The 72,089-nt window shown below is 31.2% G+C and overlaps 4 protein-coding genes across 5 annotated transcripts; 3 read left to right on the plus strand and 1 right to left on the minus strand.

The window, feature by feature from the left end:
• Nucleotides 1-13,138: 13,138 nt before the first annotated feature.
• Nucleotides 13,139-21,274, plus strand: LOC118039166 (protein transport protein SEC16A homolog). 2 transcript variants are annotated; one of them, XM_035045778.2, is made up of 13 exons: nt 13,139-15,297; nt 15,539-15,862; nt 16,711-16,839; nt 16,921-17,043; nt 17,175-17,345; nt 17,811-17,936; nt 18,020-18,154; nt 18,464-18,591; nt 18,670-18,778; nt 18,865-19,176; nt 19,267-19,422; nt 19,525-19,823; nt 20,232-21,274. In XM_035045778.2, the coding sequence occupies exons 1-13, from the start codon at nt 13,600-13,602 to the stop codon at nt 20,785-20,787; spliced, it is 4,266 nt and encodes a 1,421-aa protein (XP_034901669.1). In that variant the 5' UTR covers nt 13,139-13,599; the 3' UTR covers nt 20,788-21,274. The 2 variants fall into 2 exon arrangements, with proteins under 2 accessions (XP_034901669.1, XP_034901670.1); XM_035045779.2 differs by having other exon boundaries at nt 19,273-19,422.
• A 1,124-nt stretch (nt 21,275-22,398) lies between these two features.
• Nucleotides 22,399-25,978, plus strand: LOC118039168 (peroxisome biogenesis protein 19-2). Its single transcript, XM_035045780.2, has 5 exons — nt 22,399-22,657; nt 22,749-22,797; nt 22,881-23,190; nt 25,023-25,339; nt 25,586-25,978. The coding sequence occupies exons 1-5, from the start codon at nt 22,618-22,620 to the stop codon at nt 25,629-25,631; spliced, it is 762 nt and encodes a 253-aa protein (XP_034901671.1). The 5' UTR covers nt 22,399-22,617; the 3' UTR covers nt 25,632-25,978.
• A 10,959-nt stretch (nt 25,979-36,937) lies between these two features.
• Nucleotides 36,938-41,200, minus strand: LOC118039169 (putative glucuronosyltransferase PGSIP8). The gene is made up of 5 exons (XM_035045781.2): nt 40,608-41,200; nt 38,546-38,804; nt 38,241-38,442; nt 37,936-38,083; nt 36,938-37,850 (listed from the first exon to the last, which is right to left on the minus strand). Exons 1-5 carry the CDS (start codon nt 40,919-40,921, stop codon nt 37,310-37,312), a joined length of 1,464 nt encoding a protein of 487 aa, XP_034901672.1. The 5' UTR covers nt 40,922-41,200; the 3' UTR covers nt 36,938-37,309.
• Nucleotides 41,201-61,086: 19,886 nt separating this feature from the next.
• LOC118039044 (chaperone protein dnaJ 13) lies at nt 61,087-68,640 on the plus strand. The gene is made up of 13 exons (XM_035045611.2): nt 61,087-61,419; nt 61,684-61,970; nt 62,431-62,628; nt 62,717-62,831; nt 63,199-63,285; nt 63,770-63,858; nt 64,614-64,698; nt 65,310-65,363; nt 66,057-66,137; nt 66,609-66,686; nt 67,216-67,455; nt 68,209-68,316; nt 68,402-68,640. The coding sequence occupies exons 1-13, from the start codon at nt 61,276-61,278 to the stop codon at nt 68,456-68,458; spliced, it is 1,623 nt and encodes a 540-aa protein (XP_034901502.1). The 5' UTR covers nt 61,087-61,275; the 3' UTR covers nt 68,459-68,640.
• Nucleotides 68,641-72,089: the final 3,449 nt, after the last annotated feature.

Consider the following 72,089-nt stretch of genomic DNA (forward strand, 5'->3'; position numbering starts at 1 on the left):
ACCCACGACCCAAGACCAGAATTATCCTATAAAAGGTAAATAAAAAGAATCAAAGTTTAATTTTTTAAAAAATAAATATTATAGGATAAGATTTTAAAAAATAAATAGTCAGTAAAAATAACAATAAAAAAAGAAGAAGAAGATATGAAACCAAAAAAAAGTTAGGCAACCCACTTTGGTATTTTGGAGAGTGTTAAGGGTGGAAATTAAGGCAACGAGAATGAAAAGAAAGAGAAGAAGAATGGTTCGCCAAGCTAAACTAAAAGACCCCTGTCGACACGTTCCGCACGTGGAAATTGAACATGGCGAGGCAAGTAGGATGACACCAAGGAAGGAGGCCATTGGACGTTGAAGATTGTTGCACACGCCGCTCATGTGCGGCGGCCTCTCTAACACACAACATGCACCAACAATTTTTCCCAATTCTTCCCTTTTTTCTTTTTTGTTAAAATGAGTATGAAGCTCAAATTATTTTAAATAAATAAAATTGATGTTGTTTTTTCCCAAACCAAGCACTTTTTTTCTCTGACATCCCAAGAATCCAATGTGAAAACAATAAAGACAAATTATAAAGTCCGGTCTCAAATCAACTAAAAATAAAAAGGGTAATTTAAATTAAAAAAAAAAACACAAGCAACCAAAAAAACAGTAGATTTATTATTGTCATCCATGGTGCTTTTGAGTTCTCTTCCACGACATTTTTTGTTACAGTATTTATAGTTTATAGATAGGAAAAGTAAAGGCAATTTTTCCTTGACCCGTTCTTTCAAAGGAGTGGAAGAAAAGGCTTGACATCGTTCTCATTGAGTGATTCGTCCTCAAGGTTTCCTTGACTCTCTTTGTTTTCTAAGTTAACTGTTTGGGTGTACAGTTGTAGGTATTTTTTAAAATATTTTTTGTATTAAAATGTATCAAAATATTATTATTTTTTTATTTTTAAAAATTATTTTTGATATTAATGTATCAAAACGATCCAAAATATATATATAAAAAATTAAATTGTAAGAAAAATTTAAAATTAAAATTTTTATAAAATACAGATGGCACCACGTTTCATATCTAAGACTGATCACCATTTCTTCAAATAATCTTCCAGTGCCAATTAGTTTAATAAAAAAATCAAAAAAGAAAACCAAAACAAACGGGAATAATATAATAGAGTGGGTGTGGCGCCAGAATACCACGGCCGTTAAAAAAGAAGAAGAAATGAGTAGTTTTTTTTTTTTTTTGTAGAAAAAAATGAGGTGCCCTGCAACAAAGGGTATAAAAGGAAATTGACAATACAGATTTGGTCAGCGTGAGTTGTGCCACGCATTATGTAAACTGGGAGGAGCAAGGGATGAAAGACCTGAACTGGGTACGAAGAAGACGAGGCGGCAGACTTTTAGGTCAACTTCTCACTACATCCTTTTCTCCAGTGGGGCCCTCCATTCCACCGATTAAGAGGGCGCTTGTAATTACATGTAAAATATGTTTTAAAGAATTTAAATTTATTTTTTAAAAAAATAATTTTAATATGATAATATTAAAAATAATTTTTTAAAAATAAAAAATATTATTTTAATATATTTTTAAATAAAAAAATATTTTAAAATATAATTACTATCACAATCTCAATCACGTAATTTTCACATGTTACTATTTCACAAAACCAATTCCATAATAAGTTCTTGTATTTCTAGTTTTTTTTTTTTTTTTATCAAAATATAGATGGATTAATAGGGAAAATGTCTTTTATTTTTTCTAAGAGGATCTTCAACTTTTTTTTTTAAATCAATCATAGAATATTATTTAGGTCGAAAATCAAAGATATTTTCAAATTAATGTACACTTTAATATATTAAAAAAAAACTATTTAAATGATAGTCTTAGAGTTAAAAATTCTAAAAAAAAATGATTTTTTTTGTAACGTCTACCCCGTCGGGGTTTTATTTAAAACATGTCAACGAAGGCTTTTTATATAAAAACAAATCATATCGACCGGGCATCCAATTGCTGTGTGGACAAATGGTGCTGAAGGCCCGCTAGCTCTTCTTTTTCACAGCTGGATTGACAACCAGAGAAAGGAATCCTCTCTCACGTGCCCGTCTTGGCCTTTCCGTCAGAATTCTTAATTCGCTTCATGCAATGACAGAACAATACTAGAATTTAACTTATCTCGTATCTTATTTTAATTTTATAAATTTTAAAATTAATAATTATATAAATTTTTAATAATTTTAAAATTTATAAAAACTCAAACTAATAATTTTTAAAAAATTAAATTTAAAATATAATCAGTTGAGTTTCATCTTTCCCGATGAAAAGACTAAGGATTCTTTAGAAAGGAAGCAGTGAAAGGGTTTCTGGTGTTTGTGGCCATATAACGGCGATGATCAAGGATGCAGGCGGCAGGCATACTTTAGCATCAATGGCAGATCTAAGTGGCAGTGGCAAAAGTCAATGTTGATTTGTTAACAATAACGTTGACAAAATATTGACGTAACAATTAATAAATTAAAATATCCTTATTTTATCAATTTAGAACCTCATACGAAGTTATCGATACATCCCACTTCGATACTGCAAAATCATATTACTCGAACACAAGAAACGCAATGCTGTCAGCTTGCAGGAGCTGTTGCCTGCAAGCCTGCAGTAGGAGATTCCCAAACTATAAATGCTTCCTCCTGCATTTAGCGAAAATGACTTTGCAGCGATTTTAGGCATTAATCACGCGTTAAAAGACACTGCCCTATCAAAAGATTGTCTGATACTTGTGGAATTGCCAACGCAAAATTCTTCATCGGTAATTTTCCGATTATTATAGCGATGAAATATTTTAATTTGAGTTTTCTAATTATAATTATAATATCAACAGAATTATCAATATAATTAAATAATTAAAAAAAATTGTCAATAAATCCGTCACCAAATAACACTTCAGCAATAGTAAGTGAAATTACTAGTAGTATATTCCCTTCCATCGACAAAGCCTTTTGGTAAAACTAAAAGTTTTAAAAGGTATTTGAAAATGTATAATTATTTTTTAAAATGTTTTTTATTTTAAAATATATTAAAATAATATTTTTTTATTTTTTAAAAAATTATTTTTAACATCATCATATCAAAATAATTTAAAAATATAAAACACATATTAAAAAAAATAAAATTTAGGATCAAAACTTCAAATTCTAAAACAATAGGGATCATATATATGAAAATTTAAACTTCACGAACCAAACTGAAGTTTGCAAGATATTTGTAAAAAAAAAAAGGTTTATTTTTTTTTTTTTACTAATTTTAGTTATTTTTCTTTTTATTTTTTTAACTCTAACCTAAGATTATATTAATACTGATCTCTAATTTAGCAGCATCATATTTTTAAATACTTCATCTATGAAAGTATGCAAAACAAAAATCAAAACGTATAACCATGTTAATATGCCTTGTAAAGATAATAATTGAAATAATGAAGGGGTTTAAGTAGTAATAATAATTCCGGGGAAAGTGATAAAGCAAAAGTATCATAATGGAAAATGAACTGGATCTACTTGTGTTTGGTTTATTATAATAATCCTTTTAATGAATTAATTTTTTTTTCTTGTATATAAATATAATTGAGGTGGAGAACGTTGCAACCATAGTTTTTTTTAATTTTATTTTTAAAGTTAATTATTTTTTTTATATTTTTATTATTTTAAAGTGTTAATATTAAAAATAAAAAATCATTTATAATTCATCTATATTTTAAATATTAAAAAATAGCTGTAAAAAAAAAAAATCCACATTAAACAGTGCACTGACCAAAACAGTATACGTCACTGTTCATTTAATACTAATGCAGTAGAACAGTTGCTTTTCACCTCTGGCACTTGTTTTTCCTTTCTAACAGGAAATATCAATGACGCTATTTAACCCAATTGACACTTTCCTGCTAATCTAGGTAAAGGACCGAACTATGAACCTTACTCATTTGGATTTTGGGGCGAGTTCGACAGGTGGCTAACTCTCGTTAACTCGTTAACAACCACACTAGGATATTCCAAATAATATAGCCACCCGATTAGCATAATTTTTTTCTCCGTCGACCACTGGTCCCCTTCCATGGTTTTCTGTAGACGGGCCATGGCACGCACCGTGCTTATCTATCTTGTCTAGTGTAATTATAATTATTTTTTAAAATATGTTTTATGTTAAAATATATTAAAATAATATTATTTTATTAACATACCAAAACAATTTAAAATATATATAAAAAATTATTTTTCTAAAAAAAATAATTTTATATAAAAATACGAGTTAACCTATATTTTCAAATGCTCCCTTACTCACCTCCTAGACATGCCTAACATAAATAGATCCTACTAGATAGCATTTAAAAAGTGTTTTTAAAAAAAAATTATTTTTTTAAATTTAATTGTATTATTATTATTATACATTGTTTTGATATATTTAAGTTAAAAATAATTTTTTTAAAAAAATAAAAATATATTATTTTAATATATTTTAAAAAAGTAAGAAGCTGCCGCAATTAAAAAAAAAAACCTCTCAAATTATATTGACATTTGAGGACCAACATATGATCGGAAGTGAGCTACATATTTTAATTGAAAGATATAATCAACTACTTATCATCTTCACGATCTAATAAAAGTGAAAAAAACATGTCGTTGGGAGAATAAATCTTGTGTTTTTAGTCTACGAGCAAGCATGGGAAACAGTAATAATTACTGTCCCATTAATTTTTGTGTTAAGCACAAAACAGTCAATGGTTAGATATGAAGAGAGAAATGGATGATTTTGCCATTGACCAACCAATCATGGATTTTTTTTATCATGAGGTTGTCGACGGTCTCTCTGTGGCTGAGAAACCACTTCTACAGTAAGGGAACAAAGCAGGCGTGATCAATTTGTAAATGATGATGAATTCATGCTCAGCCATTCCGAGCAAGGAAATTTTTTATTTAAAATGTTTTTTTTTGTTTTAAAATGTATTAATTTTTTTAAAAAAAAAATTATTTCTAACAACAATGTGTTAAAAAGTCTAAAAAAAAAAATAATTTAAAATAATAAATAATAATTTTGGACAAACAGTAAACGACACTACAATGAGTGGAGAATACGTTGAGAGTCCAACTCCAAAGATGCTTTGAACTTGATAAATGATTGTCGTGGGGAACATTGTGCTATCTTTACGACTACAGCGATTCGTTGCCACGTTAAAGTTTCCAAAATCCTTCGTGTGTTTTCTATCAATTTTATAGATTAATTCTTCTAAAATTATTTTTGTCAAGTTTTATCTTGTGTTTGCAAATTTTGTTAATTTAATCCAATCAGATTAAAATTTAATAAATTATAAAATTTATTATTAGTTTTTGAAGATGTTTAAGAAATATATATTCAGGTCGAGATTTTCTGAGATATTTAAGAAACAAAAACTTTAATGGCTACGCATTTCTTTGAAGTTATTTAAAATTAAAAATTATTCCTAATTTTTTTTATATTGTGTTTTATGTTTTTATATTGTATTTTTTTATATATAATGGTTGAGCACTTCAGAATTTTTTTTTATTTCTCATAAATATTTTGAGGATTTTACTTTAACAATTAAAAATCTTGTTTGACCATCTCAAACTTTTTTTCTTAAACATTTTCAAAAGTTTAAGTTAAAAAAACATAATGGCCAATTATTGTTAGATATTTTTTATTTATTAAGATTTTTTATATTTTTGAGATAATTACAAGAATTCTCGTAATTTTACTTTTTCTTCGTACTTTTATGAATTATATTTTTTATTATATAGTTTACATATTTGATAACAGTTTGCATATTTAATAATGTATTTTAAAAAAAAATTATTTGATCCGGGATATAAAATTTAATTCATGAACGTGTATAAAAAATGAAATTCAGATAAAAGTTGGTTTTGCAATTATTTTTTTTCAAAAAAAGAAAATTAAGTTTTTTGTATTCCTCTTCTTTTATTTTTTGAAAAAAAATAATGTTAGTACAGTCAAATTGAATTGATTAATTATAGCAAACTTGTGGGTAAAATCTGATCAAGGATGGCTTTAGAGGTTTTTTCCAACTGGTGCGTAAGTTTTATTTTTCTTTACCGAGACGATACAAACACAGGGATGATGACATTAGGAATTTTGTCGAAAGCGGCAGCGTTTTCTGTATTTGTGGTGGCGGGAATATGGCTCACGTGTCCCTGTCTCGTTCCTCTGCAAAATCTCAGGATGCTGGTGCGGCAAGACTTGTGCGTTGCAAGGAAGGGGAAGGGCGTCATTAAAAGCGTATTTGGCAGTGTGTTAGCGGTTGTTTTTTAAATAGTTTTTCGTGTCGAAATATATGTCAATGATGTTTTTTCATTTTTTAAAAATCATTTTTGACATCAGCACATCAAAACGATCTAAAAAATACAAACCAAACTTAATTTTAACAAAAAAAAAAAATTTCAAATTTGCACCAAACGCAGAGACAAACGGTTTATAAGATTACAGTAGATGTTATTTTTTAATATATTTTTATTTTTAAAAATATATTTTTAATATTTAAATAATTTTAAAAACACTATAAAAAATTAATTTAAAATAAAAAAAATATTTTTTTAAAAAAAAACGATTAAACCACAAAAACAAAAAACAATATAAATTTATACCAGCTGCCTTCTAACCAAGGCTCCATGGCCTGTGCTACTGTTTTGGGCCTATCACTATTTCTGGTTACTATGGGTTTTCAAAGGGGAGCAGTTTAAGGTTTTGGCTATGTAATTAATATCAAAAATAAATTTTTAAAAATAAAAAAATATTATTTTAATATACTTTATACAAACCATGCCAAACTCTCAATTACACAGTTAGAACCACCGCAAAGTTTAGTAACGATCCAGTTTGATTCCAAATGAACGGTGAAGCAAGTAAATTCGTGTGCAACAGGGCTGCCTTCGTTAAACTTGAATGGCTACTGTTTTTTGGGCCTGTCGTTGGGTTTTCTTAGGTAGGTAGCCCTGGTTTTCAAAGAGAAAAAAATTATATCATTAATGCTTATATTTAATTTTGGTGTTATTTTTTATATCTTGCAAAAGTAAACCTTTGGTATAGTATATAAAATTAGCTTATCCGTGACGCTTCGTATCCAGAAAATATATCCTAAATTTATAATTATATTGGAGTATCCATGTCCATTCATGACGATTTAATGGCACTTTTTTACCCTTTTGATATTATAATCGTGGCACATTAAGACCTATACTATTAATTTGATCAGTTTTGTCCTTGAATTATCATGTTTTAGACAACTATTATCCCTTTGTTTGATTCGAATGTTATTATTAATCGAAGACCCCTTTAAAATTATTATTTTTTGATATTTTTAACTAAAGATTTTTACATGCGGTGATAAAAATTCAAAATAGTTTTAATTTTTTTGAGATCAAGATGTATTTTTTTTATTTTTTTATTGAATTAAATGTTTATAAAATTATAGAAAATTGAAGATAATTTGGAATGATCCCAAATTTTTTTGAAGTCCCTAAAAAATCATATACCTTTATTTGCTCTGGTTTAATACGATTCTCAAGATATTTGAATGGTCGAATGCGTAACATCTAACTAAACTAAAGCATAAAATATGTTAATTTTGAGAGAAACATATATAAACATTTCGAGAACCACACTAATTTTATACATAGAAATTCATTCAAAAACTTCGGAAAAGTTTCATCTTATTTTATATTTTTTATGATTTGTCGAGTTTTTATTGTTTAGAAAATTAAAAAATAATCTCTGAATTTATTTATTTATTGTTTATAAAAATATCTTGGTCCCAATATCAGGATTGTGGGTTTTGGTATCTCAACTCCAATTAAATCAAGTTATTTTATTTATTTTATTTCTAAAAGGTTATCTCGGTCTCTTTTCCTTCAACATTGATTTCTTTTATTAGACTGTTCCCATATCATAATTTAGATTGCAGGTTTTAAAAGTTAATCTAGTTGATTCTTTTTTTTTAATTGATTTTTTTTAAAAAATTTTATTATTTAATATTGTGTTTGATTGAGAATTAGGCTTCATGATTTATTTTGATTTGATTTTTATGAGGCTATTCTGACTTTGTGACTCGAAAATAGAGCTTTATTTTTTTAATTAGTTTTTTTTTTTACAAATTTCATCGTTTAACATCGGGTTTGGTAAAATTGACTGAGAATTAAGCTTTATAATTTTTTTAATTTGCTCTTTATGTGGTTCTCTTAATCTCATGACCAGAGTCAGCAAATTTAACAAGTAATTTGGGTTAAATTAGGTCGATTTTTTCAACGAGGTTATCTTAATATCATAAATTGAGTCATGGACTTTATAGGTTGACTTTGGTCTTCTTCTTTTTTTATGTTTTTTTTATTGATTTTTCTAGTTTCATCCTTTAATATTAGGCTGATTAAGAATTGAAAATTTTAATTTATTTCAATTTTTTTTATATGGGGTTATCTCGGTCTTGTGACTTGATTTGCGAGCTTGACAAGTTAACTCAGGTTAAATTTTTAAATTTTTTTTAATTAAATTTTTTTTATTTCATTATTTAACATTTAATATATTGGAAATTAGACTTTACTAGTTACATGCCCGCGCGATGCTGAGGGTCAATTATTTTTTGCATTTAAAAAATAATCAACATCTAAAAGTGTTAGGTTTCTTTGCAAAGTTATACTCAAAAGTCTTAGGATTGGTTGCAACCTGACCTAAGAATAATATTTATAATATTAATAATAGTATTAAACTTGGGTTAACCCTTAGCATAAAAGTGTTTGGACTGCAATACCAGACCCAATAGCATTGGACGTGGATTTGGCTGCAAGGTCGTGTCATAACAGTGTGATAATTAAATAGATTAGTTAAAAAAAAAAAAAACCAACAGGAAAAAAAAAACTAATGAAGAAAAAAAATAAAATTAATTGGGTTAACCCTTCAAATCAGGTTAACCCGTCATACTTTAAATTCGCATTGTGAAAGTTTAATAATAAAAAAAGAAAAAACAAATTAATGGGTTAACCCAGAATTAACTGGGCTAACTCGTTAAACCAGGGTAATCTGTCAAACTCTAAATCCGTGTCATGAAAGTTTGATAACTAAATAGAAAAAAAAAATTTAACATCAACAATTTAAATTAAACGAAAAAAATTAATTTAAAAAGAAAAAAAAGCAAAAAAAAAAAAAATTACAGGTTAACTCATCAAACCAAGTTAACCCGTTAAACCCCAGATCCGTGTCATGAATGTTTGGTAACGAAAAAAAAAAGTGAACATTAACAAACTGAACTAAACAAAAAAAAAATTAATTAAAAATAAAAAAAAATCCGGGTTAACTCGTCAAATGATGTTAACCCGTTAAATCCAGGATCTGTGCCATGAAAATCTGATAACTAAATAAAAAAAATTAACATTAACAAACTAAATTAAACAAAAAAATTTATGAAAATAAAAATAAATAAAAAAATTGACAGGTCAACCCAGAATTAACTGGATTCACTCGTGAAAACAGTTTAACCCGTGAAACTTGGGATATGTGTCTTAAAAGTCTAATAACTAAATAGAAAGAAATTTAACATTAACAAACTAAACTAAATGAAAAAAAATTAATTAAAAAGAATAAAAAGCAAAAAAAAAATATTCTAGGTTAACTTGTCAAACCAGGTTAACTCGTTAAATATGAAAAACGTGTGTCATGAAAGTCTAATAACTAAATAGAAAGAAATTTAACATTAACAAACTAAACTAAATAAAAAAAATTAATTATAAAGAATAAAAAGAAAAAAAAATTTAGGTTAACCTGTTAAATCCAGAAAACATGTCATGAAAATCTAATAACTAAATAAAAAAATTTAACATTAATAAACTAAATTAAACAAAAAATTTTGTTAAAAGAAAAAAAACAAAGAAAGAAGCAAAAAAAATATTTCTCAAAAAGGCATAAAAAAACAGCTAAAAAAAAGACAACTTAAAAAAAAATGTTAAGCAACATGGATAGTGTTTTAGTGAAGAAAAAGAAAAAATAATTTGAATTAATTGGGTTAGCCCTCAAACCAAGCTAATCCGTTAAACCCGGGATTCGCGTCATGAAAGTTTGATAACTGCATAAAAAAAAAATTAACGGGTTAACCCATGAAACCAAATTAACCCATAATTAATTTAACAAAATAAATTAAACAAAAAAAAATTAATTAAAAAGAAAGAAAAAAAAATAATATGGGTTAACCCATTAAACCCAGAATGCGTGTTATAAAAGTTTGAGATAGAAAAAAATATAACATTAACAAAATTTTTTTTTTAAAAAAATATACATTAAAAAAAATGAAGAAAAAAACAACCTAAAAAAAAAATAACGAACAAAAAAAAATGACAACTCAATTTTTACTGTGGACTGCACTGTGCAGTCCACAATAAAAAACTGAGCTCTTTTAGCTATTTATAATAATTTGTTTTTTATGAATTATTATAGTCTTATAACCCGTGTTGATTAAAATCAATCTAATATATTGTTATTTTAATATTAAAAAAATATATAATTGAAAAATTTTTTTCAAGTCAAATTATAATTTTATAGATTATTCACATTGCTTTTGAACTTGCAAAGTTAATCAGATTATATCAAGTAAACTTTATATAATTTAATTTTTTTTTTACTAAAACTAATATTAACAATACTTAAATATTTATTTTATATTTTAAAAAAATTAACCGATACATAATATTGTGCGAGGCAATCACCTGTTGATAGCTAAGCGTGGTCTAGCTTACACCACTCCTTTTCTCTCATAACACAGTGTCCGTGTAATCTTACTCAGTACTGTTTAGTTTAACTGTGGGAACATAATTCTTGGCCGCACGTTGGGTAGTTAGCGTAGGCATATTTGAACATGGAATCACAACCTTAACGATTAAGTTACAAGGCTTGTACATTTTAATTCTGTATGCTTTTATATTTTAAAAGTAATTTTTTTAAGAGAATATTTTTTTTATTTTTAAATTATTTTTATTTTTTGATATTAAAAATAAAATTTTTTAAAAAACAACAATTACCATATTTTCGAACACTCCTAAAACTTAGTTTATTATCATGATTTAAGCAGTTTTTTTTAAAGTATGTTTTTATTTAAAAATATTAGATTAATATTTTTAGATTTTTTATGGTTTTTAAAGTATTAAAGAAAAAAATAAAAAAAGTATCATTTAAATTCATTTTCAATTTTTTTTTTTTTTTTTATAAAATCATAATGCAATGTATTACTAAACAAACTATATCATTTGACATCACCATTAAAACTATACTTACTTATACTTACTTGTGTTTAGCTTAAAAAAATATTAAATTAATAATTTTAGTGCTTTTAAATTTTAATATATCTATATCAAAAATAAAAAAAATAAAAAAGTATTTTAATATATTTTAAAATAAAATATACTTTTTAAAAAATATAAAAAAGCAAAACCTCTCGCAATTCCAAATAAAACCTTTCATCCAGCTAAGCATCGCTTTTGCTTCCTTGCATAAATTACATGGCTGAAGCTTGAAAAACAAAGCCGTTTATTGTTTTAAAAAATGATTTTTGAGTTCAGTATATTAAAACAATTTAAAATTAAAAAATAAAATAAAATTTTTTAAAAACACAAGTTTACCTTCGTTTCCAACACTCCCTTTGTATAAAAACTAACATTGCTGTAAAAATAACTTGATGCCATGGAGCAAGCAGCTTTCAACACAAGTGCTTTCACCTAACGTCCTTTTGGATCTTTTTCTGGTCGTAGGTGCTTTACATGGAATTTGGAGGGTTGTCGAAATTGAGCTGTTTCTCGGCTCTAAATTCATGTCAACATGCTCTTAACTTCCAGGAGGGTTTTGTTTTCGCGATAAAAACCTTATTTTACAAAATTTTAGATTTTTTATTTGAATTTTTATTTGTGTTTTTAGTTATTTTAATATATTAATATTAAAAATAAATTTTTTAAAATAAAAAATATTATTTTTATGTATTTATAAGTAACAAATATTTTAAAAAAACAATTACAATTACATTTCTAAACCCTCTAAACATATATGATAAGAGAAAAAAGAATGCTAACTTTAAATTTTTTTCTCTAATTTTATATATTCAAAATAATACTTGAGATTCTCTCATTTCTATATACCTATTAAGAGCACATTTGATATTATAATAATAATTATTTTTTAATTAGAAATTTATTAAAATAATATATATTTTTATTTTTTTAAAATTTATTTTTAATAATATAGTATATCAAAATAATATGAAAGTACAATAAAATTGAAGCAAAGAAAAATTATATATATATATATTTTTTAAAATATTTTTTAAAATACAAAAACAAACTGGCTTTAAAAGAATTAAAAATTAAAATAAATTATTTATTTTTTTGTTAATTTAAATTTTTTTAAATAAAATATTAAATATATTAAATTACAAATAAATTATTAATTTAATAAAGATATATAAAAAAATAACAAAGATAATACGCACATATATTAGTGTAAATATGTTGCTAAATAATTTTAGCTATATTTAAGATCACCTAAAAAGAAAAAAATGTCAGTTTTCATATCAATAGACCAAAATCTTTATTTATAAATATCTAATAATGAGACTTAATAAAGTTTATAAATAATTAAATTAGATGAGATGTAATTAATATTATGAGTAAAATAATAACAAAATCACTTTATAATCAATGGAATGACATGGTTTGTGGAATGCATCAAACATGAATGGAATTAGAATTTTATAAATGAAGGAGCCAATAACAAATATACCATGATTCATTTATGAATAAAATAAATAAATAATAGTTATAAAAACATAGAATAATATGAAATGTTTTTTTAGATGGAAAAGATGCATATTGTTTTGTTTTTTCTTTCAAACATCTTAAACAAAACAAGAGTATTATTAACAATTATATAAAAATATTTATTTCGGATATTTAAAAATATAAAATATAATCTTAAACGATAAAAGAAACTCCTAAATATTTGTTGATACCAGATAATTTGCAATATCGGACGGGAACTTAACAAGTATGCACAGCCCCACCTGCCATGACAATTTTCTTTTTCTGGAAATAAAATAAAACAAGAAATTAATTAGAAAAAAAAGAAAGAAAGAAAGAAAGAAAGGAAAAACGGAACCTGCTCTTGTTGGGTAGGTGGTGCCAAGTCGAACGCTCTCCCTCTCCCTCCCTCTCTCCCTCTCTCTCTCTCGCTCCATTCCTTTCTCTCTCGCTCTAGATTCACTCATCCAATCCCTGATCCGATCTGTAAGTTAGTACATCTCATTCTCCTTCCTTTTATTTCCAATGCGTTCGATTCAATCCCCAGATTCCTAATTTTTTTTTATTGTATTTTATGTTTTGATCTTAAGTTATACTTCTCTAATTACAGAGAGATCTCTCTGATTTTGGCCTTTTAGATATTTTTAGTTTTTGGATCTCGGTGTTTTGATTAAATCACAGCTCGAATTTTGGGTGTGAAATAGGGAAAATTTTAGGGCTAAATTGGTCTTGAAAATTTTTGTAGATCGTTAGGGTTAGATCAGTGGTATTTTAGATGGCTACGAATCCTCCATTTAACGTGATGGAGGATCAGACGGATGAGGATTTCTTTGATAAGTTAGTTGATGATGATTTTGGGCCCCCTGATTTGGATTCGGGCCCTAAGTTCACAGAGGGAAGTGATTCTGATGAGGCGAAAGCCTTTGCCAATCTCAGTATTGAGGATACAAAAGGTGGGTTCGAAGGGAAGGTTGAAAATGATGGTGCAGGATTGGATGGTGTGAAGGCGGAGGAGAGCAATGCGTTGGAGTCAGGGAATTCGTTGGGCTCGTCTGATGGGGTGATTGAGTCAAATAATGATGGGATTGGATCGGAGGTTGTGCCTGAGACTACTGTTTGTCAAAGCAGTGGATCATTGAAATCAGGGGTTAAGGAAGTGGGGTGGGGTTCGTTTTACGCAGATTCTGCGGACAATGGGAATCATGGGTTTGGTTCGTCCTCTGATTTTTTTAATGATTTTGGAGGTGGTTCAGAAGATTTTCCTGCAAATATAGTTCAAAGTGCTAGTAATGTAGAGAATAGGGGTGGTGGAGGTTTGGATAATTCGGTCAGTTATGAGCAATATCAAGATGGTTCACAAGTTTATGGAGGGTCGGTGATGGAGAGTGTGAATGGACAGGACTTGAGTAGCAGTCAGTATTGGGAAAACATGTATCCTGGATGGAAGCATGATGCAAACACTGGGCAGTGGTATCAAGTGGATGCTTTTGATGCAACAGCAAGCATGCAAGGGAGTGTTGATGGTGCTTTGGGGGTTGAATGTGTGGCTGCTTCGGCCTCATTCTCTGATGGGAAAGCAGAAGTTAATTATTTGCAGCAGACTTCACAGTCTGTGGTGGGAACCGTGGCTGAGACAAGTACAACCGAGAGTGTGTCTAGCTGGAATCAGGTTTCCGTAGGGAATAATAATGGTTACCCTGAACATATGGTTTTTGACCCACAATATCCTGGTTGGTATTACGATACAATGGTGGGAGAATGGCGCTCATTGGACAGTTACACACCATCTGCACAATCAACAACTGTTCAAACTAATGATCAGCAGAATCAAAATGGATTCGCATTTAGCAATCCTTATTCCCCAAATAGTAGTAGCATGAATGCTGAGTACGGACAAGCTGAGAAGTATGGCTATCAGGGCTATAATAGCCAAGGCCTACATGGCAGCGGGGGTGAGTCTTATGGTAGCTACAATCAACAGGGTTTGAATATGTGGCAACCTCAGACTGCTGCCAAGACAGATACTATTTCGAATTTTGGTGGAAACCAGCAATTAGAGAATTTATATGGTTCAAATGTGTCCATGAACAACCATGTGGATCAGCAGAATGCTTTTAATTATTCGGGGACAGTTCCATCATATGACAAAGCAAGTCAAGGTTATGCTGAGGCTAACGGATTTGTTGGGTCACAAAGTTTTGTACATGGCGGGAACTTCAGTCAGAAGAGTAATCAGGAAACTGTAAAACAGAATGAACAAGCAATCTGTTCAAATGATTACTTTAGCAGTCAGAAACAAGCAAGTGTTCCCCATCAATCATTTCAGAGCAACCAGCAGTTTTCTTATGCTCCCAACACTGGGAGATCATCTGCTGGGCGTCCTCCACATGCACTGGTTACTTTTGGATTTGGTGGGAAGCTCATAGTAATGAAAGATAGCAGTTCTCTTAGGAAAACATCCTTCAGCAGCCAGGTGAGGCTCTGAAATGCTCTCTTTCATAGTTCTTTTTCTCATTTTTTTGCTTCACATTATGGGCGTTTCTCTTAACTGATAATTTGGTAGCCAGAAGTCTTGGTGAGAACGAGAATTAAAAAGTGCTTGGGATTTTGTGTCAGTTCTCTCATAAATTAAAAGAAACTAATTTTTTTTTTTTAAATTTCTTGAATGCTGGTTATATTCATGGGCTAAAAATGTGTACTTATTTCATGTGAAGGATCATGTAGGAGGCTCAATCTCAGTTATGAATTTGATGGAGATTATTTTAGGAAGTAGTGATAATGCTTCAAGTGTTGGAGGGGGCACTTGCAGTTATTTTCATGCTCTCTGCCAACAGTCCTTTCCAGGTCCTTTGGTGGGTGGAAATGTTGGAAATAAAGAATTGAATAAGTGGATTGATGAGAGAATTGCACACTCTGAATCACTTGGTGTAAATCATAGAAAAGGCGAAGTATTGAGGTTGCTTCTTGCTTTACTGAAAATAGCTTGTCAGCATTATGGAAAACTTCGATCTCCATTTGGAACTGACAATTTATTGAAGGTAAATTACAAATTTCTTTTTTCAATGTTTATCTATACATATACATACATACATATATATATATATATATATATATGTATAAATCACTCTGTATCTGTTACTTTTCTTTTAATTTGACCCTTGCAGATTTATGCTCTTTGTCACCCATTTGGATTTGTATGAGCTAATTCGATTCCTTTAACAAAGCAAGTACTTGTATGCATTTGTTGTTTGTTCTGTGACGAGTTAGTAAGAAAAAAACACTTTTGCAATGTATCTTTAGTTTGATAGGTTAGTCTTTGTAAACATAAGGCTATGAAATGCCTCTCCCTCTCTCCAACCAAAAAGCCAGAAATAAAATTATCTCCTCTTGGATTCCCTGCTTTTCATGCTCTTGTTTGATGTTTCTCTAAAAGATGTTTGAAATGTCTCAAAATGGAAGACTGTTTCAAGCCCATTGGGAGTTGATTTACCTTGCTTATTTCAGAGAGACTTGGCCGGACATAATTGAAAGGGCATGCTGCATGGGGTATCTAATTTTCTAAACTAGAAAAGAGTAGGTGGTCTGGCCCACGTATGACAGCACATGGGCTACCGGAAGCATTTAAGCAACCTGCATTTGGTGTCACTATAATCCAATTAATGATGCAACAAGTTTGTTGTGGGTTTATTTTCCTTCTCTTGATGAAGTTCCTAATATTTACTTTCTTGATATTTGATGTTACATCATTGAGTTTCACATCATCTCCTTACACTGTTATTTATATGATAAAATGGGTCCTTAATATTGTTGCCTTGCAATCATATCTGAATAGCCACATATAGAAATGACTAACCTGGCATTTTGAATATCATTTGTATTTTTGTAGGAGAGCGATGCTCCGGAATCAGCAGTTGCAAAACTCTTTGCATCTGCCAAGAAGAATAGCACACACTTCAGTGAGTATGGTGCCCTTGACCACTGCTTACAGAATATGCCCTCTCAAGGACAAATTAGGGTATCTCATATACTACTTTGCTATTTCTCACTATTGTATTGACATTTTATGTCTTGTAAAAGATTCTGATGTATGTTCTAGGCAACTGCTTCTGAGGTACAACATCTTCTGGTTTCTGGTAGAAAAAAAGAGGCTTTACAATGTGCACAAGAAGGCCAGTTGTGGGGACCAGCACTTGTTCTTGCGTCACAGCTTGGTGATCAGGTTTTTCGTCTATGTTACTCTGATGCCTTTGATTTTATTCAGATAATTTTGTGTACAAGGAAGATTTTCAGATATTTACTCGCTTCTCTCTCTCTCTCTGTTTGCATGTTTTTGGGGTTGGGTTGATACAGTACTATGTTGATACTGTCAAGCTAATGGCACTTCACCAGCTGGTAGCTGGTTCTCCTTTGCGAACATTATGTTTGCTAATAGCAGGGCAACCAGCTGAGGTATTTTCCACAGATTCTAATGTACATGGTGGCTTTCCTGGTGATTTGAGTATCCCTCAACAACCTGTCCAGGTGAGATAGTGATGCATGAATTGTCCTACTATATTAAGGGCTGAATGCCTGTGCTATGTTGTGGATTCTTTCGGTTAAAATCACATATTTTGCTATAAAAAACTTGAGAGGATATTTTGTAGTGATGGAGAACCTTTGAGAATGAAGCCAAAGAGAAGAGAATTGTGTTTTGGATTTTGTTGATAACACTACTGACCGGCTATATCAACTCTGTTGTTTCCACATAATGGGTATATTGTTAGCTCTCAAGACATAGAATAACTAAGCTTTCTCCTCAGTCCTGCTCACAAGGATACTGAATGCTTATAGGCTTTGATGTAGCTGTCATGTCGCTGCCATCTTTTCAATTTGTAAAAAAATTGCTTGTAATTTACTTTTGCCATTTTTATTTCCTATCAAAAGCTGAAATTTCTAACCAATTTTTATTGGTGTATAATTTTATATATGCTTTGCTATCAATTGCAGTTTGGGGCAAACAGAATGCTTGATGACTGGGAAGAGAATTTGGCTGTAATAACTGCAAACAGAACAAAAGATGATGAGCTCGTGCTCATGCATCTTGGAGATTGCCTATGGAAGGATAGAAGTGAGGTATCTATTTTCTTTGGTCCTTTGTTTGGTGCCTTCTATTGAAAATCCTGTATCCTGAACCTGACATGAGAGTGATTACTCAGATTACTGCTGCACACATCTGCTATTTAATAGCGGATGCAAACTTTGAGTCATATTCAGACACTGCAAGGCTATGCCTAATTGGAGCAGATCACTGGAAGCATCCCCGAACATATGCTAATCCAGAGGCTATTCAGGTGCTCTGTTCTTTTGTTCAACCCTTACCCGCGATTACTTATGATTTATTTACGGTAGCTTATTATGGGATGGTTGCTTCCAATGCAAACGAACAACTTGTTCTGCACTTCTAGGCTGGATAGATAGGTTTTGGTTAATTATACAAATCATTGATCAGAATCCAATCTTTATGAGCAAAATTGAGAATGGTGACATTTTGGAATGTTTCTTGCGGTTTCAAACTCAACTTTTCTCTCTCGTATGATTTCACACACCGACTCTCCTTCAATGGAATCTGACTTGATTAATTTAATGGGATGTATTGACAGAGAACTGAGTTGTATGAATACTCAAAGGTGCTTGGTAACTCCCAGTTTATCCTGCTACCGTTTCAGCCATATAAGCTCATCTATGCATACATGCTGGCTGAAGTGGGCAAAGTCTCTGATTCACTTAAGTAAGGGGATGACAATTTTGAAGTAGGTGCGTTATATAATTTGTCCTTCAGTTATCTGAATCTGGTGAATTTATTTAGGTATTGTCAGGCTGTTTTAAAATCCCTAAAAACTGGTCGAGCTCCTGAAGTAGAAACATGGAAGGTTTTAGTATTATCCCTTGAGGAAAGGATTAGAGCCCATCAGCAGGTAATAATTTATCATGAACTCTACTTTTTTTTTTTTTTTTTTTGCTTTTCTGTATTCTGACCATGATCAAATATTCTATTTTTCAGGGTGGATTCACCACAAATTTGGCTCCAGGAAAGATAGTTGGCAAGTTGCTCAACTTTTTTGATAGCACTGCACATCGTGTTGTTGGGGGCCTGCCACCACCCGCACCATCAGCATCACAAGGAAGTGTGCCAGATAGCCATCACCAACTGGTGGCTCCCAGAGTATCAGGTAGTCAGTCAACAATGACCATGTCATCGCTAATATCTTCTGCTTCAACAGAGCCCATAAGTGAATGGGCAGCTGATGGCAATAAAATGACAATGCATAATAGAAGTGTTTCAGAGCCAGACTTTGGTAGAAGTCCAAGACAGGTGTGTTATTTTCTGCAAGTTGAAATACTAGACTTAAATTGCTTGATGTTCATGTTAATTATATCACGTCTTCTTACTGGCTTGTGGTAGGATCAGGCTGATTCATCTACACAAGGAACTACTTCCAGCACACAAAGTAAGGCATCAGCTTCAGTGGGGTCATCTCGGTTTGGTCGTTTTGGTTTTGGATCACAGCTTTTGCAGAAAACTGTAGGGCTAGTCTTAAGGCCTCGCTCGGATAAACAGGTAGATTGATTTTCATATGTGATTTCTGTTGACTTTGTCAGGGAGAAACTATGGACAATCTCCTGGTACTCTTGTTAACCATCATTTGTATTGTGACTGAAGGCTAAATTGGGTGATAAGAACAAATTTTATTATGATGAAAAGCTCAAGAGATGGGTGGAGGAAGGTGTTGAACCCGCAGCTGAAGCAGCAGCCTTGGCACCCCCTCCAACAACTCTAGGCTTCCAGAATGGAGGCTCTGACTACAACTTGAAATCCGCTTTGAAGAATGAAGTGTATCTGACTGATGGGAACTCAACGTTTAAGAGTCCCACTTCAACAGACCATCCTTCAGGGATTCCGCCTATTCCAGCCAGTTCAAATCAATTCTCGGCTCGTGGGCGCATCGGTGTACGGGCAAGGTAATTTTGAAGCCTTCTTTTTTTCTTCTCTAAATAATGAATATCGTGAAAGTTAGGATGCTTGTCAATAGAATTTTTGATGAATAGATGAAGTTAAGGTAAATTTTTGTTTTATTTTACCAAGAATCTGTTGGTACGGGGGAAGAGTGGATTAGGGAAAAAACACACGAAGGTTCTATCATATTGTTGTGGAATGCCCAGCAATATGGCTAATTCTTGTTATCCAGTTGGAACTCCAATGTACATTGAGTTCCTAAATCCTAATCTTGTCATCCAATTGAAATGGGTGGCTAAATTGATATAATAAGCTTTGAAGAAGATTTACTTGTCCAGGTTAAGGACTTTTGTTCCATTTTTTTGAAGTGATTTAATTAATACAAACTAATATCAATCATGGGTGTTTAATAGGTATGTTGACACCTTTAACCAAGGTGGTGGAAAACCAGCAAATCTGTTCCAGTCCCCGTCTGTTCCATCTGTCAAACCTGCTGTTGCTTCAAATGCGAAGTTTTTTGTTCCCGCACCCGCACCCGCACCCTCACCCTCACCCTCACCCTCACCCGCACCATCATTAGAATATTCTATGGAAGCTATAGCAGAAAACATACAAGAAGACAGTGCAACCAATGAAAAACCTTCTACATTCAATAAGGAGAATGATTATCCACAGCCTTCCACGTCTTCATCAGCAATGGCTATGCAAAGATTTCCAAGCATGGATAACATTACGAGAAAGGGGGATATGATAAATGGGAAAGACATGGTTTCATCCAACTCACGACGAACAGCTTCATGGAGTGGGAGCTTCAGTGATTCATTTAGTCCTCCTACGGCGATGGAATCCAAATCTCCAGGGGAGGCTTTGGGCATGACCCCTTCATCATTTATGCCTAGCAACCAATCCATGATGCGAATGCCAAGTAGTAGCAGTTTTGGAGATGAACTTCATGAGGTGGAACTTTAATTTGAGCAATGGAGATGTACATACCAAGTTTTGTTCCTTGTGGTCGATGCAATACCTGGACGGGCTCCATCCAGCACATCCTGGAAGATGCTCAGCGGTGCTGCATCAGAATCGGGTCATGGAGAAGCAAAACATGTTTTCTATCAAAATTTCCACAATCCCCCCCCCCCTTCCTCTAAATGTATGTTCAAATGCAGATGGCGAATGTATTACTGTAATCTTAAGCCTAGATTTTGTTTGAATGTCACAGGAGTTGCCACCATCAGAGGTTTGAGGAGCTGGTTTTTTAACCATAAATCAAAGAAACCCTGCGTTGGCACCATTGTACAGTTAGTTCATTTGTTCATTTATTGGGAAGAGGAAATGTCCGTTGGAAGTAGCTAGTAGAAATCCCCTCGGGCTCAGAGGTCCTTTCCAGGGGAAACATAGTGTACTCATTTTCCAAAAAAAGAAAACAAGAGAAAAATAAAACGTCTTTTATGTTCAATTGTATGCCAATGTATGCTTTCAGAAGTTGAATTATTGGTTGAGGGCTGCTTTTGGCCAAAATGGGCTAAGAATTCAAGTTGCATGTGCGAATGAACTGTTTTTTTTTTTTAATCTTGTAACATTTTATGTCAAAAGGTAAGACATCCATTCAACAATCAGGTTGAGATGAGCAGGAACAGAACGAAAACAAAGAAGAAAGCGAAGGTTGTTCTAGTCTCGGACTGGGATAAGGAAGGAAATTAACACCGTACTAAAAAAAATGAAGAAGTAGAAAGAATCAGGGTCAATTGAGTTGGATTCCTCTCTAGATTTGATGAATTTAGGCGGGCATGGATTCTCTCACCTCACCTTCCAAAAATCCGTTGTTATTTCCGCGCATTTTTGACGCTTCGTTTGTTCTTTCTTCAGCAGCAACATTTCCCTCATCAGCCTGTAATGTGCCCCCATGGACAGAATCACCCATCAGTTGATTCAATTCCACTGAGGCTTTGAGTTTGTTATGGAGCTTGAAATTGTCTCCATCTCCGTTGTTGAGCCCTAATTTTGAGAGCTTTCCTAAGATAGTTTGATGGATGCTTAGAATTTGTTTGACGAAATGCCTCAAACAATCTGTGTTCATGAAATATCTTGATTTTTGAGTATTATGGATGGAATTATTATTGTAATTATGAATTATGTACAATAATTTTGTTATTTTGAGGCTTTAGCGCACATATAAAATTCAGAAAAGTAAAAACACTGTCAAATCTTTTTTTTTTTTATTATCCCAAAGATATAAGAACAAAATCACTTAAGTAAATATTTTACAATCTTTCCAAATGTGTTTTGAATTAAATTAATATTTACTTACCAATAGCTATTTATTATTTAGTCTTGTAATTAAAAAGATTATTTACTTTTTTTCTTTGAGTTTTTAGATTTAAATGACAAAAAACTATTAAGACTTCAAAATTTATCAAATCAATATAAAAAATACGTTCTTAAAATATTATTTTTTTATTGATCCATAATTCAAAAGCACACTTATAATTAAATGAAATTATACCGAAATTCATTTTTACCACAAATTTAGAATGGAGATATTTTGGGAGAAGAAAATTGAAATGGAAAACATAAATTAAGAAAAGATAAAAGCAAAAAAAAAAAAAATCCACGGCGAAGGAGTAGTGCTGTCACAAACTCACAAGAGAGACATTGAATCGCTGTCGCTCTCTCACTCTCTCAAGCTCAAGCACAAGCACAAGCACAAGCACAACTCCCTCAAAGACTAAGAAAGAAGAAGAAGAAAAGCTTGGTGTATCAGCTGAGAGAGAGGTGGGGGCAGAGATTATTAGTTGAATCATGGCGGACCTACACGACGACTTAGAACAACTCCTTGACAGTAATCTCTCTCTTTCTCTAAAACCCATGTCTTCATTTTCTCTATAAAAAATCTGACAATTCTTTTTATATATATTTCAATCTCTTTACAGGTGCTGTTGATGATTTCCAGACTCTCAACCTTGCTCCTGCTTCTCAAAGGTCTGTCCCAACATTTTTTAATTTTTTTTTAATCTTTGGTAATAGATATTGGTGATCTGTGAAAATTATGGCTTAATTTATAGAAGTGGAGATGGTAATGAAGAGAACAGAAAGCAGAAAGAGGAAGAGAAAGGGACCTGTCTTCCTTCATTGCCAGCTGGTGTTCAAGGGTTGGGAATGGGATTGCCTGACTTAAAAAGCAAGAAAAAAGGAAAAAAAAAGGTTTCTAAAGAATCCCATGTTGAGGAGGCTCTTGATAAGCTTAGAGAACAGACTAGGGAGGCTGTTAAAGGATTGGAGTCTGTCACAGCTGCTTCTAAGCCTGATGATTCTACCAAGGATGCATTTACGGATGATTGGGTTAAGCAGTTTGAGGAGCTTGCTGGTTCTCAGGTATATCATTTTGCCTTTTTGACATCATTTTGCCTTTTCTCTTTGTTTCCTTTCAATTGTGTTTTTCTATGGTTTATGACTTATTGTTGAGATTTAGGGTGGTTAGAACCGAGGAAGGCTTTTTTTGTTGATTTACATGACATAACTTATTCCTCGTTCCTGTCAGGAGGATAACTTTTAGTTCACTTTCTAGTTTTAGGTTCGATAATTGTGGTTATGAATATTGGTGAGATTTTGTTTGGTAATTGGGGATTGATTTAGTGCATTCTGTCTTAAGTTTTGGGTCACGGGGTTTACAAATTCGATCACTTGCTTAAAAATAGCTATATTGCCTGACTCGTTCATAATGGTAAAGAGCTTGTAGGAAATTTAGATGCCAATTTTTTCTGCTATCCTTCCTATTAAAATAGTTTAGTTTGGTTGTGTTGTGGTTTCATATATTTGAAAATAGTTGATCATCACTCAGGTAGGGCTCCCTTGCTTGATTCTGTACTTGTAAAGCTGTTTCTGTATGCGGATAGGAAAACCTTGCTCTACTGAAGGAATTAAAGGACGTTTCTGTCAAAAGCTTGTGGTAATTTACTTGCAGTAAGTTTGATGTTACTAGGCTTAGTCATTGCATGTTGGGTGATGCTCTTTTGGCGTAGCCTATAGATGTTATTATTGACCTTCGCGAAAAGTGACAAACACAGGGTGCACAAGTTCTGTAGAATGCAGAATCTGTCAAGGAACACTAGGCATTCTTGTGACACAATTAGTAGTTAGACTGACTTGCATCTTTACCCTTAATCGCTTCTCTGGATGCTTCCCAAATTATACACCACATTGGCTCATTTTGGTGAAAGGCACTAAACATGTAGATATTTCTATTGTTGCTTGATTTCTCATGACAAGCATCTTAGATAGGCCTAGAAATGGATGGAAAGCTCTGATTTGCTATTCAAGTTTGGACCAGGTTATGTGTATCTTGTAAATTACTTATTGCAGTATTATTTTGCTATACTTATCGATCTAGGATCTTCTCTCAAAATATTGACTTATATTTTATACATATCAATAAACAAGTGAAATTCATATGCCTTATGCGCCTTTCTGTGTTTCATATTGAATGTGGTGTAGTTAAGCACAATGCTGGTTGAGCTCTGCATTATAATAGGCTAATTGCCTCAATCCATGATTTGGAATTGTTTGAGATGTAAAAAGATTAGTTACTGAAGGTATTTTTCTTTCTTAAAGGTAATGTTGACCTCTTAAACACTATTAGGTATGAGGCAAATATTATTCAACTATGGAGCAATGTCTTGGGGGCCTTTTCATTTCACATGACAAGGTTCATGGCAGAACTGGAATTCAGTGTAATGTTTGCGGCAATACCAACATTGAGCTTTATGCCTCAGTAGCATGAGCATCCGTCAATGGCCTGCTTCACTTGCTAAGAATACTTTGAGATGCCTTTTTTTGAAAACCAAAGTAGGTTTACTTTTTGGAGTCATATCAGTTTGACATGTTACTCTGAGGAAGAGATTAGGCAAGGTCTGTTGGTTTTACATGTTTGAAATGTAAGTGGAAACTAATTTGGCACCCCAAGCTTTAGGTGGCTCTTCTGCATGGTTACCTTTTCTCTCTCTGGATATCCACTGCCCATCAGTCTTTTTACTGTTCCTTTTCTTCCCCGTGATGAAAATTGTGGATTTGGGCCATAGAGCATTTGAAACTGTAACGTTGTTCATTTGTCTTATGCAAACATGCTTCCTCTCCTATAGATGGCGTGTGCGCTTCATTTTGTAGGTTATAACTTGTTATATTTTTTTTCCTTTTAATTTCTTCTCCAGGACATGGAATCTATTGTGGAGACCATGATGCAACAGCTTTTATCTAAGGAGATTCTTTATGAACCCATGAAAGAAATTGGAGAAAGATATCCAAAGTGGTTGGAAGAACACAAAGCCAGTCTGAACAAAGAAGACCATGAGCGTTACTCACATCAATATGAACTCATAAAAGATCTTAATGATGTCTACGACAGTGATCCTAGTAACTATAACAAGATATTTGATCTCATGCAGAAAATGCAAGAATGTGGCCAACCACCCAATGATATTGTCCAAGAGCTTGCTCCTGATATCGACTTTGCTAATCTCGGCCAAATGTAAGTTAACTATCATATGTAATTTTTGGCATTCTTGGATGACTATCTCTGCTTTTCATCTTTTAAACCTCTTCGAACCTTGGATCAAGTGCCAAAGGGTGGGGTTGGAATGGGATTTTAGGTCTAGTCCTGTCTCGCTAAGGAAAAAATAGGAAGCAAGAGTCCTTGATTTTTCACTGGAAAATTATCTGGCTCAAAGTTTAAAGAAAAAAAATCTGATAGCTGACCAACATCCTTGTGTTGCAGATCTCCAGAGATGCTCGAGGCCCAGGGGAATTGTTGCATAATGTGAAGCCATTCCTTTCCTCTTGTTTCCCATTTTCACTTGCTGTTTCCCTCTATCAGACAGGTAGTTCTCTTGATATGTTTCTGCAAAATAAAAATAGCTTGGTGAAATTTTAAGGATTTTCAATTTTTGTAACAATTAGAAGTGTTCAATTACCAGGGCTTTTGATCCATTTTGAACTTGTAAGTTGTATCTGATTTGAGGGTTTCTTGGAAATTGGAACCTAGATTTATGGAAAGGGGGCTTTTGAAGCAAATTCAACAACAAATTGCTTGGTGCTTCTTTGAAACAACCCTGTGTATAAACAACATTGATATTATTGGTGAACTAATTGAAAATGATCTTTAGTATCACTTGCGCTTTTCAGACTCCAATTCTAAGATTATGCCGGGGAAGGTACTGTCTTTGAAACCTTGTTTCTCATTTCTTTTTCTGTGTGTTTACAAAACCTCGTTATCAGAATGCTTTGTTACTTGGGGGGACTAAATTTACTCACAGTTTGGTCACTTCAGATTCTTTGAATATGTGAGCTGAGTTGACTCGCATATAGGTCAATCGAATTTAATCGATCCAAGTCAAACCAAAATCGTAAGGGTGCAGCTTACTGTTTGAGATGAACACAAAAAACAGGCATTACCTCAAAGTTGGTTAACCATATTTGAAGAGCCTTTGAACGGAGTAAAATCTCTTTCCTATGTCAAAGCAAATGGAAAGTGGCGTTGGAAGGTTTTGGATTTTATTCCAGGGTGATTAATAGAAGATGGCTCCTACAGAGGACCTTTTAGGTGTTTTAAAGTTCGTTCATGGAGGTTTAGTGTTATGTAAGCGTAAACATAATCATGTTATCTCCTCCAGGGAGGAGGGGACGGGGGCTTTCTTACCACATCCTCTGCCTGTTTGAAGGGGGAGATGCTTCTCATTAACCAAAAAAAAAAAAAAAAAAACTAAAGGGTTTTTTACTCTATTCAGATAGTGTTAGTTTTTTTTTTTCCTTCCAGTTTTTCAACATTGATGTTATTAAAAATTAAGTTTTATATTTTATTTTAATTTATTTTTATATGTAGATATCATAATCATGATTTGGTATGCAAATTTACATGTTAAAAAAAATTAATCTTGTCCTTTAAATTTTTATTAAAAAATCTTTTCTTAAATATTTATTTTGATTCAAACTGTAATTTTACCGGTCATTCAAGTTGTTTTTGAACTAATCAAGATAATTAAAATCACGTTACAACAAATCAATTCTTACATTAATTTAATTTTTTTAGTAGAAAAAACATTAACAACATCTAAATATTTTTTTATATTTTTTTATATTAAAAAAAAAAAAACAATTTAACTCATAACGGTAGCATAGACCAATAATTAACCACTAACCAATTGGTAGCGAAAACACCTCCATTTATATTATTATAACAATTACACAACAAACTAAAGCGTAAGGGTTTGTTTAAATAATGAAATACTGTTCACACACTCACGATATATTATGGACTGGAGTTGTGTTCTTTTAATTTTTTTTCACTTTGGTCTCTTAACTTTATTTTTTGATTGTGTCCTTTAATTGTGAAATTAGCATCCAATTACTTCAAATTTATTGGCTAGGGATAAAATTAAAGATAGAGGACCAACTTAGAAAAGGCATAAAAAAATGGAAGGTGTATTTAAAGTTGTCGTAAAAAACACACTTTGATCCCTCAATTTATAAAATTAGATCTTTTATGTTCATTATGTTTTTCTAAATTCAATTTTGATACTCCACTTCATTTTTATTATTTTTAAATTTTTGGTTTTTAAAAGATAGAAATTTTCATCGAATTCCAGTATAGAAAGAGAGTCATTATTTTCACACATTTCGGCCACCAAATTAATTGATATCAGTGTCTATGGGTTTCATTTGTTAAAAGAAGTTGGATGATGATTGTTTTAAACCTCAATATTACCTAAAAAACTAGATCAAGTCAAGGAAAAAAAATTTAACCGGATTTGATTTCATGTTTTGGGGTTGTTTTTGGAGTTTCATGGTTAGTTTTCTATGTGATGTGAGGGTGTTTATGAGATTTTTATCTTGTTAAAATATATTAAAAAAGAGGATGTTTTGGGAAAAAATATATCTGTTTTTTTATTTTCCAACCACCACAATGTGGCTGAATTCTGGATAGATAAGCAACATATCATCTGATTTATTTATTTTAAAAATAAAAAAATGGACGACACTTCTTAAAAATATTAAAAATAATATAAAGCTTAGGAGTGTGGACCTAAGCTCTTTTATGAGACTTTTGTTTTTGCAATTTTTTATTTAGGTGTAATATAAGTTTAATAAAAAAAAATTATTAGACTTGGTTAAGTTCTTGATGCGGACAGGGGATTAGACGAGCTATAACACAACATTTGAAATTTTTTTTTAATGCATTCTCTCATATTTTTTTTTTTATATAAATATAATTTAACCCTTTGTTATAATTTAACCTTTTTTATTTAACTTAAAATATAAAACAATACAATTTCATCATTTTTTCTCACTAACCTTAAAAAACCTATGACTAATTATGATCATGTTTTGACCTAAATTCTAAATTATGCTTGTTAATTAAAGTTCAACAATCAACCAACCACCGCGAGATTGAAGACTTCCTCTTCACCAACAACCCTCTCCTTTTTTCCCCATCATCAAGGTCTTCCTCTTCACCGTAAGTTTTTCTGTTTATTATGTCTATTGAGTCTAAATGTTAATGATGCTTTAGCACAACAAGTCATGGTGTTTCATGACATTTGACTCTGTATGCTACCAAATTCATGGACCTGGTTCGGTCATCATACCATTTATACATGGAAAATACCAAATTAATTAGGTTCCATTTATTTGGAATGGATCATATGGCTGCGTTGACTGAGAACTCGATCCTTCGCTCTTATTCCCACGACATGAACAACGTAGAAACGCATAACGGATTGAAAGTCACATGCCTTTTCCAACTATTAAGGAAAATTAACTTTAAAAAGAAGCATAAACAAGATTAGATCCCATATTTTATTGGATAAAAGGTCCAAGAAAGAACATGCTGAAAAATTAGAATAAAAAAGAATCACATGTATTCAATGTCATCTTCAAGTAGTAGTGGTAGAGGGCACCCACCTCTTACCATATATATTCCAGGCATGGAGTATCTCTACCTCATCTGTATATTCATGCTCTGATCCCAATTAATAGAACAGTGTCAAGGACCCCACTTGCTTGGAAACCCATTTTGTTCGAACGTTGGGGGTAAACCAGAAAGAAAGCATCTTCAATTAGGGCATGGGACAAGAAAAATATCCAAATTCTTCTTTTTTTGATAAAAACTGGTTCTAAGCAGCCAGAAAGTCGCTGGTGATGATCGATTTTGATTGTTGGCTTGGATCCCAGCTAAAACCAAAAGATGCTTTCTTTCTCTTTTGGGTTTTTGTTAAGTGGGGCAACGTTGGATGGCAGACAACTCGGGTCTGACACGATGTGACTGCTGAAATTGGAATTACCGTTCAGGGTGGGACGACGACGACGTTGTTGTTGTTGTAATGGAGGCTCTGTTGGGTTCCGGTGATAAACCTCTGTCACCGGTTAGGTTACGTGAATCGGATTTGTACGAGGGGAGGGGATCTCACTGATCCTATTGAGTAGACAAGAGTGAATCACAGCCGTCGACCAAAAAAAATCTTTCGCAATAGCCAAGCCTTAAAAGTAGAAGATTAATTTGGATAGGATCAAGATACAGATAAAAGCCCTGAGGGATAGCTGTCAAAGATTTGTGGGGCCTCTTATGAATTAAAACAAAAAAAATACCTCAATGTATTCATGAAGGGGCTGTTTAGTATATTTCGGGTTTTTCTTTTCTTTTTTTCTTTTCTGACATTTGAAATTTTTTTTTGGTTGCATATATGATTTTTTGCTTTTTTTTTTTTTTTTTTCCATAAACTTGGGTTGCTAGGTTAGTGTTTGGTTAATGTTTTATGATAAAAGTGAATGAGATAAAAATATTGTTTGGTTAAAAAAATAATAATATAAAAATAAATTTTTTTCTATTATACTTTTGGAATTAATTCTAATACTTTTAAAACATGATATACAAAGGAGACAAGCCTTAAAAAAAATATTTTTTATTCCTAAAAATATTATTATAAAAAACCTTTAATTCTAAAATTATTTAATTAAGACTTGTAATGATAAAAATAGTTATTATCATAATTTTTAAAACTCAACTCGAGGGTTGATCAAAGACAAAAGCCTCAGGTCACCGGTCCAGGCTGGAGTCATGGGTCGGGTTGATTCAAGTTAATGTAAAAATAAAAATGCTTATTATCATAATTTTAAACCTGATTCGAGAGTCAACCCTTGGCAAGGCTTGAGTTATAAGTGGGGTTGATTTTGACCCGAGTTAATGTAAGAAAAAAAATGATTATTATTATAATTTTAAAACCTGATCTAGAAGTCGACTTGAGTAAGGCTTGAGTCATGTTCCAAGAGGGTCAATCCAGGTTAATTTAGATCAACATATAATTATTATTAAAGTTTAAAAACTTGATTTGGGGGTCAACTTAGGATAAGACGTGAGTATAGATCAAGCAGATCAATTCGAGTTGACCTGAATCATTGTAATGATAAAAATTATTATTATAATTTTAAAAATCTAATTTGGAGACCGACCATGAAAAAATCTAAATTACAGATTGAAAGGGTCTATACGAGTTAACTAAAAGCTGCCTAGGAGACACTCATGTTACCAAACATAATTTTGTCTCATCTCTCTCTCTTTTTTTTTTTTTAACTTTATCTTTACTGAAACCCTCGGAAGCTCCAAACTAGGTCCCTCTCGTGTGAAACCCCAAACTCAACATTCGGTCATTGCCTAACTTCTAGGGGTGTTCAAAAAAATCAAAAAATCGAGTAAATTGATAAAAAAATTAACCGAAAAAACTGAACCGAAAAATAAAACCGATTAAACTAATTAGATTATGTAGGAAAAACCCCAGTTCGGTTCGGTTTTCGGTTTTGCAGCGCAAAAACCGGATGAACCGGACCGATTAAAAAAAAGGGGTCCCTGCGCCCTAGTATAAAAGAAAATGTTGCTGCCCACGCCGCGCCCCTCTTTTCTCTTCTCTTCAGTCTTCACTTTACTCTCTGCTAACCCTAAACAGTAAAGTAAACACTTTCAAATTTCAATTTCAATTGTCAAACTCCTCTCACTCTCAGGCTCTTGGTGAATCACAAATCAATGTTTTCTTAGTCTCCACTGGTCCAAAACACGCTGTGTTTCCATCAGACCGGTGTTTCCTCTCAACCTCTCAAAACCAGTGAAGCAGTGACGATGAGTTTTTTTTTTTTTTGGTTTTCTAATTAAACCAGGCGGATCCTCTTTTATTATTCTAAATAGTGTATATATTCTAAGTTTTGTTTTCTTTTCTCCAGTTTAATCAACAAATTGGCCACTGCTAGTGCTAGGATCAGCCCTTAATCTCAGTCTCCACTGGATCAACCGATCAACACAGTCGACGCTTCCTCAGCCTCTCAAACCAGTGAGTTTTTTTTATTTCACAGCTACCCTCTTCTTGCTTCTTAGCTGGTAATCTATTTCTTTTCTAAAAAATATCCTAACTTTGTTGAATTGAAACATGGGTTATTGTTTCTTAAACTGATTTGCTTTTGATTTTGGGACTTCTGTTTAGAGTACGCATAAGACCATTGTTTTGTATTTTTTTGTATATGATTCCTTCAGAATGATTATATATGAAATACCCATCAAGATCTTGCCTAAACTCAGCAGACATCTTGGCAAAATCCGATTCGTAAGTGGCTATTCCATTTCAATTTGCAAACGAAGTTATTTGTCCCTGGCAGCGACCAATTAATTAACTGAATTTATTGGATGGTGGAAAAAAGGAAGCTAGCTGGGATTGTTATACTACTATATTATAATATTTTATTTTAGGTTTGGGATTAAAAATAAGCATAGATTAAATTTCTCTTGTTAATGCATGGAATAAATTGTATTTACTATTTTTTTTTAGTTTGTTTTTGTATAAATAAACATATTTACTATGATCTTCACCTTGATAAATATCCATCCCTTAAAAAAAAAAAAAGAAGTAAAATAACCATAACTTGGAACTTCATATGGGACATTAAATTCAAGCAATGCTTAAACTTATTTGTGGTAACAAGTTTTATCAATATTTTTGCTGCATTCTGAAAAATTGGAATTGATATTGTGAAAAATATTGCATGTTGTTGATGTAGCTTGTTGCTGTGTTTTTTTGTTGCTTTGTTGGTTGATTGCTAAAAATAAAAATAAACCAAACTATTGTTGCTGTTTTGGTTATGTTGTTGTTGTTGTGTTAATTTTGCAATTTAGTTTGCTGTTTTGTAAATGTAATTTCAATATTTGCTACTATAAACTTGTGTTGATTTTGTTGTTGTTGCTATGTTGATTCTGTTGCTGCTGTTGTGTTGATTCTGTTGAATCGTTGATGTTGTTGCTGACTTGCTGTGTTGATTTTGTTGTTGTTGTAATATATGTTTTATTTTAATTTTTAAACATGATTTTAATCTTTATGTTTATTAAGTGCTGAAAATGAAATGTGCAAGTGATTTGTTTCATTTGATAATTACAGGTGGAAAACCTTCAAAATCAAAATGCTTTATTCACCAGCACTACCCTAACATCAACCAATGCCCCAGCTTCAAACACTCTCCCAACATCAGCTACTGTAGGATCCACCACGGATAATACAGGTAAACAACTTCAAGTCCTTGCAACTAAGAAAAGAAATGTTAATGATAAGAAAAAAATCACAAATTTAGGATCATTTTAGAAAACTTGATGGTGATCCTAAAATCCCTAGAGCTGAATGTAATTATTGTGGAAAGGATTATGCATGTCATACTATTATTAATGGGACAAGTAATATGTGGGATCATTTGAAAGTATGCAAAAAGTTTCCTTTTGTGGTTGATAAGAAGCAAAAAATTTTGGTATTAGAACCTAATAAAGTAGGGGGTGAATTAGGAGATCAAAGTGTGGGAACTCTTAAGGCAATAGGTTATGATTATGATGAAAACAGAAAGGCACTAGTGAAATTAGTTATAATTGATGAGTTGCCTTTTAATTTTGTGGAGGGTAAGGGATTTAGATTATATTCTAAAACCTTACAGCCTAGATTTGACATTCCTTCTCGTTTCACTGTTATGAGAGATTGTTTGAAACTTTATGTTGAAGAGAAGGAAAGATTAAAAAGAGCTCTTAAGGGTCAACGATTATGCTTAACAACAAATACATGGACATCAATCCAAAACATTAACTATATGTCCTTAACGGCTCATTGGATTGATAATGAATGGAATTTGCATAAAAGAATTTTGAATTTTTGTCAAGTTTCCAATCATATGGGTGAGACAATTGGTCAAGTTATTGAGAATTGTTTATTAGATTGGGGGATTGATAAACTTTTAACTGTTACAATAGACAATGCAAGCTTTAATAGTGTTACTATTTCATATTTGAAGAATGTGATGAAAGATTGGCCAACTAATATATTGTTAAATGAACATTTGGCATGTTAGATGTTGTGCAACACATTACCTCATTTATGTGATGGTTTGAAAGAGATGAATGTTTTAGTTGTTAAGATTCGAAATGCAATTAGGTTTGTGAGATCTTCACCCTCTAGGCTATTTGCATTTAAAAAGTGTGCAGAAAAGTTGCATATAGAGTGTAAGAAATCATTGTGTTTGGATGTTGCAACTCGATGGAATTCAACTTATCTTATATTAGAAGCTGCTGAAAAGTTTGAAAAGGTGTTTGCGAGGTTAAGTCAAAGTGAACCTAGATATATGAGTTACTTTTTGGAGGTTGATTCAAAGGGGAATAAAAAAAACATGGGGCCACCTAGTTTGGAGGATTGGGAAAATGCTAGAACTTTGATGAAGTTTTTAAAGATCTTTTACATGGTTACATTGAAATTTTCTGGCTCATTGCATGTTACATCAAATTCTTTCTTCAATGAATTGATTTACATGCATACAAACTTGTTGCAATTGTGTAAAAGTAGAGATAATCTTTTGAATGGAATGACGATGAACATGATGAGTAAGTTTGAGAAGTATTGGGGTTATGGAGCAAATCAGAATTTTTTATTGTATGTGGCTAATGTTTTGGATCCACGTCTTAAGTTGAAATATATGAAATTTTGTTTTGGTGATTTGTATGATTATGACAAAGCACAATTGCTAACAAAAAAAGTGAGAGATAATTTGGTGAGCTTGTATGAGTTTTATTTGAAAGTCAATAAAGTGGTGGATGACAATAGGCATAAACAAGATGATAATGATGCTATTGATGACATGGAGGTAGATGTTAACACTTTAGCTCGGTTCAAAAGGCACTTACAAGAGGAAGATAGTGTGGAAAATAGAAATGATGTTGAGAGGTATTTGGGTGATGGTTATGAGGATCCTAATGATGATAAATTAGATATTTTGGGTTGGTGGAAGATTAATGCTTCAAAATATAAGATACTTTCGAAAGTTGCACAACATGTTCTTGCTATTCCTATATCCACAGTGGCTTCTGAATCAACTTTCAGCACAGGTGGTCGTATACTTGACCAATTTTGAAGTTCTCTATCTCCAGCAACAGTTCAAGCACTTATTTCTTGTCAAAATTGGTTGCATCATGGTCCAATTTCAACTGATAATGCAACCTTGATGAATGGTTTTGAGACCTACGAAAACCTTGAATCGGGTAATGTTTCTTAAAAACTTACACCTTTTATTTTATTATTTATTAATTAACACATTTTTATTCTAACATGTTTAATATTTTATTTTGCAGAATTTGATGGAAAGTTGCATTTAGCAACGGATGATAATTAGTTCACAAATTGTGATGCATTAATTGAAAACATATGGTATAAATTTTTTTTATTTTTATTTTTATATCTTCTAATTTAATTTACCATGTTATAATTCTAGATTATGAATTTCAGGAATCAAAGTGCAATGCTCTTGAAGTGCTTTTTTATTAAGACGATGTGCACATGAAGATTTATTTTTTGTGGCTTGGAGTGTTTTATGATAATGTTATTTGTTGTTTTTTTGTTAAGCCCTTTGAAGGCAATAGTTTGTATTTTATAATTTGAATTTTAACTTATTGGTGTGTGATTGTGAGTGTGTGTTGGTGTGTGATTGTTAGTGTGTGTTTATTTATTTAAACTTTTCGGAAGTAGAAAAATATTAGTAAGTTAAAAAATATATTGAACACAAGATTGTCACTAATAATTTCATATAAATGAATATTCAATGGCCAAAAAAATTAATAAACATAAGATTGACAATAATAATTTAATACATTTGAATATTTAGGGGTAAAAAAATTAAATATATTTGGAATCTTCAAAGAAAATGAGACAATAGCAACAATAATAGTAAGCCCAGCGGAAAGCCATTAGAAAGCCCATTAAAAAGCTTAAAAAAAGCCTAGAAAATGTATATAGGTTTGTCCAGTTTTTTGGATAAAAAACCGGACCGGAACCGGCCGGTTCCGGTTCGGTTTCGGGTCTTTTTTTTCCCGGTTTGGTTGTTTTTTTGGAGTAAAAACTGAATCGAATCGAAAATAATCACTCCTTTGTGCCCCAACTAACTCCTTGTGCCCCATCCCGACTCTTAGGTGACCTGACAATGTACATCTCAAGCTATGTTTAGTGATCCATGCAAATTCGATTTAGCTTCTAAATTATAAGCTAATAATGTAACAATCAATTTTGAGTACTCCTTTTCTTTCTACAAAAGTTTTTAAAATTTGTTACTAAGTTTGTATTGTTTTGAATATAAGAATGTAAAATAAACGAGTTTTTATATTTTGCTTTTTTTAAAATAAAAAAAAAAAGGAAAAGAAAAATGACACTAAAAAGCTCCATGGGTTATTTTGATTGTGTCTTTAGTTGTGTAGTGTAATGGGTGGCTAGTTCAGAAAATAAAAACTAAATTGTCAATTTGTACATTTTTACTTTAAATTAATGTCTTTTTAGTGCATCAGCGTGTGCAAATAGACCAAAAATGTTAATATTCATCAATTTTTATGTCAAAATCTCTTTAACTTAGCTTCATTTTAGTGCATAAAATATAAAAATTAGAAATAATCCATTAAAATGAATGGAAAAATGTAGGAATTTTTTTTTATATCTAATTGATAAAATTTATAAGTTTGTAACTAAAATTAGATTTCATAAAAAAAAAAAAAAAAAGGTCTAATAGTCACAGGTCGCATAACTTAGACCGCGTCATGGGCCAGGCGTGAAAAATGTTATAAAACATGGATCTATCACGCCGATAACCAGCTTGTTTTCTTAAACCGAGCGGACTTGACCAGAGCTTGGCGCTTGCCCAACGTGTTCTTCATTTGTTCATAGTATATTTGGTTTTCTTTTTATTAATTAAAAATTATTACTATTTATTACCTTTCAGTCCTCTTTATTATCTTGGTATTTTAAAACACCTTAAAGTTTTTCTTAACTGTTTACACTGTTTTAAAATATTTTCTTAACCCGAGCCTTTTTGCCATTCCTTTCCGAAAACAAATAATTCTGATGAAACACCCTGATCCGAGGATGTGTTTCTTTAGCCTTAGTTTTTATGTTTATGGTGCAAAAAATACAGTTAGGTATTTCATAATACAATAAATTATATTTTATGATGTGAAGTCCATTAAAAAATTGAGTTTGAAACATAATTTTTGTAAAACAGTTTCTATATGTTTTTTTAACTAAGTTTCGTAAAATTCTGTTTATTTTTTATATTTTAAAAGCATTTTTTTCAAAATTTATTATTTTTTTTCATATTATTTTAATGCACTAATATCAAAAATAATTTTTTAAAAAAATTATTTAATATATTTCCAAGTAAAAAATATTTTTAAAAATCAACCACAACCAAACATTTTATACATATTTTTTGCAACACATAAACCTCAACCATAATTTTTACCAAACATTATTGAAATCCAACTAACCACACCTAACCATATTTTTTTAAAACTTATTTTTTTAAAATCATAACCATAAAAACTACCTCAAAACAAACACACTCTTAGCCCACATCAGTAGATGTTTTTTTTCTCTTTTCTTTTCTATTTGTTTTTTTTCATTCAAGAATCATATAAAAATTTTAATTTTTTTTTAAAATAAAATCATATCACATAAACAACCACCTTCTCAATAGAGAGCCATTCATAACATGCATCAATAATAATGACATTGAAGATAGTTACACAAAGAAATGGGAAGAAGGAATGGGATCTTAATTGAGAATAAGAAGCATCTGTACAAAAATGGAGTATAAATTAATGAAATGCACTAGAGATACAACTTCCATGATTCTCGTGACCAAGCTATGAACCCAAATCAAACAATCTTTATACGTTTAAAGCGGCCATTTTTTCATCCAACATTAATCCGGGGTCTCCCGGTCAGAACTGGGGCAAATATTACAATGAAATAGTGCACGAGCCAAGGAAGCTTGAAGCAAAATCAAACCTCCCCATTTATGCTTTCTTCGCACGTGGACAAACCACCTTCAAATCAGTCTAGAATCAGATGATCCCTCCAAGTCCCCAAGACAAAATAACACAACGATTGTAGCCGTTAATCCACTAATATAACTTGTTGAATCCAGACGGCGGCGAAGATTCACCCAATCTAGGGAAGAAGTTTTCCCTTTCAAGTGATGCTTGAAGGCTTGCCATGATCTTAACCAGTGATGCCCAGAGAAAAGGTGCAGCACAGAATGCGTAACCAAAAATGGATAAACATCTTATAATACCATTCGGGTAGAGAGGAAATGCCATGACCAAGAGGACCCCGAAGATCCCTAGGCATGGAGTCAAAACTGGTAGCATCGGCAGCATAAACGCATTGATAGCTATGGAGCAAAGTGCAAAAGAACCGAGCAAGTACAATCCCCAGCCTAATAATGGATGGATTGTGCAAGGAATGATGATGGAGGGGAGTAAATAGGATGCAAGAATTGACCATATTGCTACCAATTTAAGACCGGCTTGTATGACGGAGACGTTCTTTTCTGTTCGCCGATAGCAAATCTTGGAGATATTTGGCCGTGCTAGACGCGTTACTGCTATGATACCTAGGTAAACTATGCACTGAATGAGTGCCATGGGCGTTTCTGCTCCGTATCTGCAAGAGAAATGTTTGTTACCACCATTGCTACAACAGCTTTCAGGATTTCTTGAAATGTTTGGCTGTTGAACAGAGAACTTACCCGAGACTCTGGCGACGTTGTTCATGCCATTGAATGCCCAATGGCAAGACAGGCCATGCCCACCAGTACCATGGTTTCAACCATGATGCACCAGGGAAAGTAATCACGCTGTTAGGTCCACAGGGTACGTTCCAGCGGAGTCTAAGATCTGAAACCAACAAGAACAGAGCACGATTTAGATACGTTCACATCACATTCTTCTTGTGATTTTAATCATGCTGCAAATGCATTATACGATGACATCTAGATTTAGTGACAGAAGCAGTTCGAATATGATTAACTGGGCGCATCCTCGTTTGACTCACAATAATAAGTGGCATCCATTTGGTAGCCCAAAGGAAGTCTATAGGACCCGTTGACTGTGGTTCCATTTAGAGGTGGATGGAACATTGGCATATCAAGCAAGTCTGGGAAGTAGCCACTTATGAAACCCTGGTCTGCACCATCTGGGTTTTCTTTCCCAATTTCCAGCTGATGAAGCATGTCCTTGAACACTTCCATGGATGGCTGCAACACCAAATACAGAGTAAGAAAATAAATTTACTTTATCGATTGATGGGACTTTAAAATAAATAAATAAATAGAGGGGGGGCGAGGTGAATCAACATACCTGCAGCACAAACAGGCCAGTATGGAAGATGCAGGGGTTGATGAAGACTGCACAGAATTGTCCACATTGGAAGAGCTCATCAGATCTTCTGAGGAAAAGATTGTCAGCATCAAGCATGACCACCCTCTCATATTCAATCATTTTCCATACATAGAGTTTGTTCAATGTCAACTTAAATCTCCTATCAAAATTGGGTTGGTTCTTGTAAGGATTGTCCACATTTTCCACTCTCATTACCCTTGCGCCATCTTCCTGTTCCCTGCATCACAAAACAACTACTTTTTACTTACACTTTCTTATTTTTTTTATCAATAATTAGATCAAAACCACCGTACGTTTAATTTCACTAATTCCCTCACTAAACAAAGCAGCTGTCTTCCCAGATGGAAAATTGATAACTTTGCGCGGAATTCTGGCTAGAGACCAAGCCAGTCTCACATGCAAGGACGTGGGCTGCACACCCAGTCAGCCACCGGGGCATTTAATTAATCCGCCGGTGCCCATTTTGCGCGGCAAGTGGATCTTCGGTCAGACATGGGAGGGAGCTACCCTGATTACAAATAAGCAACTTGCTTGAAAATCGAATCAGACACCTAATTCTTTATTCAACGAACAGGCACAGGACCAGCAGAGACAACTACCATTCAACCCTAGATATTTTTAACGAGTGCTAAGAGCATGTACTAAATATGTCGTCGTCATTATCCACCGACGGTCCACTAGACCTCTTTCCCTTTCAAGGAATGAGTAAAATCACGGCAGTTGATTGGGTGGACGATCTGAATTATTTCAAACTTCCCGTCTGGATCTTGACGCGTTTTAGACCCGTGCAATTATTTCCAATTATCGTAAAAGCTATCATTACTATATAGATTAGCACCCTCTCTTCTGAATTTCCGGATTACATACTAATGATTTTTGCTATTTTATTCATTACATCCATCATTACTTTAAGGAATTAATAAGCGGGACCGCTTCTTACTTCCTTCACCTTCTTAAAGACACATATATCTATATATTTCTAGAATTTAAGTAAAAAAAAAGAGAATTCTAGTTTCAATAATGGGTTTTGGACAAAGGAACTTGGTTGGAAGTCGACTTTAGGGGAAAATAAAATAAAATATAGCCATCCACCAAATAACACTCAATCTCTCCTTCCTATCATGTCATCTTGGTACCATCCAAATAACAACTACAGTAGTAGTAATCTTTCCCTCCCCAGGTGATATTAGTCCTCTCCATCTGGAAGTCCGGATAGTTTTTATTTTTGAATTTTTTTTAATAAAAATCTCATATTAATATTTTTTTAATGTTTTTTTTATTATATATTTGAAATATAAAAAAATATTATCTATAAACATTTTAAAAAAACAATCTTTGTTCCACACAAAGGAGAGCCCCCCCAGTAAAAATCTCCCCAAGGAGAAGCATTGAACGAGAAATCCCTCCCCGCAATGCGAGGCAACATCTCTCAATGACGGTCAGCAACCTTAACTCAATCAAGACTTGATTACCAATCGAAACAAGCCACGTTAACGGAAACTTGCTTAAAAGGATCAATGCCAGCAAAAGAGGTGCATGTTCTCTCTGGCCCTTGCCTAGAACAACTCATGTCACGTGCTCCTTCTTAGCAGTGAATTGCTGCTATATGTCCCATCTATGTCAGTATCCACCCCCATTTGACTCTAAACTAAAACTCAAACGTCTCATGACTGTGGAATAGGTACATTTATGAATAATGATATAATGCTACCCTTCAAACAGTTTTTTTTTTTTTTTTTCGGCCGAGAAAAGTAGGTGTTGAATTATTGATCCCAAACCCCATGCTCTTCCGACAACTGATCTCGACTCAGTTTTCACCTAACACCGAGATTTTAAATTTGACAAAAACATTTTTAAGAGTAAAAATTAGAGAAAGTATAGGGCTGACAAGAGGAAATATGGGAGCGGCCCAAACGGTAGCAATTTATGTTAAAACGACTTCATAAGAGTAACGGAGAGGGACAAAAACCGGCGACCTTAGAACAACGATATAGAGAGAGAGAGAGATTTGGACTCTTACATGGTATGAACCCAACGGAGAGGAACATCGTGGGAGGCAATGACGACGAGATCAGCGTCCACGTGTAATCTAGCAAGAGATCTGAGCATGACACGTATAGCCACGTAGAAATCATAGTCTCTTGGCGTCCCCATATACATCATCGTCGCATATGCGTTTTTGTGCCGCTGGCGTTGCCCCTCTTGCTGCTGCTGCTGCTGCTGCTCTATCTGGGGTGCCCTCATGACCTCTCCAAACGCTGTCGTTTTATACACAGAGAAAACTAAAACCAGCAAAAACCTCAACATTAACCAAGGCTCTCGAGAAGAAGCCATGGTGGGTGGGTTTTAAAATTAGATGAAATCAAGAGAAATTAAAGAGCCCTTTAGATTGAAAGATTAGAAACAAGAAGGGCAAGGGGAGGGGGTGCTGTTTATGTTAGTTAACGTGATGAGCTTGAAAAATATATATGATATAGTGAATGCAGGTACTGTTTTTCTTGCTTTCTCAATGAGTGTTGTTGACATGTCTTGGTTCTGTCTTTCCTTGCGTTTTTATAGATAAAAAGTAGCTATGGCCTATGAGAGATAAGGGCCAACTCCGGAACGGGGAAAGAAACGGAAGCATACAAGGAAAGCTCTTCGAAACTAATAAAATATTTATTTTGCATAAAAGAGTCGTTTTATTTTTAATTTTAATCCCGTGACCAGCATTATATACCATATTTGTGAGTGCGGATATTTTTTATTCAGAAATATAATAAAATAATATATTTTTTTTATTTTTAAAATTTATTTTTGATAATAATACATAAAGAATTAATTTAAAATTCAAAAAATCTTAAAATATAATTAGACCGTGATACAGAAAAGCGGTGGCCGTTGGTTATGTACAAAAGTGGGTCTCGGTTCCGCTGTACGGTCAATATTTACTTTTTCTACTTCTCCGTAGAAAGCACTGTCGTCCTTTTTATTTTTTCTTGGTTGTGGGAATTGGATATATTTTTATATTTTGAGAATGAAACCAAGACTTCTTTATAAATTACAAAAGCTCAAGGTTTTTCGGTTTTTAGCGATTGACGAGCCTAAGCTCAAACTAAAAATACAAGGAGTTAATACTTGTAAAATGCAAACATATGTATATAATTTGAGGACAAGAGATTTTTTTATATTTTATTAAGATACAATATTTCTTTATCCAAAAACTAAAAAAACTTGTTTTCTTAATTTCTCAAATTTGTTATGAGTTTGGAAAACACATTTTGGAAATTCTTCACAATTTCTCAATATAAATTTTCCACTTTTTTTTATATAAAAACATAAACAATACAATGATCGAGAAGGACTGCATCTTTAATAAGTGTCATAACTTAATTTTTCTTATTACTTTGTTTTGATGTATTAAAATATGATTATGAAATAAAAAATATTAATATAAAATGCTTTTTTTTTGGCATGCTATGCTATGGTGTTAGGCTAATTTTGTTTGAAGTTGTTATAATACGTTTTAGGTTATAATTTTTGTTATGGTTTAGTTTGTTTTGGTATGCTGGTTTTGCTGAAGAAATATGCATGATGTTTAAGTTTTAAGACTTTGTTTATAATCAATGGAACAATACTTATGCACATGGAGAGGCTTTTCCTTATTATTATCTTTGGTTCTTGCATACTTTTTTTGCCTTAGATTTGTTGTTTCTTATTGTTTTGATGGTTCCAATAACTCATAATAAGCATGCTTAAGCTTAGGTTGCTTTTTTAAGTTTATTTCCTTTTATGGGTTTAGACCTTATGTTAGGTTTCTGGGTTTGCTGACTTTTATCGCGAGGTGACATTGAATGGTGTGTTAGAAAATAAAAGAGTTTTGGGTACAATTAACAAGTTATGATTATAAAGTTCAAGAGTCGCAATCTAATATTTTGGCTACTAGAAATCTATGATCAGTGAGAGTCCAGGTCAGGAATTAGTTGTGTAAGGGGAAGACGCATCACCCTACATAAGGTAAGATGCATTGTTGTTTAATTGTTTTTCTAGGTCAAGTTTCTATTCATTGGTCTAAGGCAAATCTTCCTTAGTGAGAGAGTCTCTACCTTATTAAGTTAAATCATAACCGCTTTAAAGTCTGAATTTTAGCATCACATTTATTTATTTATATTTTTTGTTTTTGTATCTTTAATATCTAAGGGTATACTCTATTGTGTAGTTTTACACCATCAAGTATTAAAGTCTATAGCTAAACCCAAAAACTTTTAAATATAAAGTGAACAAAATGATTAGTGACGAGTTTTTGATACTTTGGTCAAACTTTAATGGATAACCATAAATTGGTTACATTATCCATTTTTGCATTTTAAAACATGAGAAAGATACAATTTTTTTTTTTTTTTTAATGAAAATATGCTTAAAAAACTTTTAGGATTTGGTCGTATGCATTAAAAACAAATATTTTTTTTTTTGTTTTTTGAAAGAGGAAATTAATTTAATTTTTTTTTTAATGCCCAAAATTTTTTAGAAACGTTTCAGAGAAATCGAGTATTTTAATGCCAGATCTGTATCTTACAATGTAAATATACAACCTGATATTATGTAAAATTTATAGAAAAACACGTGATAAATCACAATTTTTTAAAGGACTTTTGAAAAAAATTTGGAAATTTTTTGTTTTTTTTAATATTATTTATTAATATATTATTATTAAATATATTGGGCTGGATCGGACCCAAGCTAGTCAGGTTGGGCTGACGGCCCAACAGACCTGACTCTTTTTTTTTTAGGTTAGGTTGGACATGGCCCATTTACATGGGTTGGATCCAATCTAGGCCCATATGGTCATTAGCCCAGCCCAATAACTATGGGGTTAATTATTATGGCAACTGCATATAAAATGCAGTGGTCATAAGGGTTTGGTGAAGGAAAAACAAGGGGAAAACTTGTCTGGTCGGAGGAGAAAAGTTGTTGGTGGGATTCCTAGTATTACAAGGAAGATTGATGAATAGTTGGTGGCCACAATGACGACTAAGGCGCAATGAAGGAAGTGGCCAAAGTGGTGGCCGAGATGGGGGGAAATATGAAACTGGGCAGAAAGATGGTTTTTTTTTTCAACTTTGGCTTCTGATTTCTCTACTGAATTCAATTAATTGAATGTTCATAGTTTGGTGTTTTTTGCAAAATGATCATTGACTGCGAATTTCTTTAATTTAACCCCTAATTGACACTAAATTTTTGATTTTCTTATGATTTTACTCCTGTTTTGTTAAATTTGATCTCATAAAATTCCAATATATTTATGAATTACATGCATATTATTGTGAATGATTATGATAATTTAAATGTTGGGGTTCACACTATTTTATGGCAATTCTAAAGGTACGAGGCTGCCAAGAATTTATTTTTAAGGTTAAATAAGGTTGGGATCAATACCCTGTAATAAATTTGAAAGATTGGGTTGCAACAAGTTTATTCGATGCATAATATTGTGATCTCAACATGGAAATTGTATATGTGTTGATGCTGTTTTTGAATTGTTATATTGTTTTTTTATTTGTTATGTTGTGATGTTTTTTATTTGATTTGTTAATGTTGTTCTTAATTCGATATGTTGATGTTATTTTTAATTTGTTGTGTTGTTTGTTTAGAGTTTTAATATGCAATTTTATTATGTATTAAATGTTTTATTATCCATGAATCAACCTAGGATAAACAAAATGTCATTAAGCATTATCCTTTAATGATGACAAAAAAAATAATGAAATCTCTTAGTGGATGACTTTGTTATTTGTAAAATATTTGTAAAATTGTTTTTCTTACAACATAAATACATTTATAGTTAAGTTTTTTCTTGATTTTATCATTGTGCAATGAGGGTTTTATTATTCATGAATCAACCCATGATAAATAAATTGTTGTGGGGAGTTGCCCTTGGATGTTGATCAAAAAAATATTGGAATTTCTTAATTCATGACTTTATTGTGTATAAATATTTTTTTAAAACCCTTACTTTATTGTGTTTTCCTAGCAATTTTGGTAGCATATTAATCATTTTTATTATCCCAAAATCAACTTACAATAAATGATTTGTCATTAAATGTTATCCTTAGATTTCTTGAATTGACAATATGTTCATTTAATATGTAATTCTATTTCTTTTATGGGCTAGATATTTTTTAAGATATAAATGCAATTGTATTGCGTATTAATTGTATTTATCTTTGAAAATAATAAAAGATATATTGATCATCATTGGGTATTATCCTAAAGGCTGCCTAACATGTCTATATATATAAAGATTGATGAAGGTTTTTTTTTTTTTTTTTTTGAGTTTGGATTTGTGAGTTTTAGGCGCCTCTAATAATTAACAACTTAAGAATCTTTATATTAAATATTACAATTTTACCATTAACTTAGAAAAAAACAAAAAAAGCCGACAATACTCTTTAATTGTTTGTTTTTTCTCATCCGTCTAGTGCTCAAAAGACTACTAATTTATTTTTTTACATGACATAAATTGCTGCCTTTTTTTAATCATATGTTGTCATGTGGTATTTAATACTCTACTGCACCGTGTACTATTATAAGTCGGATTATTTTTTTTAAAATATAAAAAAATAATGATAAGAACGTAAAGAGTTTTTTAACCATATCATTAAATTTGATCAAACAAGTTAATCTTAAAACCTCATAATCCAACTCTTTATCTAACTCAAATTTTTAATTAAATCACATAAGAGTTGATTTAATTTAAATAGATCTATTTCATAGACTTAAAAGTAACATGAATGATCGGTAAAAATATAATTTTGTTATTAAAAAAACTTCAAAATATCAATTTTAAAAAAAATAATATTACGACAATGACAAATTGAATTGATCCATGTCTCTTTACGACCTTGGTAATGAACTCTATAGGGTTAACAATTTTTTTTTAATTTAATTATATGATAAAAATAGATATTCGTAAAATTAAGCACCAACTCTAAAATAATAAAAAGCAAACAAAAATAAAACATTGATTCTATTTCTCAACCAATTAAATATTAAATGATAAAATAAAAAAATAATTAAAAAAAAAGAAAAAAAAAACAGAAAAAATAGAGTTGTACTAGGGTTTTTAGTTTTTTTTTTTTAAAATAATTTTAATTTAATATCTCCCCCACGAATGGGCTTGTATGAAAATCGCTGTTCATGAATTGAAAACACACTACTCTACTGGTAATAAATCTTTCTTTCACTTTCAAATATGCGTGCTGAGAAATCCTTCCGTGCCTTATCAACCAAAAAAAAATATACTGATGACGACGGTTTTCAAATTGGCTTTGTACAGTAATGCCGACAGCCATTACCTTTCCACTTCTTCTTTTTATTTTTTCAGTGGTCATCATCGAGTTCTTATAAATATTTTTTTAATATCATACGAAAAATATAAAATAAACTTAAATAATAAATTTAAATTATAAAATTATAAGTAAAATATTTTAATTAATTATATATTACCAATTTCAATCAATTTGTATAATACAATAAAAATAAAAATAAATAATAAAAAAGTTGAAACACTTTTATTTTATTCATATTGATTCCTCAATTTCTTGGATAAATCAACCCGTTTAATTCGTTATTTATAAAAAATGAGTCCCTATAAATTTTAATAGACCATTTAACATTAATTACTTCAATATTTAAGCATGCTAATTTACAATTTTTATTTTATATATTTGCCAGCTAAAACAGAGTAATGTATCAATTGATATGTTAATAGTTTACATAAGAAATTATGCAGAATGAATATGTATTCTAATTTTACAGAAATAAAATCCACAAATAACTTGTATCGTTAAAAAATTTATAATAATTATAGTAAAAATCAAGCTATTGATTATCAAATTGCACAAGTTTTGCAAGATATAAATTTAAAATAATGAGAATGTTAAGGTGCAGATTACCAAAATGCACAATTTATATTTTTTTCAAACTCGTAAAATCGATTCAATTTTACCGAGTTTGAACAAATTTACTAATTTTCGAGTTTTAATATAACTTAACACATTAAATATATATTAACTTGTAAAATTATAAAATTTTAAGAATTAACTTGTTTTTTTAACGACATTTATCATCATGCTAAATAATGGAGGTACATGATGCAATGTCCTATGAGGATATACCTTGTAATTATCTACACTCTTTAATTTATACCAGCATCAATTAATCTTGAATTAAAAACTACAGTAGACATTATAATATTCGTGTCAGCCTGAGGACCAGGTTGCCAAGCAACCGGCCCGTGTCGTTCTGGAGATTAGGACTTTTTGTGCAGAGGAGGAATTATCCTTATATTGAAGACTTGGTCGATTGATCCTTTCAAGAATAGTCGTCGATCTCTTTAATTATATTGCTAGCTATTGTCCCAACTTATCCTGATGCTGGCTATGTTCTTGACCGTGGAGTGTGGGGAGGTTGCTTGCTTACTATAATTCTAATTCTTCCCCCGGTAACGATGCTTCTGGATTGATGCGTTTATCTTTCATTTTTGGTTTTTGCTGTCCACTTGCACCCAAGCTCAGCCGCGTTTTATGACCGGAAAATCCTACTCCCGTTGACTCGTAACAGAAGGGATTCTCGTTCACCGGTATAAAACGCTCCTTACGCTACAGGCTTCTTGGAAGCGAGGATCGAGTCCAAGACCACCGGGTCTCCAATGGCATCGTAGACGTCAAGAATAAATTTAAAAAAAGGAGGAAAATATGGTCAAGCGACCTTGGATATATTAATATGGATATCAAAATCCGAGACTTTTCAAACCACTCGGCTCCAGCTGGCCTTGAAAATATCTTGGATACCACCTTTTGTACCCCCATGTTGCGAATGTATTCTTTATGGTTGACAACTAGCTAATAATATTATTTACTATCATCAATCTTTAATTTAATCAGATTTAGACTTGATTGTATCTAATATATTTTTTAAAAAATAATATTTTATTTAATAAAAGTAAAAAGAAAAGAAAAGAAATAACACCTCGTAATATCATGCTACATATTAATTAAAAATTAGATATCACAATAATTAATTGTGTTAACATTACTATAATTGCTCGCCCATTTAATAGCCAAAAAAGTTATATTTAAATTTTTTAAAAACAAAGCATCGTTTTTTAAAAGGAAATATCATTATTTTATTTCTCTTCTCAAACCAAATGTTTGAGAATATTCATGCTTATGAAGGGAGGGAATAAAGAAAATATTAATTAACGAAAACCTAAAACTCCTCATTAAATTACTATACAGATGCTATACACAAATTACTATTTATTATAATACTATAATTACAAATTTAATTTTTAATCATAAAACTTTTGAACTATTTATTAATAGCAACACGGTTTTTTAACCATAATTCAATTGTTATATTCAAATTATACGAGGATATACCAATCATTTTACTTTTTTTAACACACAAAATGATTTGGTTACCCCTAAAATTAAAAAAAAAAACATTAAAATTTATTTCTAGGGGCTTTTTAGTTTTTTTTTTTTATTTTTTAACATAGAAAAATGACTTAATTACTAGTAGAGACAAAAGCTATTAAACTTTTTACAAGGATTTTTTCACCATTTTATATAATTTTATTTTGTTAATATCAAATTAACTTAGGGCATTTTTTATATTTGAATAAAAATAAAAATTATTAAAAAACACTTATTGACATGTGCAACCAGATGCCAACAAATAGGTAATTTATGCATCCTACTAGTAACATGTGCAGTGTTGTCCGATCACCAAACATTGTTTTCCATAATAATTTTTTGAATTACCTTAGTATCCCTCAGTGATAAAACAACACTTGTGGCAACTTGCTCTCTTGTTTAGTGTAGATGATTTTTTTTTTTCTTTACTTCTCTCTCCTTTTTAATTTATATGTTGCCCCTTTAAAAATTCAAAACAACCCTCCAACTTGTTATTCCTTTGTATTTATTCCATTTTTTTATTATTATTTATTTTATCTAGAATAATTTATAAAAATTAAAATTAATTTTTAATTTCATCCCCTTTAATTTTTTATCTTTTAAATTTTTTTCTTCTTTTAATTATTATTAATTTTATTTAAAATATTTTTTACAAATTCATCCTAATCCAAACGCGGAGTTTTATTATACAGAGTTGCCAACAACAACCATTAATCTTTCTATTCATGAAGAACACCTGTCATATAATTTTTCCCTCCTCTGTCAAATTTAAACTCACAACACCCTTTAGCGGAGTAATATTAACTCGTTTCGTCGCATGGGAATTTGGGATGCAAAATATCACGGAAGCTGGCCCAAGCCCACAACGCTTGAAGCAAATAACTCAGAGGTCAGTTGGGCCGCATCATCCAATACCGTCGACGACTCTAACCCCTTGCTGTCCGAGGACGCCCCCAGTCTATAAGCCACTAATCCTTATTCTTAATCTACTCTAACCTTTATTCCAGTTTTAATTTTAATATTTGAAAATTGTATTCATGATTTTAACTGAGATGTCCCCAATTGCGAATATTATTTTTATTAGCATCCATGTGTTTATTTTTTTTTTCTTCCCTTTTCTCTTCTTTTTTCCCGGCCTTTTCCCCTCATGCAATTAGACGCATTAGTTCAGTAAAAGAAAACACGTTATTACCTCTCAAAGGAAAAAAAAAAAGTTTGATTTATTGTTATAATATAATAAATCAAATTAGGGTAAATTTTTTTTATTTATATTCTTGAGAAGGTCTTTTATATTGTTATAATATAATAGTTACCTAACTACATTTGAAAATTAATTATAATACCTATAACATAGCTAAATTCTTTGAATACAAGTAAACTATGATCAATTGTTATAATTAAAAAAAATATAATCTTATGAGTGGTGCCAATATTCCTTCTCTAGGTGGCTTACACATATCACACATGTCTAACTTGACAAGTGAGTTATCAAAAGCTTCACTAGAAATAACCTTGGTGAGAATATCAGCTAAAATTTCTATAATATTTCACATATAGAACTTCAACAATTTTTTCTTTGAAATTTCTTAGATATGAAATTATAATAAATCTCTGTATGTTTGATTGGTTATGTTATATTACAATTTTTGCAATTTTATAACTGATTGATTATCATAATAAAATTTTATAGCTTTTTTAGGAGAAAAACCAAGCTCTCTCATAAGCCCTTTTAACCATAATATTTCTAACATTTATTTTACAATTTTTTTGTATTCAACTTTTACTTTAGATAATGAATCAAGTTTTTTTTTTTTTTACTTTTTCAAGTAACTAGATTACTCCAAAAAAAAAAAAAAGGGGCGAAACACACCTAGTTGTTGAACATCTTTCTTCTTTCACTTCCTAATCCAAAAAAAATTAACCGAAATAGAAAAAACCGAATAAACCGATTAAAAATTTTAAAAAAACCACCCGGTCCGGTTCCGATTTTAAAAAGCTTAAACCGATTAAACCGATTTAATTGAATCTAAAACAAATATAAAAAAAAACATCCTAAACCTAAATAATAAATACCCTAACCCTACAAAACTTTGCCAAAACCTTTCCAGCCCACTCACCATCAAAACCTTTCCACCCTAAAATTCTAGTAATAGAATTCATTGATTCACTTGGATTCGATTTTTGAATGTGAAAACAACTTTCAATACTAACAATATAAGCAGTTTTGGTAATGTGTGATAAGTAAATCAATTGACCTACTAGTCTTCAATGTCTTCCCTTATCAAGAGGAACTTGAAAATAAAATTTCTCAAGGCTATGATTTTTCTCTATAAGTGTATTAATAGCTAATATCTAAGAATATTTGTCTCCTCAAATAAGTTCAAAATATATTTTTATTGTTAGAAGAATATTCCTTGCTTAGACTTGATAACTTCAATACCCAAGAAATACTTTAAATTTCTAAGAGCTTTCATATTAAAATCATATACAAAGTGAGCCTTCAATTTTATCTTCTAATCAATATTGTTACCAATAACAATCATGTCATTCACATAAATGATAAATGAGACTATCTTATCATCTTGTCTTTTAAAAAAGACATATGATTTGTTTTGCTTTGAGTATAACCATATTTCTTCATAACTAGTCAAAATTTTATGAATCATGCTTTTAGTGATTTTTTTTAAGGTATACAATACCTTCTTTAACCTATATATTAAGCTTGTATCGCTGAAAGCATTATACACAAACGGTATTTCTATATAGATTTATTTGGACAAATCTTCGTGTAAAAGACATTTTTTACATCATCTTGCTGTAATGGCTAATTAAAGTTTACGATATAATAAAACCCGAATAATATTTAACTTTGCAATGGGTGTTAAAGTCTCATGATAATCAATGTCATAAGTTTATGTAAAAACAAGAGCAACTAACCTTGCTTTATATTGATCAATAATTCTATTTGGCTTATGCTTTATCATGAATACCCATTTACATCAAACACGTGTCATTCCTTTTAGCAAGGCTATAACATCTTATATTTGGTTTTTTTTTTCCTAGTGATCACATCTCCTTAATCATTGATTATACTTATTTAGCATCATTCAACACTTTTTTTGTATCCTTATAGAAATAGAGATAACTAGCATTTGATTCACAAAACCTTGAATAACATAAGGTAATTGCTCGGTAGAGACTAATAAGTAACATAAACTTTATATTTTTTTAAAATTTTAGGTGAATATCTTTTTATTGGTTTTTCTAGATTACTTTAAGAAGGTACTAGTATCGGTTAGTATCACTAAAAATAATTTGCATATGTTCATTAATTAAATTGTTAGTATTGTTCTCAAAATTGATATATATCTCAAAAACTTCATCAAAGAAAAATTTATTGGTAGGTATTATAGATGTGAATGTAATTTTTTTTTTTTTTACTTTAAGGCAACATTGAATTACTAATATCATAATTTGTTATTGTCGAAGCGTTAGTTGATGATGCTTGACCAATTATCATTACATAAGAAAGTACAAGTATCCAATTATACTTTCCAACACACATCTCCCTCTAAATAGAAAAAAAATGGTTATTAGAGAAGAAAAATACATTCATATTTTAGAGAAGGTAACATCCATAGTCACATAGAATTATCAAGTAGGAGGATAATAACATTTATATCCTTTTTTATATAGTAAATACCCAATAAACACATACTTCAATGCACATGAATTAAGCTTTGTATGTTGATGTTTATGAAGGTAAACATATGCAACACACCCAAAACTCTTAATGCTAATGTTAAGTTGAAAGAGATAATAATATATAATGGTGTTTTAAAGTGGATAACACTACTAGATCCACCGTTCAAAAAATAAATAATATATAAAATAACATCTTCTTTAAAAGCACTTGTATTCTTAAATATATGTCAATTTTTTCTTTATACTACACCATTTTATTAGGGTGTAAAAGAACATGTTATCTCATAGATAATAGCATGATATTAGAAATAAGTATGTAACCCTAGACCGAAAAATTTATTACCATTACCAGACATTAGAACTTTCACCTTAGCATAAAATTTGGTATGTACCATCTTATAAAATGAGCAAAAACATTCATACTCGTCACTTTTATTTTTCATTAAATAGAGCCAAGTCATATAACTATAATCATTAACAAAATCACAAACTAACAATACTTAAATATGGTAGAAACTAGAGCAGGACCAAACATTAGAATGAATTCAATTAAATGATACTGTAATTTTATTACAACTCAAAGAATAAGTAGTACAACGACTTTTGTCATAACACAAGCATCATAATAAAAATTTAAAGAACAACAATATAAAAAAAGAGAGGAAATAAGTGTTTAATATAACCAAAAAAGCATAAATTGACGTTGCCTTATCCAAATATATTAAAGATTTGGTGGTTTTGTGTTTTAATTAAAAGAAAAAATATATATTAAGGGTTGAAAGATTTTAGAAACCGATGCTATATCAAATCAAGGTAAAAGGTTTTTTTTTTTTTTTTTTTTTATGAAGAAGACCTTCCATATTATTACAACATAGTACATTCGAAAAATAATTATAATAAACCAAGTTGTGATGCCATATCAAGTTAATTAAGGTAAATATTTTTTTTATAAAAAATACCCCTATTGTTACAACATAGTATGTTCGAAAAATAATTATAATACATGCAATATAGTATAATTTTATGAATACAAGAAAACTATATAACTAATAATTGTTATAATTAGAAAAAATATAATCTCGCAACTCACTCTAACAATAAAAATTGATAGACTGTTAATGCTAATATTTATATATTCTTGCTCAAGTTATTAAGAATTTCATCTAAACAACTCTCTAATTAATCAAGGGATTGTTCAAATAGCATCATTTCATCTTCATGTGTAAAGAAGATGCTAATTGCTACATTGCACCACCTGCTATGGTTTCAGGGCCATATCCCACGCCAATCTTTCATCCTTTGGCTCGCCTCTCATGGGCGTCTGCGCACCATGGATAGACTTCACGTTGCTGGAACCATAACCAACATTGTTTGCATTCTCTGTGGAACGCACAATGAATCCCATGATCACCTTTTCTTCGAGTGTTCCTACTCCAGCACAGTATGGAGAACTGTTACCATCATGTCTAAAACTCATTGGCCTACTTCTCCCTGGCATCATCTCCTTCAATGGGCTTCCTCTAGATATTAGAAATGATAATGTTAGAGAATAATATAAATCATATCCTAAAACCTCATTTAAAAACTTAAATTTTAAGTTGAGATAATTATTTGACATAGTATCAGAGCCTTAATGACTAAGCGGTCACGAGTTCGAATCTCACCATCCCTATTTATTTAATAAAAATTAAGCACAAGGTAAAATAAATCTATGCAAATTTCAAGCTCAAAAGGCTTTTACTTGAAAGGATGTGTTAGAAAATAATATAAATTATATCATAGAACTTCATTTAGAAACTTAAACTTTTAAATGGAGATGATTTTTTAATAAATACGAGCTCACTGAGCTCTTATGATAGCTCCTTTGCACTCATCAATCACAGTGAGCGGAACAACCGTATTTTCACTCATCATTCGTTTAGTGATGACATTTTCCAGCATATTCGAACCCACCTGGTGAATTTGAATCACAGGTGCAACATCTCTGCCTCTGTTCATCACATTAATTTGGGGCCTTCATGAGCCTAAACTCTCTCGGACTCTTCTTTTCTGTTTACTAGCTTGTATTTTAATTAGCGTGGTTCACTGGTTGATTAATTTAGGAATGGCTATCATTCCAGCCAACTAATCAACCCTCTCTCTGTTCCTATTCCTAGTTTCTTTTCTCGTTTTTCTTTTTTCTTTTTCTGTGTATTCCGAGAGGGATGCCTCTCGTATTTTGTTTATTCTCTCCTTCTTAATACAAATTACTGTTTCCAAAAAAAAAGGATGCTATTTGCTGAATAAAATAGTTTGAAAATCAAAATAAAAGGGAAGAAAAAAAGCTAAGCGAATGTTTCTTCAATTAAGTTTAGAAAGAAAAACGAATGAAATAGAACATCATATATTACGTACGTACAGGCCAAGGCCCTCAATTAGGACCAGCTGCGGAGACAAAATCATGCAAACGAAAAGACATAAAGCAAACGAGAGCCATACAATCACTAGGATGGGATTTCATTGGTGGTGTAAAATCATCATCATTACCCGTTTTCCATCATCATTTGTAATTAAAGTGAGAACATGGAGAGGGCATGGAAATTATCCTCATCGTCTTGTGCAGTTGGAGACCTTCTTGCTCTTGTTACCCTCTGATAAACTAACCTTAGAGCTCTTCCCAGTCTGGTGCTATTTCCAGCCGGAGCTGCAGGTTGATCAGCATCAAAGGCGATTTGACTCAGCTGAAATAAGAAGAGCCTCGATGAGTAGAGCAGATCAGTGTAAGCTTGGCGAACAAGCCTGACACTGAAGGTGAGTTTAAGTACATAAGGGCATAGCAAGCAAGTAATCAAGGATGTTCCAGTGTGGGATTTGGACAAGAGGAGGTTGAGCTTGGCTAATGCCACCATGGGTATCCCCATGTTCGCTTATATGCCAAGGAATCTGGGAGAGAGAAGTTGGATTTTGCTTAAGATTGAAAGATGGCAAACGGCCAAATGGACACGATAATAAGTAAAATCAATGCTGGAACGTTTCAGTTTCAAGTTTGGGTTTTTATCGCATAAAGTGAGGACATGCACATGACTTTACAGAAACGTCCTGTAAATGTTCATATACATGTATATGAGGAAGTCGATATGGAGGGAATAGTAAGGATCGTGGGGCCTACGAGGAAGGTTCAAGGAAATTTCTCCCAGTTCGGACTTTTGTGAAGTAATAATGTCCATAATCCAAACAAGCAGCAATCCAATGATGAATAGGACGTACACAGTACAGAATCGATGTGATTCTTTGTCTGGTTAATTTCGGTTAGAATGGATTTATTTTTTATTGTTATTTTTTTATTAATTTTATTTTTTAAAATTTTATTACTTGGAAATTAAATTTTTTAATTGAACTCGAATCTTAAAATTTCATGAGTTATGATTTTTAGAGGTTAAACTAAATTTAGCAAGTTCATCCTGATTCACTTATTTTGTTTGTTTTTTTTTTTCTTTTTCTTTTGTTTTTTTTTTTATAGTTTGTTTTTCAATTTCATTTTTTGTCATTTTTAATCCTTGAATGATCGATAAAATTATATATATTTTTTAAAATTCCACCCCTATCATTTTTTTTATAAATTGGTTCACATTTTTTTATTTGCTATTTATTTGCCTTTTGTTCATTTTTAAAATTGTTTTTTTTTAAATTTCATTTTTTTGGTTTTTTCCTATTAAATTCTATCCTTATTATTATTTTTTTTGCTTTTCCAAGCTGTTTTGAATAATATATTTATAGTAATTTTATCTTTCAAGATTAAATTAATTGATAATTGAGTTTCTTGATTTAATCTAGGTTTGAGATTTCAAGGGTTGTGACTTTTAGAAATTAAACAAGGGTTAGGAGGTTTGTCTATTTTGTGTTTTTCTTAAGATGATGTTTTTTTTTTTTTTTTTTTGTTTTGTTATTTTTTATGGTTTGCTTTTTGTTGAGTTGGCCCCTTACTAATTTTTTTTTTTTCGAATTTAACACCTTTTTATTTTTCAAAAAGCTTCTGATTGAATTCGGGTCTAGAATTTCATGGGTTTTGAGTTTTAGAGATTAAATCAGGTTTAAGAGGTTCATCCAGGTTTGCATGTTTTTTTTTTAAGCTGTTGTTTCTTTTTTTTAAAAAAATAATTTTTTTAGTGTTTTTTTTTTTTTTTTTTTTTTTTTTTTTTTTTGTGATTTTATTCAATTGTGTTAACCCTCTATAGGTTTTTTTTTTTTCAATACTCTACCAAATTATGATTTTTTAATCTTTCATATCTAGTCCTCATTCTGTTAATTGTTATTTATTTTGTTTGTGATTTGTTTTTCCAAATTTCATCATTTATGCACTTTTTTTCTATTAAAACTTATCATTATTCTTTTTGCTATTTTTTTGCAAGTTTATATATATATATATATATATATATATATATAATTTCATCATTCAAGAATAAATTTGTTGATAATTGAGCTTCTTGATTGAACTCGGGTCTAAAATTTCACGGGTTATGAGTTTTAGAGATTAATCCTGATTTAGAAGGTTTGTCGAAGTTTTTTTTTTTATTCCTTTTTTAAGCTGATGTTTTCTTATTTGCATCCTTTTTTTTTTTTTTTTTTTTTTTTTTTTGCAATGGTATTCTATTTGGTTAGCCCTCTACAATTATTTTCAATTTGACCCCTTATCATTTTTTAATCTATAAATAATCTATTAAATTACAAATATTTTTTAATTTTACCCTATGTGATTTTTTAATCTTTCAAATTTGATAGTCATTCTTTTAATTATTTATTTTATATGGGATTATTTTTAAATTTTGTTTTTTCAAATTTCATTCTCCTTAGGTTTTTTTCTCTGAAATTTTATCCTTGTTATTTTTGTTGTTGTTTTTTTTTTTTATTTTTGCAAGTTTTTTTATAAATAATTTTTAACGATTTCATCATTTGAAACAAATTTGATCAAGAGTTAAACTTCTTCATTGAACCCAGGTCTATATTTAACGAGATATAAGTTTTGGAGATTAAATCAAGTTTAGAAGCCTTGTCTGGTTTGTTAGGTTTTTTTGTTTTAAACTAATTTGTTTTGGTTTTTTTATGCTTTAAGTTTGTACTTGGCTGTTTGATAATCTGGATAGGCTAAGGATTGGATATTTTCACCTTTTTTTCATTGTTTTTTTTGTCAGATTATTTATTGTTGTTGTTTTTTTATTTTTATATCATTTAAATTATTAATTGAACCAATGACTTGGAACTTGGATTCTTTTTAACTTAACATTTTTTGTACGTTGAAAAAAACTTTTGCTTAGCACGGGCAACAAATCTAGTTTGCACATACTAAAAGAGCTCTTTCTTTTATTTGTAGCACGATTTTTGCTCACCATCTTATAGATCACTTTGAAATGAAGCAATGTTTTTTTAAAACTTTTTAATTTAATTCTCAAACTTTATTTTGTATGGTTTATCTCTTTTGAGCTTAAATTAGCACTCAATTGTATTTTTTTTTTTTGGAGGAAGGGTTGTGTTGAAAAATAGATGATTGAAGTGAAAAAACAGTGAAATAGGTTGTGACTTTAAAATTTGTCTTAAAAGTTCATTTTCATCCCCTATCTTTTTTTGTTCTTTGGTACCAGTCCCTTTAATTTTTAAAATTTTAATTTTGGTACTAAGTTTTATGCTCCTTATTTTTCAATTCTTTTGTATAAGGAGAGAGATGGACTCGTCATATTCCAGCATGGAGAGAGAAAGTTGTCATTAACGACAATTCTAACCCACTAAAATGGTTAATTTTTGTGTCAAACAGTACCATGTAATGAGATGAGTTCAAACTAGGTATTATTGTTTACCTTGAAAGTGCCTAAAAAAACTTTTGAAAGGTGTGTGAGGCATAATTTCATTGTTTAGGAATTTGTATAGAAATATGATTAGAGGCTTCAAAGCTTTATTTTGCAAGATTTCATTAATGAAGAAAACAAAGGTGAAACCTCTTATACCAAAAAAAAAAGAAAAAAGAAACAATGGTGAAACCTCTATGTATTTATGAAGGCTTTGGGTTATTTAAGAAATTTTAATGTAATAAATGATACCATGTTAAATATGTAGTGCAATTTTTTTTTTAAAAAGAAAGAAATCTACCTATTTTGACCTAGCTTAAATGGCTAAAAGTCCTACCTGTCTAGGATAAGCTCAAATAGTTAGGAATTGTATTGCATTTCTATGTATGTGTTATGCAGGAAAAGAGGAGAAGAGAAAAAAAAAATAATGAAATGAAGTGACACAAAAGGCAAGGAAGAAGAAATAAATGATAAAAAGGAAAGAAGAAAGAAAGAATGAGTTGTTGAGGTCACACTAGAGCTCCGATAACAACACCCTCAATGCCATATAAGAACTCGATAACACAGATGCCATGAAAAGACCACTAAAAATTATCATTTTGGGTCACATATGCTACCTAAAGACGACAACACAATCACTTGCGTAACATATGTAGTCTGGTCATTTGGACCATAAATAGCTCAAACGACTAACTCCCTCTCTCCTTAACAAACACACACTCACACACACTTTCTCCCTCCCTCTTTTATATATATATATATATATATATCCCTTTTTTTTTTGGCACTTCCTCTTTCTGTCACATACATTCTCCCCTCTAACATACCTCTCCCCCTCTCCCATTCTCTTTTTTTATATTAACACACATCTCTATACATTTTTCATTTCATTATTGACACACAAACTCTCTCTACACACACACAAAAAAACTTTTTATATGAGCATGCACCACCTATGACGTTGCTCATCACTCACACTTTACTAATGATGTGCATGACATAGTAAACAACAACTTTTTTAGAAAAATGTTGCCACCAATATAGTCAATGGAAGGACAAACACAACACTCAATGAATTAAATTTCTATAAATGTATCTTTTTTTCATGAGGTAAACTTGGTGTATAAATACACCCAATCACCATGTAAGTGGAGGCAGGTCATACCAAGCCATATATATACGCATTTCTTATGACTTCATCTTATTTTTCTAAATCTATACTTTTTCCCATCTCCTACATTCGCCAACTTAAGTATCAGGGATCTCCTATTCCAACATGGAACTATTGTTTTAGGAACAATCCAGGTCATAGACAAAGGTTCAATCCCATTACTCTACAACCTATTATTAGTCGTGAAAAACCCATGAAATCTTTTTAAGTTTTTTTTTATGACTTCATCACTTGTCAAGATTATACGTTGATTGAAAAAATTCTAAAAAAATTTGACAAACATATGGAATTTGTTGGACCTCATGAAGACATCAATTTAAAATTGGAACTAGCCATAAACCCATGCATTATTGTTGAATGATTTTCAAAACTTATTTTTATTTAATTTTCTTGTAATCAGAATACATATTTTAATGATTTAAATTCTAGAGAAACAAATATATTTTTTAGTTAAAATTTTATTTTCGTATCAATGCATTTCCTTTTTGTTTGGATGAAAAAATGTATTTTTTAATAAGCAATATTGTTTTTTGAATGAAACCTGAACACAATTAAAATAAACATTCACATCTTATTTGAGTAATTTAAATCAACGAGAAAATATACATTTGTTTCACCAAAACCCTCATTCTTTATTTATGTTTAATCAGATGAGAATGATTCTTTTAAATCAAAAAGCAAATTTCAATTAACTAACAAAAAAAAATCTTGTCATCATAATTCTTACATAGCAAATATTAAAAAATAAAAAATAATTAATTTTAAAAAATTATATAAAAAGTGGCATAAAATAATAATAATAATAAAAAAAAGATTATTCTCATTGAATATTCATGAGAATTGTTTTAAAAAAATTATGCATATTAGATTTATATAACTATTTTTTATAAATTAATTGATAATATTACTATAAAAAACTCTAATTTTATTTGAAAATATGATATAATTGGATGATTTTTTTTAAAAAATTTATTGTATTAACATTAATTAAAAATGATGTTATTCTAAAATATAAAAAAATACAATAATAAGACCAGGCTTGAATGCTTGGGCCGGGCCTATGCTTGGTTCCATGTGCCACTTTTTTTTTTTTTGAAAAAAATTTAAATAGATGGCACATGCTATTTTATTTATTTATTTAATAAATGAAATGTTATCTAATTCAAATTTTAACCATCAGAGATGGTTAGAATATCGATGCATTATATTTGAAATCTAAAAACTTAAATCTCAATCTATTTTTATTTAGAAATATCTAATTTTTTTATAAAAAGCTCAATAACCCCAATAATAACTAAAACAATCTAAAATATCATTAAAAGCTAATAAGTCAATTTTTTTTTTTTTGAACTTAAATATTCCTTTTTGAACATAAATAAAGACCAAAATCATCTCCATGTAACCACTCTTGTCCATATAAATGCAAGAACCACTTTAAACCTTTTAATCATTACAATGTGGTTGTCCATAATTTTCCTCTCTCCTTGAATTTTTTTTTTGTGACTCTTTCTTTTCTATTTGAATATGCAAAAAGAAAAATAAACTTTCGTGATTGAATTATAAGGTTTGCAAGCTACATAGATGAAAATGTAATTTTGTTTTATGAAAGTGTACAGTGAATGAATAAGTATGTGTTCAATGTTTATCATATTGTTTTAGCTTTATTGTTAAGTTAATGTTAATATTAATCTTAATTGCTATGTGTTAACCCTTTGTCTAATTATACTAATGTACCACAGTTTGAATTTACAAAACTGTTTTATTGAAAGTGTTATTGTAATTATTTTTTAAAATACTTTTCGTGTGAAATGTATTAAAATAATATATTTTTTTTATTTTTTAAAAAATTATTTTTGAAGATTAGTGAATTAAAAATCCAAAACATATAAAAAAATTAATTTTTTCATAAAAAAAAATTTAAATTTTTTAAAAATATAATTTATACTGTGTTTCTAAACGTTCAAGTGTACAATCGTCAACCATATGTTTTCGGATCCACCATACGAAAAATAATACTATCTTTTCAGTTGTTTTAATAAAAGAAATTAAATTAAACAAAAAAAAAAAAACTTAAAAAAACATTTTATTTTTGATGCCGGGCTACCAAATTGCGAGCTTCTCAATTATTATTTTGAGGGCTGGGCTGCATTCCATACATCAAGTCAAACCGAATCTTGGATAAATCTATAAAGCCCAGAGATAAACTAAAAAGACGACGCAACTGAAATGAAACTTCCCCTAGCGTCATACAATGGCAGCTAGTAATTGGAGAAACCCATGTACTCGGTTGTGACGTTAGTTTCGTCCTGAAGAACCGGAACCGTGGGCAATAATAATAGGGCCATGAACCGACCGAGTCACTGACTGAACCCCCACGCTTTGCAAAGCAAAACCCCTAAAACTAAAATCCCAGCCTTGTCTTCCCCTCCCTCTTGGTGCCTACTCTAAAAAACAGAGAAGGCACAAAAACTAGCTCTGTGTTTGCGTTTATGTTTGCTTGTTTTTAAATCGATTGAAAGACAGAGAAGAAGAACAGAAATGGATGGAGAAGAGGCCGGACAACCCAAGAGAGAACTGTACGCACTTCTCCAAGTGTCACCGGAAGCCACCGATGAAGATATCAGAAAGGCTTATCGACATTGGGCTCAAGTTTATCATCCTGACAAGTACCAAGATTTTCATGTAATTCAATTTTATTAGCTTTAAAGAAGTTGTTCTGGCTCTGAAAACTCCATAATTCGAGTGTTTTTCTTGTTAAACAAGCTTAATTCAGTGTAAACTTCTGAACATTCTCTGACAATATGGATCACTCTTTAAAAATGGGATTCTGTTGGTTGTCCAAAATAATAAACAATAAGTTGCGATTTACTCGAACGGAATTTGGTCTTTGATTTTGTTTTTTTTTTTTTTTTTTGGTTTGGGTTGGTTGAAAATGCTTGTTTTCAGATGCAGCAAATAGCCACTGAGAACTTTCAACGAATATGCCAAGCGTATGAAATATTATCGGATGAGTATAAAAGGCAAATATATGACATATATGGCATGGAAGGTATAAATTCTGGTTTGGAGCTTGGTCCGAAGCTGAATAAAGTTGAAGAGTTGAAGGCCGAGCTTGAAAGGTTGCGAAAGAGGAAGGAAGAAGAGAAGATGTTAGCTCATTTTCGACCTTCTGGCACAATACTCTCCCATTTGTCCTTGCCACAGTTTCTGGATGGTGATGGCATTATGCGAGGGTATACATCACCCCCACCCCACCTTTTATATTAAAGTTTAGCGTTCATTTGATGGGAAGTTCTGAAATGGCTGATGTATTGTTGGCTGATATCTCTGTATAACCTTACCAGAAACTTTCAACGTATTTTTCCATGGAACTTAGGTCTTCTAGAAGCATGTCATATGTATTTGAAAAGCTCAAGGTTTTATATGATACCTGAGTTGAAAAGTTTTTGTGCTCTCTCACATGCATGCCCACCCAGTAAGCATAGGCAGTGTATTTGCTTTTATTATCAAAATGATTTTTCATTTTATTATGATTATCACGATGGTCTACAGGTGTGCTCATTACTGTTAAATTGTCTGTTTCTTAAACTTTACGATTTCATTTTGTTTCTAAATACTTTATCACACTTCAGACAAGTGCTGTATCTTGTGCTTACTTTCTTTGTTGACTGATCTTTTGACTTCCTCTTCTAGAATGGCTATGTCTAGCGAAGTTCAATCTCAATTATCTAAGCGCACTGCTATTGCTATTGGTGGAAATTTGGAAGTTAATGAAAATTCTGGTGGTGGAGCTGCTTCTACAGTGCTCAGGCACCAGCTTTCTCCAGTTTCATCCATAGAATTCATAGCATCAGCTGGTTTACGAGCACTTATTGGTGTGCAAACAACACGGTAGGGAATTTGATTTTGGAACCTACATGATTACCTGGCACAATTATTGGTCTTTCTATATCTTTTTTTTTCAAATGTGACTTTGCAGTAACCTATCTTTACACTCAACGGCTACAATTGCCATAGCAAAGTCTCTGAGGGATGGTTCAATTAATCTTTCCAATACCTGGACCCGCCAACTCTCTGAAACAGCAAATGGAAATGTAAATTACTTTTGTTCATTTATATCTTCTTTTCTTCTACTTTGTACCTTTAGCGTGATTATATGATTTGGGTGTTTATTTCAAGCATTGAATCAAATTGGTCAATGGCTCTGATGTAATTTATCCCAAGATTTTCAATATAGCGAACTTTTTCTATCAGATAGTGGGTTTAATATAGTCAAATAAAAAAAATAAAATACATTCTAGTGTAATTAGAGACTTAAACTATCAATTACCAATTTGATTTAGTGGAATTATGGGTAGGGTCAAAAAGTAAATAAAATAAAAGAGTTACATTTGTATATTTCTTCTATTCTTATTCTAAAATCTTTGAATTGTTGTTTGTTTGGCACTTTCTATTTTTCAGATACAGCTTTTATTAGGTCCTGAGTCATCTATAGCAGTTGGATGGCAAAAGAAACATGAAAAAATGTCTGCTTCTGGAGAGCTGAAGGTACATCTAATTGCTTTTTCAAGCAAGACATCAATGCCAAAAATGTCCCCAAAACCTTGGGAAATAGTTTTGAGTGAGAAAAAGTAAATGATATTGTGACTACAAGTAAAGTAGGGTTTTGCCATCATGTTCTGAAATTGCATGCTTTGATCATTTGGTTAAGTGACTAGTTTATTGCTCAACATAGATTAGCCAAATGCTTAATCTTTGCTTTCTGCACTCAAGTTTATTATTTGGTTGCAATCAACTGTGAGAACATGAACTATATATAAGTTTATCGAACTTGGAGTTGCCCATGACCAACTGATTTGCTATGAACTTTACTTTTGTTCCATCTCCATTCTTTTAAATCTACTTTTCTATCTATCTTTAGCTATTTCATATTCCATGCATATTACCTTGCTATTACTATTTTTAGAAACTCACACTAAGTTCATGCTCATCTCTTCCTTCTTTTTTTTTTGCATTTGCTTATTGACTGCAGATTGGCACAAGCTCTTTTGCCGTGTCAGCTCATTATACTCATCGCTTTTCTTCAAAATCTCATGGTCGTATTGCTGGCAGATTTGGAAGGTATATGCTCAAAATCTTAATAAAGGAGTATTCTTTGGTGGTAACTAATATTGTTTATATGATGTCTGCCTTGGATTTACTAGTTTTCCATATTCCCATTTGTACTGGTATATGTGTCTGGAAAGTTTCAATTTTACAAGATATAGATTATGAATTTGACCAAGTTTGCTTTACACATATAAAAGATATGAACCCATGCTTTAAAATTTCTTATGTCCATAGCATTTAGATGAAACATGTTGAGTGGGAGCACACATTTGAATGAGAGAGGAAAGTTCCATCATAGAAGTCATAACTCTCATGAGGTCTTAACCAAGATGAAAAAAGATTGAGAGAGAAACGCTCGTACTTCAGCGCTTAAGTACAGTTTATTAACAACCATTTCTGATGTGCATATTCTTTTATACTTATGTTAAGGAGTTTTTTGCATCACTAATAACAAATGAATAATGCTGTAGATTAGAAAGTCAAAACATTTGAGTTATTGTAATTTTTGCACTGATGGGGGGGACAACATCATCTATAAATCTATTGAAAGATTTATTATCTGTCAGAAAACAGGAGTGATGCCTGCTGAGACACAAGTGCACAACTTATATGTGACGTAAACAGTTAATTTCAACAATCAGGAGAAATCTAGGGCATTGGATAGCTAGAAGTTGGCAATAGCTTTTAATATATTCATTTTTCTCTCATGTTATGTGTAAATGCTTCATAAAATATCTTGCATAAGAGTGAATCAATTGTTGTTGCAGCACCAATTTGGAGGTTGAAGTTGGTGGGGGAAGGAAATTATCTAATTTCAGCACAGTTCGAATGCTGTATACAATAGGAATTCAGGTATCTAAAAACAAGAGACCAAATTTAAGTATTGTGCTTTTATGTTATTTTGCCATTTTGCATGTAACATTCTGGTTCTTACGAAACCAGAATGAACCATAGAAGTAGTTCTGTGGAGATGTATACCAGTATATCATCCAGTTATGCCATCAAGTGTGGGGTCCAATGAGGGAGAGTTTGCACCTCAACATTCTCTCACAGAGCAGCTGCTCTCAAAACTCAAACCTGCACGTGTTACCTTGGCAGCATGGCTTATTTATTTTTATTTTTTGTGCTTTCTTGGATTCTACTAGGAGAAAATAAAGAAGCCACAACTTTTCTGCTAATTAATTTTTATGTAAATTATGTTACATAAACTAATGTCTAAAAGGCATTGTAATAGCAGAGTGTGGATAAATCATTTGCACCAATTTCTGCAATTTTATTAAGCATGGATGCAATGACCTATGGGACCTTTCGCTTAAACCGTCATAGGTTAAAATGGGAAAAAAAGAAAAAAATATATAAATGTTTTGTAGATTTAAAAGGCAAAGGCATTCATTTTATAACCCTCTCTTAGATGCTCAATGAATGCACCACCAACTTAGATTTTTTCTCCTCTCTGTTGGCAGGGAATCTTTTGGAAATTTGAATTGCACCGAGGAGGACAAAAGTTGATTATTCCTGTAAGCAAAACTTATTCTTTCTGCTGTTCATTTTGACAGGTCATGTTTGCTTGACATTGTTCTCTTTTAATTTCTGTGTCAAGTGTGATGGATGTGTTATTCTGTTTTCTGAATGCAAATTTTTCCTACTCATAGAATAATGGATAATGTATTAAATTAAGATAAAAGTATATTGATATTTTTTCTTCCTTTTAATTAGGGAAAATAAATCAATTAAACCTAACATTGTAGTAAAAACATTATAATATAGGCAAAATATCGATTAGACCTTACATAATATTATGAATGTATTCATTGTTTTTTAATACACGTGGAAAATCACATCTCTTTACATATTCAATTTCCAGCAAGAAACAATTTACACGCCTCCAAAATTTCAAAATGTATTTCTAATCAGTAGATGGGTAGCATGCAAATAAAATAGTCTTTGTTTCATATTTCTCAACAAAAAAAATTGTTTTTTTTCACACTGTTTTGCATTACTTTGGCAAAGTATGAAAAGTAACTAATGGATGGAGAAGACCTCTGTTACAATATATGTCACCTTAGCATGGTTCTATTTACTTGCAAGAAAGCAAGCAGAACTAATTCCATTGGTAACTTAGTACGTCTGTGTTTATTGCCTGTCTGCTTCTTGTTTTTTTTTTTTTTTTTTTTTTTATCATCGTGCTGCTGATGGATTGTCTTGTGCAGATGTTGCTTTCCAGGCATTTGAATCCAGTGTTTGCAACTGGAGCATTTGTAATCCCAACATCTCTTTACTTCTTACTCAAGGTTATTACTGACGCCACTCTTATGTTTTCACTTGCATGCTAAACAATTAATCACCTTATGCTTCTTTAGGTTTGGTTTCATGTTGATAAGGTGAAGCAGATGTAATTTATGAGAAGGCCAGCAGAAATAACATAAACTTTGTCTTTATTCTTAGTGTCCAATAAAGCTATCAGCTTGATGTGTACATTATACACTCAACTGAACCCCAGGTGACTAAAGAACCACCAGAGAACCTAGATTAAATCCTGTACCAGGAAGGACTCATTATACTCTGGTTTACAGTTAAACATCTGACATAAATCTAAACTTTCACAAATCTAAACCTTGAATGGTTTTCGAGCTGGAGTGACATTTGATTGCTCCCCATAAGTTGATTAAATTGTGCAACCACAATGGCCAAAAGAATTTTTTTTTACTACTGAAACGTCATCTGTATATTATCTGCTTAACCATGTATCCTTATGATGGCAGAAATTCGTAGTCAAACCTTATTACCTTCAAAGGGAAAAGCAGAAGACTTTAGAGAATAAAGAGAGAAATTCTGCCCAGGTATGGATGCTAAGGTTGCCCAAGGAAGCAGTGGTTTATGCCTGCTTTTTGTTATGGGAACTCTGTAACATGTCAATGCCCAATCATTATTATTCAATTTTAAAAATGCCCGATCCTTGATTGCATGGTCTTGATTCCCAATTATAGTAGTTTAATGGAGATGATTTCCTTAATTTTTATTGGTCACTTTACTGCAAGGACCTTTAGAGGAGGTTCTTAAGATATTCAATGGGATTAGAATGCATTATTCTCTTGGTTGTCATTTTCTTTTGAGTAGGTTTTCTTCTCCTCGTTGTAATTGTGCTACTACTAGTAAAATTTCTTCTTTACATGAAAAGGATTTTCCCCTTATTTGCAAATACAGAGCATTTTTAGCATCTGTACTTTCCTGCAATGTCACATGTATTTTGGACAGAAGCTGGTACCTTTTCATGCTTTGTTCTCTTTCTTTTTTTTGATGGTTTTCTACATGCTTCGTTAATTAGCTTCATTAATTGATTTTGAAGATTGTTTCTGGATCATTGTTTAGGTTCAAGAGGCAAGAGCTGCAGCAGTAAAGGCTCAACAGTTATTAAAAATTGTGGCCAATAGGAAAATAAGTAGGCATTTAGAAACAAATGAACTTGTAATTACTAAAGCTGTGTATGGAAGCAGTAAAGCTTTGAAGAAAGCAGATGAATCAAGAGAAGTAAACCAAGAATCAGCTTCAGAAGTCTTTGATGTTACAATACCTCTTAATTTCCTAATTAACGATTCTGGCCAGCTGAAGGTATATTTCTTTTAAATCATGTTCTTATCAAATATACATTGAAATGTGGTTCTATCAATGGATGTGAAAAAATAACACACGTGTATGTGTGTGTGTTAAGAGAGAACTAGTTGCATGATCAACAAACTTTATATTTTAATTCAAACATGAGTGTTGGCTAAATGTTTTAGTTTGAGGTTGACTGCTTGATCTACTATTTGAGTGCTCGTTTGCTGGACTCTGTAATCTACCTTGAAGAAGAATACATGTGCATAAAATAATGCTGTAAATGCAGGATATTCAGTCTTGAGATGTTTGCAGCTTTCATCTCTACATTCAGGTGATTGAGGGGGTAATGCTGTGAATGTGCATCTGAAGTGTTTTAATGGTCATCCTTGTGTGATGGTACCATGTGTTCCGTCTATCATGCAAAATTAATTGCTTTTGCGCAGTCATAATTGTCCAAAGGAATGTGTACAGCCCCTCACGCCTTTGCCCAAAGTAATATACCTTGAGTCATAATTGACATCCTGTTACAGCTCCTCATGGTGGTCGGAGGGGCTGTTGGAACTTCTCTCTCTTTCAAAACTTCAGTAATTTATTGATGTTATATGCCGGATAAATTCTCTAGTCCTGCTGTATGCTTTCTGGTTGCTTTTGATAGTAGATTTTTTGTCAGAGGTTTTATCTAACTTAGCGTTCATGGCACTTGTATTCCTTATTCCATGTTTTTTTGCATTTGTGCTTATTCTGGTGTCGAAAATGCTGGTGCAGCTTCATGAGGGTGTAAGGAAGTCAGGAATCATGGGCTTTTGTGATCCTTGCCCTGGTGAACCTAAGCTGTTGCATGTGGAATTCACTTACGGTGGCAAAAGATTTGAGGTACTGCAATTCTATTTTAGTGTTATGATGAAGGTCCCTTGACGAATGTTCTACCCTTTTAACTCGACAATTTTCTTTTTAACAGGTGGAGGTTGATGATTATGCAGCGTTGTTGATACCCCAAGAATCCCATAGAGTCTGAATGCCTCTCACAGCGGTGTAATCTAGAACCAGCTATTTCTCACAATTTTGCTTCTTCACATGCCTTTTGAACTTAAATTTAAAGCGTCCATTTAATAAAATAAATGAAGGATTAAAAGCATTCATAATTGTTAAAAAAAAGTTGTTAATGCTAACTCTTGATCAAGTTTTTAAGACACTCTAACTAGGCCTTGACTTGGATTTTAAATTGAAGTTGACCAATATTATTTGGTTAAAACCTAATTTGATATATTTAGGGAATTGTTTGGTTGGTGGAAAGTAGTTTCTTTTTGAAATGTGAATTCTAGGAAAGTGAATTATGAAAAAGTGAATTATTTTTCGATATTTGGTAGTGTAATGAAAAATAAGTTAGAAAACACTTTCTAGTGTTTGTTTATGTCATGGAAAATAAGCTGAAAAATAACTTATTAATGTTTTATTTTTTCAAGTTTATTAAAATAATGAGGAAGAAATCTTATAAATTAAAAAGTTGAATGAGAGTGAAATATATATATATATATATATATATATATATATATATAATATATCATAAATTATCTCAAATAAAATAAATAATAATCAAAATAATAGAGATTAAATCTAAAAAATAAAAAAAATGAAAGATGAAGAAATTAAAATAATAATAATAATTAACATTTCATAAATTATTTCAAATAAAGTAAGTAACAATCAAAAGAATGAGGACCAAATTTGATAAATAAAAAATTTCAATAAAAAAATAATAAGTAAAAAGCAAATAATAATTATAAAAATGAGGACCAAAGTTAATATAAAACATTTTACGAGATGAAATTGAAAAATAAATATTCAAAACAAAATATATATAGTAATCAAAAGTTTGAGGATCAAATTTGATATAATCAACAAATAATGTGACGTTTCTAATTTTTTTACAACTTTCGGAAAGTGTTTTTCGCTTAAATTTTTTAGAAAAATACTTTCCTGAAAATCAAGCTAAATTTTTCATTGACTGGAAAGTGTTTTCTGTTGATCAATTTTTCTAATAGCAAACAAACATAAGAAAATTTAAAAAATGATTTTCTGGAAACTACTTTTCCAAGAAACCAACATAGCCCTAGTTAAAACCTATTTGATATCAAGAGAAAAAATAATTTCAATATCGTGTTGTTTTAAGCTTTTTGAAATGATGATGTTTTTTATTTACTTGGGTTAATTTATATTAATTTGTTAAATTTATAATTAAGATGATGACGAGTTTGAATGAGTTAGATAATTTATTTTCTTAGATTTTTTTTCATGAAACTATACAACAATACTGAATAAAATTGTAGAAATGAAAACTATTATGAAGGATTATTTAAAAAAAGAGTGCTAATGCTATAAACAATCTAAAAAATACAAAAGATTGAACAATATTTAATAAAAAAATAGCGATTGAATTTTTTTTAAAAATAAAACATAATGAATGATGGTTAAAAAAAGCTCTTGATAATATAATAATAATAAAAAATCTATGATTTCATAAAAAAATTTGAAATTTCAATGTAATTCAATAAAATAAATTTTCAAATTAAAAACCAAATCCCAAATTATAAGGGAAAAAAGAAATCAAAATAAGCTAGGTATATTATAGCCCGTGCACCTAGCATAATAAAAAAAAGGTCTGTGCTGCATGTCAAGCTTTTTATTTGTGTATATTAAAGAGCGTGCAATGCATTGCTTGCCATTATTTTTTAAAAATAACATAACCATCCCATAATCTAGCAATGTAACCAAAAAATCAGAGTAGAGGTTTTCATTTCCAAAAAATTTATTTTTTAAATCATTATTTTACTCAAAATCACATAAAAAAACATTCTACATACTTGAAAAAACTATTTATATTCTCAAACAACTTAAAATCAGTCATAAATCAAATTGTCAAATTCAACTTGAATTAGAAAAAACTTTCCAAGACCAAATTTACTCTATGGAGCAAGAGGAAAGGCAAAGAAACTGAAAATAAAATTTTGCTCATTAAATAAAACTCGTTGATAATAATAGTGATATTTTTTGTAACTTGAATTAATGTCAACAATGATTTATTCTGTTTTTTATCACTTAAATATTTGATATAATTTATTTTATACTTAATATCTATTTATTTGTTATTCTTGATTAGAATAATGTGTAACAGGATCAAAACATAACATATAAAGATTTTTTTTAACAAATAGTGAGTTTTAAAAAAAAAATTAAGGGAGAAGTAGAAGAATTTGAGAGAGAGGTAGAGATAAAACTAACAATTTTAACTGCTAAAAAAGACCAATCTTATTGCTTGGACTCCATGATTCTCATTAATTATTATTTATACAATTAACTAATCTTCTAACTATCTATTGACCGACACAACTAATTAATCTTCATATGCTAAATTTGCTAATCAACACATGCAAAATATGCTAACAATGCCCGATTGTTTTCTATCATATTTATCATATTATGCTGCTAAATTTCCTCTATCAACCCTTGGCACTTAACACAACAACCTGGCTTATGGAGGGATCCGTGAGTGAGACACAAACTTCAACAGAAAAATAAAATTAAGATGAAGGACTATCATATTAATTAGATGTAAAGTTTTGGCCTCAAATGAAAATCGAGAAAATCAGTCCTGAAATGAAAAAAGAAAATTTATCACAAGACATTGAAATCTGTGGTGTTGGCATAGAAGGCATACATCAAGTTAATTAATGACAATACTTCAGAGAAGTAGAATTAAAAATTATCGTCTCTAGTTGCAAGGGATGCTTTCATAGCGTGCAGAGAAATTCCCAGATAAATTTGACATAATTATTAGAACATTATTTTATAAAATAAACCCTGCAACTGAAGTATCATAATCTTAAAATAAAAAAAAATATACATGTACTTGTCCAACGAGCAGTACTGAGCATTTGATGTTTTCCCAACCATGCCATCTGCCAAAAACTCAAGCCTGATACAATTATTACATGCCCACCGTAATTCCAATCCTCCTTTCAGAGGGTAAACCTGGATTAACTGTAACCTCATCGTGGATTTCAATGTTAAAATCCACGCCTTGAGCTCTGATTTCTCTTGTAGAAATATCATCGATACCGCCATCGATTCAAGATTAAACACCGGCCGGTGACTTACGAAAGATTCAATTATTTCTGAAACGAGTTTGTAACTAGAAAACACCAAGAGTCCCAAAAGGAGCAACAAAAGAATTCCCCGAGCACACTGCTCAGCAGCCTTACTATAGTTAGCAGTGAACTTTTTTTCGGATTCCCTTTTGAAGGTACTCTTGGAGGAGGCTTTTTATGATTAGTAGTGGCAATCTTTTTCCTACTCCCTGGAGAAGGTGTTTCGAATTCCATGGCTTGAAGCAGCAGGGAATATGGAAACAGATGCTGTCATATTTATTGAAACAACTAATCATCAACAATAGATCTACAAATGATCCTACAACTAGAAAGGTAACCTTTTGATGTGATGTTATATGTGGATCGTGAGCTCAATTTGCAAAAGCAATTTTATTCATTTCCTTGCTCTCTTTGTGAACCCTGATCATTGATTCCATTGTACTATAAATTTCTCGAAAGTGTCTGCAACTCTGCGTTGCCTGAAATATAATTATTATGGAT

This window comes from Populus alba, chromosome 1, assembly GCF_005239225.2.
Source record: "Populus alba chromosome 1, ASM523922v2, whole genome shotgun sequence".
NCBI classification, from domain to species: Eukaryota; Viridiplantae; Streptophyta; class Magnoliopsida; order Malpighiales; family Salicaceae; genus Populus; species Populus alba.

Bases quoted from the DNA above. Each gene is read 5' to 3' on its own strand.
- LOC118039168 (XM_035045780.2), top strand. From the start codon at position 22,618: ATGGCGGACCTACACGACGACTTAGAACAACTCCTTGACA. The intron at 22,798-22,880 runs GTCTGTCCCAAC...CTTAATTTATAG, and splicing joins CTTGCTCCTGCTTCTCAAAG to AAGTGGAGATGGTAATGAAG. The intron at 25,340-25,585 runs GTAAGTTAACTA...CTTGTGTTGCAG, and splicing joins TTTGCTAATCTCGGCCAAAT to ATCTCCAGAGATGCTCGAGG.
- LOC118039166 (XM_035045778.2), top strand. From the start codon at position 13,600: ATGGCTACGAATCCTCCATTTAACGTGATGGAGGATCAGACGGATGAG. The intron at 16,840-16,920 runs GTATCTCATATA...TGTATGTTCTAG, and splicing joins CCTCTCAAGGACAAATTAGG to GCAACTGCTTCTGAGGTACA. The intron at 19,177-19,266 runs GTGTGTTATTTT...GGCTTGTGGTAG, and splicing joins TTGGTAGAAGTCCAAGACAG to GATCAGGCTGATTCATCTAC.
- LOC118039044 (XM_035045611.2), top strand. From the start codon at position 61,276: ATGGATGGAGAAGAGGCCGGACAACCCAAGAGAGAACTGTACGCACTT. The intron at 62,629-62,716 runs GTAGGGAATTTG...GTGACTTTGCAG, and splicing joins ATTGGTGTGCAAACAACACG to TAACCTATCTTTACACTCAA. The intron at 63,286-63,769 runs GTACATCTAATT...TATTGACTGCAG, and splicing joins CTGCTTCTGGAGAGCTGAAG to ATTGGCACAAGCTCTTTTGC.
- LOC118039169 (XM_035045781.2), bottom strand. From the start codon at position 40,921: ATGGCTTCTTCTCGAGAGCCTTGGTTAATGTTGAGGTTTTTGCTGGTT. The intron at 38,805-40,607 runs GTAAGAGTCCAA...TTTGTGATGCAG, and splicing joins CTCCGTTGGGTTCATACCAT to GGAACAGGAAGATGGCGCAA. The intron at 37,851-37,935 runs GTAAGTTCTCTG...TTTCTCTTGCAG, and splicing joins CAACGTCGCCAGAGTCTCGG to ATACGGAGCAGAAACGCCCA.